Here is a 62,573-nt window from a genome sequence, read left to right as displayed (position 1 = left end):
TTTGTTTTTTCCTTGTCAATTTTGCTCTCAGTTTTTCCCAGGAACTGTCCACGGAGAACCTTCTTTTGCCACTTTTCTCTTCTACTCTGCATTGTATTTTTACTGTACTCACTCTTTTTCTTTTGCACTTTAAGCAGTTTTCTACTATTGACTTCCATCAATGTTAGTTCTTGACTGTCTTTCACATAATCTGCCAGTGCGTGTTACTCTTCCTCTACTGTTTGTTTCACTTGCAGAAATCCTCTGCCTCCTGATTTTCTGGGCAGAAAAAGTCTGTCGACATCACCATGTGGGTGTAATGAGTAGTGGATTGTCATCAGTTTCTTTGTTTTTCTGTCCAGATCATCCAGCTCTGTTTTGTGTCCAGTCAGGGCCGGTCGGAGATAAATTTAAATATTAAGCGGGGGTGCTGAAAAGCGCCCCCCGCCGGCCCCGCCTCCTGCGCCCTGGCCCCGCCTCCCACCCAGCGTGCCCTGGCCCCGCCTCCCACCCAGCGTGCCCTGGCCCCGCCTCCCACGCTGCGTGGGAGGCGGGGCCAGGGTTGGAAAGAGGGAGGCTTCGCCGCCCGGGGAGGGGAGGAGGGGATCCCTCCTCCCCTTCCCGGGCGGCGAAAGAGGGAGCCACAAGGTCAGGGCGCACTGGTCGGGCGGCGGGGCACCGTCAGAGCGGTGCCCCGCCTCCCGCCCAGCCTGACGGCGCCCCCCGGGACCTGCGCCCGAGGCGGCAGCGTCACGTGGCCTCTATGGTGGGGCCGGCCCTGTGTCCAGTTCACAATTCCAGTAGTGTATCTGATGACGGGGATGGCCCAAGTGTTGTTAGCCTTGATATTTCCGCCATTCTTTGCTCTTCAATTTTTTTCTACCCTTTGGACATATTCTTTGGTGACCACATTATTGTATTGTTGAAGGCTTTCATGGCCGGAATCACTGGGTTGCTGAGAGTCTTTTGGGCTGTATGGCCATTTCCAGAAGCTTTCTCTCCTGGCATTTCGCCCACATCTGTGGCAGGCATACTCTGAGGTTGTGAGGCGAAACATTAGGAGAGAAAGCTTCTGCAACATGGCCATACAGCCCGAAAGACTCACAGCAACCCACCAACCACATTGGAGCCTCCGGTGGCCTAGGGGATAAAAGCCTCATGATTTGAAGATTGGGTTGCTGACCTGAAGGCTGCCAGGTTCGAATCCCACCCAGGGAAAGGGTGTATGTGCTCCCTCTATCAGCTCCAGCTCCATGCGGAGACATGAGAGAAACCTCCCACAAGGATGGTAAAACATCAAAACATCTGGGCAATGTCCTTGCAGACGGCCAATTCTCTCACTCCAGAAGCAGCTCTGATTGCTCCTGACACAAAAAAAAACCCAACCACATTATCATCATCATCATTATTATTACTGCTAGCTGTGCCTGGCCACGCGTTGCTGTGGCGAAGTATGGTGGTATGGGAAATAAAGTATTGAGGAATTGGTGGTAGTTAAGGTAAAGGGTAAAGGTTTTCCCCTGACATTGTCCAGTCGTGTCTGACTCTGGGGGTTGGTGCTCATCTCCATTTCTAAGCCGAAGAGCCGGCGTTGTCCGTAGACACCTCCAAGGTCATGTGGCCATTGGCATGACTGCATGGAGCGCCGTTACCTTCCTGCCGGAGCAGTACCTATTCATCTACTCTCATTTGTGAGGCCTAACTCTGCCTGTCCCCTGGGCTGAGTGGGTTGCTAGGAGACCAAGTGGGTGGAGCTTAGCCTTCTAACTGGCAGCAATTGGATAAAAACAATTATTCCTCTCCCTCTAATTAGGACTTTATTTTTCTTTTCTTTTTGTTGTATGAACGTAGAGGCAGGGATGAGGGGTTGTGCTGCCAAGTTTAGTGTTTCTGGGATGTGTAGTTTTGTTGTTTTGTCCTAGGCCAAAATTTCATTACCCTTATATATATATAGAACTAGCTGTGCCCGGCCACGCGTTGCTGTGGCGAAGTATGGTGGTGTGGGAAATAAAGTATTGAGGAATTGTATATTGTATATTGATAATCTTACATTATCTGCTTAGAACTGGATTATATGAGGCCCCTTCTTCACAGCTGTATAAAATGCACACTGAAGTGGATTATATGGTAGTGTGGACTCAAGATAATCCAGTGCAAAGCAGATAATATAAGATTATAAATGGGTTATATAGCTGAGTGGAAGGGCCTTGAGTCTACACTGCCATATAATGCAGTGCAAATTAGATAATCTGTGGAAGAGACCTAAGTGAGGCCTAAATCTGCCTGTCCCCTAACTGAACCCTGGCTGTCCCTTGGCTGAGTTGGTTGCTAGGAGACCAAGTGGGTAGAGATTAGCCCTCTAAACTGGCAGCAATTGGATAAAAAAAATTATTGCTCTCCCTCTAATTAGGACTTCATTTCTCTTTTCTTTTTGTTGTATCAACCTAGAGGCATGGATGATGGGTTGTGTTGTCTAATTTCGAGGTTGGGGGGCCTGTAGTTTTGTTGTTTTGTGGGTCGCCATGATGCCATCACTCATTTATATATATAGATTATGCAATTCTGGGAGCTGCAGATGGGCGAGGCTCCCACACTCTTTGCCAGAGATAGTTAAAGACCTTGGTAAACCACAATTCCCATGATGCCATACAGTTAAAGCAGAGCCATACTGCACTCATTTTCAACCTGTGGGTTCCCAGGTGTTTTAGCCTACAATTCCCAGAAATCCAGCTGTTAGCATTTCTGGGAGTTGAAGGCCAAAACATCTGGGGATCCACATATTGAGAACCACTGTTCTACAGTGTAGATCGGTTTTTCTCAAACTCTGGCCTTCCAGGTATTTTGGACTTCAACTCCCAGAATCATTGACCAAGGCAGGCGAGGCTCCTGGGAGTTTTAAATCCAAAGGAGTTTGGGCATCCCTGGTCTGGTTGCAGTTCTTGATTAGAGGTTTTGGTCTGAAGGGGGAACAGCTTCAGTGTCGGCTACTGCGCAAGCGCCAGGAGGGGCACGCATGCGCACTGACCCTCCCTCCCTCCCTCAGCGCCGCCTAGTCAGCCGAGCCACTCAAGCGGACGAGGGAAGGGAAAGGTGCCGACAGGAGCGGGCGATGGAGCCGCGGGCCTGCGCTGGTGGCGGCCGTGGCGAGGAGCACGGCGGGCCGTGAAAGCCGCGGAGGGGGAGGAGGAGGAGGCGGCCGGCGGAGGAAATGGCCACCACCCAGGCCCCGCACGGCTCCGAGGCGGGGGAGGCCGAGCGGCTCTCGGGGGGCGACGAGGATGAAGGCACCGCCGGGCTCCTCAGCGGCTGCGTGCCCCTCTCCCACCAGGTGGCCGGGCACATGTACGGCAAGGACAAGGGCGGTGAGTGAGTGGCCGGACCCCCCCCCCCCCCCCCAAGAAAAGTGTTGGTTCCTCCCGCCCCCGGCTGCTAAGAGAAGGCTGCTTCCAAGTCGCGGCGGGGGGGGGGGGAGTCTTATGATTGGGTGACTCCCCTCCTCCTCATCTCTCTAGCCCAGGTCAAATTTATTGGGGAATTCATTTGAAGGGTGGCTTATGCCCCTTCCACACAGATGTTTAAAATCCACTTGGAACTGGATTATATGGCAGTGTGGACTCATAACCCAGTTCAAACCGATTTTGTGGGTTATCGGCCTTGATAATTCTGGGTTAAATAGCTGCGTGGAAGGGCTCTAGGTCTTCCGGCACAACTCCCTGGTCAACTTCTGACAGGTTTATCATGAATTATGATGGAAGATTTGCGAATGCCTTGAGAATCTCTAAGGGCCCTTCCACACAGCCCTATAACCCAGAATATCAAGGCAGAAAATCCCACAATATCTGCTTTCACAATATCTGAGGGCTTTTCCCCACAGCCCTTTATCTCAGAATATCATGGCAGAAAATCCCACATTATCTGAGTGTGGACTCAGATAACTCAGTTTAAAGCAGATATTGTGGGATTTTCTGCCATGATATTCTGGGATATAGGGCTGTGTGGAAGGGCCCTGAGTCCACACTGCTATATATTCAAGTTCAATGTGGATTATGTACAGCTGTGTGGAAGGGGCCCCTGTTTAAAGCGAATATTGTGGGATTTTTTGCCTTGATATTCTGGGTTATAGGGCTGCATGGCCCTCCGAAACGTTATTTGTTTGTTTATCCCATTTGTGCCTGGCCCTTATCTCAGAGAATCCAGAGTCATGTCATTTTAAGGTCTCAACTACTCCGTTGGATTATGCTTGATGTCTCTGTGTGTGCTCATTTCTTTTTATCTCTGGCCCCTTCTACATCTACACAGCTGTATAAAATCCAGATGATCAGCTTTGAACTGGATTTTATGGCAGTGTAGACTCAGGCCTCTTCCACACAACTGTATAAAATCCACAATAAACTGGATTATATGGCAGTATGAATTCAGAGCCTTTCCACACAGCCATGTAACCCAGAATATCAAGGTAGATAATCCATAATATCTGTTTTGAACTGAGTTATCTGAGTCCACACTGCCATATAATCCAGTTCATTGTGGATTTTATACCACTCTGTGGAAGGGCCCTCAGATAACCCAGTTCAAAGCAGATATTGTGGATTATCTGCCTTGATATTCTGGATAATATGGTAATATAGAAGGGCGCTTTAATAATCCGTGAAGTAGGATAGAAGATTTGCTTCTTCTGTATTGTCATTAATTTCCAGCCAATTGAATGTTTGCCGTTGTATGTTGGAATCCGCCCTGAGTCCACTTGGGGAGATTGGGCAGAATATAAATGAAGTTTTATTTTTTTATTATATAGTTACCTCACCCCATCCCCACGTCATTAACCCTGGGCAAGTTTATTGGAGAATTAATTTGAAGGCTGTTTTAGGCCCCTTCCACACAGCTATATAAAGTCCACATTGAACTGTATTATATAGCAGTGTGGACTCAGATAACCCAGATCAAAGCAGATATTGTGGGTTATCTGCCTTTATATTCTGGGTTATATGGCTGTGTGGAAGGGCCCATAGATATGCCAAGATACTGTTTTCCGACCTCAGTTATTTCTGCTGTAAGCCCTCACACAAAAGAAAGTTTGTGCTTTCTTTTCTCAGGCTGCTTGTATACTGCCATATCGCCCAGATTATCAAAGCAGGTAATCCACAATATCTGCTTTGAATTGGGCTATCTAAGTCCACACTGCCACATATTCCAGTTCAAAGCAGATAATGTGGGATTTTATTCAGCTGTGTGGAAGGGGCCTGATTCCAAACTACCATATAGTCCAGTTCAAAGCAGATTAGCTGGATTCTATATGACAGTGTAGAAGGGGCCTCAGTGCTTCCAGTTGTTTTTTCATACAGCAGAGGAAGGGGATTTGGGAGTCTGTGGGTGGGTGGATATGTCTTTTTAACTTTTAAATCACTCTGTTGGATTATACCCGATGTATGAGCGTGTGTTTATTTGTTTTCATCTTTAGTGGCCCAGTGAAATAAGATAAAAGGTTTTGATTTTTCACCTAATTCTAATTTATTAATATCCAGGTTTTCTCCCAATAATGACCTTTTAGTTCACCCTACTCCTAAACTTTTTAGTCCTGGGTAAGCTTATTTGGGAAAGCATTTGAAGGGTGTCTTAGAGATGTCAAAATATTGTTTCCGACTTCAGCTATCATCTTGAAATTCCCCAGGCAGACCTCTTTCAGATTTCTCCAAAATGTTGAGATTCTTTCCTCGATGTTTCCAGTTGTTTGTATTTTCATGTGTGTGTGTGTGTGTGTGGGGGGGGGGGGGGGATTTCAGGGTTGGTGAGTGAATATATCTTTTTAACAACAACAACAGCTGCCACAAAAGTTCAGGAATTTTATGGGATAACCATGTGTCTTCTTATTTCAGGCAGCCCAGAGTGATATCATTTTAATCTCAGAAACACCCTGTTAGATTAGATTTGTTGTGTGTGATAATTTCTATTCATCTCCAATAATGCAGTGAAGTAAGATAGAAGGTTTGCTGATGATAATGATGTTGATTATACTTTTAATTCTAATTCAGTAATATCCAGCCTTTCTCTTAACAGTGACTAGCTAACTTACCCCCCTCCCAAAATGTTTAGCTCAGGCATGTTTCTTTATGAATGAATTTGACCGGTAGCTTAGAGGTGCTGTGATACAGTTTTTGACTTCAATTATGTTTGCCCCCACTCTTTCATGTTTGCCCAAAATTTTTGTGCTGTGTCCCTCCTTTCCCTCAGTGCTTCCAGTTGCATGTGTTTTCATATAGGAAGGGAGGGACCTTGGAGGTTGGTGGGTGGATAGGGATATCATTTTAACAAAACAACAGCTGTGACAAAGGTTCAGAAATTGTATATGTTTCTCCCATTTGTGTCTCTCATTCGTTATTGTATTTGTTTCTGTCCTGCTTTTCTCCCAGGACCGAAACCCAAAGTGACAATTATTTCATTTTAACCTTGAAACCACCCTGTTACACTAGACTTGATGTGTGCATGTACTTTCATTTCTCTTAATCTTCAGTTGTCCAGTGAAGGGTTGATTCTTTTGAATAATAATAATAATAATAATAATAATAATAATAATAATCATCATCATCTGCCTTTCAGTAATGGGATTCAGTGTAAAATCCAATTCAAGATAAAAGCAATACAACAATCAGTATTAAAATATAAATATGCAATTAATAAGCCATTCAACAATTTGTACACACGATGCTGTAAAAACTACATTAAAATCCTTCAAAACTCATCAAAATATATTATTTTCACAGTGAATGTCACCCACTATCAGCCCACTATCCCTATTTTGTAGAAATGGCAGCGTTTTGTTTTGCATAATGACATCTAGTTAAGTAATGTTCTTCAAAAAAAATGTGAAAATGTTGCACTTCAAAAATCCAACATGTAAAATCCTTGCAAAACTTGATTTTATCCTTATTAAATGGTGTTTTGCTGACTCTTTTCCTATACAGCCTTGTAGTTTACAGTAAATACTCAGGTTTTGGCATGTATTTATGGAGCAATACTAGATCAGGTAACATTTTCCTTCCTGGTAAACTCTTTAAAGTTGTTTTGCACGATTGCTCCCATACAGTGCGTGCTGCTGTGCTTCTTTGTGGTTTTGGCCTTTTACAAATAGCGTGATCTCTCTCTGCTCTTCTTTAAACCTGCAGGACTATGTGGGAGACTCCTCATTTTCTTTTGACAATGTGCTGTGCTATTAACGTTTAATTCATGCGTATGAAAAGGAAGTTTGGAAACAAGGCAAGATTTTCCTTGTTTATGCCATATCTAAATACAGTAGAATCTCACTTATCCAACATTCGCTTATCCAACGTTCTGGATTATCCAACACATTTTTGTAGTCAATGTTTTCAATACATCGTGATATTTTGGTACTAAATTCATAAATACAGTAATTACTACATAGCATTACTGTGTATTGAACTACTTTTTCTGTCAAATTTGTTGTATAACATGATGTTTTGGTGCTTAATTTGTAAAATCATAACCTAATTTGATGTTTAATAGACGTTTTCTTTATCCCTCCTTATTATTCATCATATTCGCTTATCCAACATTCTGCCGGCCCGTTTATGTTGGATAAGTGAGACTCTACTGTAAAAAAACCAAACAATAAAAAAGAAAGTGCCAATGGTTTTACTGGAGAACTTCTGAAACTTTTAATTGGATGATTAGAGAGAACTTTTGTAAGAAGCAGGGGAACTTAAGGAAGAATACACAGACTGTTGCATCTCCTGCTTTGAATAAAAAAGAGGTTTGCTATTCATTATGGAGTGATTTCATCACCATGCAGTGAGTGTTGTTTCCTTTCAGCCCAGTCTCCTTTATAGAAACTGGGCATAGGCAGTGGTTAAAAAAGGAAGAATTGGTGATGAATGACGGTAAGGAAGGTCTTGGAGGAGATTACACCATTAAAGTTACTTTTTATTCCCTGTTGCATTCAAGAAGGCATTCAGTGTTCTGTGACTGAAATATGAATGTAGAGCAACAGTTCTCAAGATTCTGAGCTAGTGCTCAGTCATGTCTACATTTGCAGTTTTGACTTTGGCAGTTTGATTATTCACAGAGTTGATTAAAATATCATCTCTGGGAATCTCTAGGTCGATGGTTCTCAACCTGGGGTCTCCAGATATTTTTGGCTTACAACTCCCAGAAATACCAGCCAGTTTACCAGCTGTTAGGATTTCTGGGAATTGAAGCCCAAAAACGTCTGGGGACTCCAGGTTGAGAACCACTGCTCTAGGTCCTTCAGTGTGACTCTATGGTCCGCTTCTATCAGAGATTTCTAGAGAGAAGATTTCTCTATGAGCCTCTAGGTCTTTCATTGCATTTATATATAGTTAGTTTCCAGTGGAAATTGACTGTAGAGATGCACTGGAATATTCCTGGAGAAGTGTTCTCTCAGATTAAAAAAACCCAATTTCTTCGTGTGTTTATTTTTATTGGGATCCTGAGCCCCTAATCCTAGTGAATGTGGAAGGCCTACTCTATATAATCACCTTAGTTAGATAGAAAATGTCAAGACATTTAGGCAGAAAGGCTAGAGTTGCATTGCAGAAGCTCTTTTTTCTCCATAGGATGTTGCCGTGGTTGTGGAAATGAAATATAGTTCAATATTGTATGGGATCCTGAGCTATTTTTAAGTGAGAATCCTGAAGTAAATATAACTGTTCATTGTTATTATTTCTTGAATCCAATATTATATGAGTGGACTTGTTTTATGCAATCAAAGTATACTTTGGCCTCTTCCATGTACATCTCCCACTCCACAAGCTGCTTGGGTTTGTGTAGCTCATCTCCTTGAAGGAATTCCCAGCATCCACAAGGAGATTTAAAGGGATGCAAAGAGGAAGAGGGATTTGACTTAGTGGTGCCCATTTTTCTGGTAGAAATACACAACAACTTACATCTGATTGAGGTCAGTTGATTATTTTCTATTCAGTTAAAGGCAGTGCAGTGGCTGTTCAAAGATATTCTCTTGGAAATTTTACAAAACTTGCATTGCAGGAAAGTGAAAAACATTATTAAACTGTCACCTAGACTGATAGGATTTATGTAAGCTTTTGAAAAGTGGGAAGCTGTTGAGCAAACTTGGGAAGGTTGTTATTAATGTTTTACTTTTAAAACATAGAATCATTGATATAGAAATGGAGAATATTACTGTCTAGGAGCTCAGAAGGTAGGCTTTTCATTGTCTTTGTTTAGTGAAAACAAAACCAGAAAACAAACATGTGGTATGTTTATCTTTATTTATGTTCTGGTCTTAAACCAGGCTAACTGTAGTGTTTTAAAATGCATAGGGTCATACTCTGTAATATAACTAATAAGTCAAAATTCTAAATTGGATTGATGAGATCTGTTTGCACATCTTTAGATCAACTATGTTTAACATCTCAGCTGTGACAAAGAATTATTGCTGAAGCAGTAGTCTTTTAATGAATTTCCCTTTTGAGTTGCAAGGCCAATTAAAATCTGGGAATATCATTTGCTGGATCAAAGCAAAGTACCTTGCACTACAGTTTTCAAGATTGCAAGTCTTTGCAAATTGATTAGTTAAGTGACAATTAATTCACATGCTGAAAATCATTTTTTCTTTGATGTAGCATACCTGGATCTTAAACAGCCTTAATTCATAGTAATATTGTTTTGTTAACATCATTGAATGAACTGCTTCAGAATAACAGCAAGCCTTGGTGATAAAAATAGGCAGTACAGTATTTGAAAAGTTTGTCCAGTTTATAAGATGGGCATTAGATGCATGGGTTCCTAAACATTCCACATTTGTAATTATGTTATGGTGATATCTCCCAATTGTCCCTGATTTCTACATACTCCTGGTTAACATAATGTGGTTAATATTTTATGAATGTGAAATCCTTGGATGGCTGAGTTTTCTTTTTTATGTGTTTCATTTAAAAAAAAACTCTTGTTTTCTTGGGTCATTTTTCGTAATCATGCATTTTGACATGCCAATTTCTGCTTCTTGTGGAGAACTCAATAAGTGGTTAAAATTGTCAATATCTCATAGTTTGAAGACTATATACCTTATACTTTAAAAACATCAAATGTCTGTTTTACTCCAGGAATATTGCAGCATCCAGATGGCACAGTCCTCAAACAATTGCAGCCTCCACCTCGAGGGCCCAGAGAACTAGAATTTTATAATAAGGTAAATGCTTTCTAATTTCAACTTTTACCTAAAAAATTTGCACCTTCACTAGCTGTCAAAAATGCTGCATACCCTTACAATCTTGAGTTGACGCATAAGTTGCAAAATGCCAAGTTGTTTTTCTTGTTCTGTCCTTGAGACTGGATTTAAAGTAAACAAACAGGGAAGGAAGATCACAGATGTTGTTGGCCCCAAACTTTTAAAAAAACTATTCCTGATAACAACAAGAATCACAGAAGTATATTTCTTACCCACCTCTCCCTGTGGTTTAAGGCCAGGAAAAAAAGATTAAAATACGGCAACAAATGGACATATAATGGCGTTCCTGTGGAGACTTGATGTGGCAGAGGATGGAATCCCCTTTGAATCCCACCGCTGCCACCAATTAATGTAAGGAGCTTATGTAGAGATGCTGAGGGTGACAGGGAATGGAATCTCTTTAGGAATCCCCTCAGCTTTGCCACCAATATGTATAGAGGTGAGGTGTCTGACAGGAATGTGTGTCAGAGATGGAACCCTTTTTGATCCCACACACACACACACAGATACCACCACTTAATAAAGATGTTTTGTGAGAGATGATGTTAATTAATGATTTGTTTGATTATCTTCTTCGCTGCCACCAATGGAGAGACGTCAGGCAGATGGTACTGGTTCTTATAAGCTTTCTCTATTTGTTCCACTTCAGGTGTTGATGTTACTTAACTTAATATAAGAGTATGACAGAGGCTTGATTTGAATAAAATCAAAACAAGTTTATTGCAGGTACAGAGCTTGATGGTTTCAGATAACTTGGTAAAGGCACTTCGCTTAATGGTTACAAACGGATATGAGGTGGTTAAACTTTCAAAATACTTCTTTCTCTGGATTACACTAAACCCCGATCCTACTGGATCCCCTGGGATTAATGTTCCCTAATCCACAGACTCTATAACTGACCCTAGACAAATCACCTAACTTGCCTAGTCTGGTCTAACCTAAATCTGACTCAAATCTCTCTATTTAAGCCAGCCTGATTCTCCACACAAGAATCAGATCCTTCCCTGTGACTAGGAAATCACAGACTGCTGGGTTTTGAAATATTCCCCCTTTTCCTTTCCAGGCGGCGGTTGGCTCCGCCCTTGTTGCTATGGTAACCTGCTCTAGCACTCTTAAGATGGCTACCTTCCCCCATACATAATGTCAATTCAAATACCATTTTAACTTAGCCAAACCTGGCTGTATAAACAAAATCAAATACACATATCATCTATAAACAAAATACAATTATACACTTCTTCACAGTTCCCTATATCGACTCGTAACTTTATTGAAAAAAAGGTGCTCACCAGTGCATCTTCTCCATCCTGGAAAGAAGTGACAAGTGGAGTGCCTCAGGGTTCCGTCCTGGGCCCGGTTCTGTTCAGCATCTTTATTAACGACTTAGACAAAGGGTTAGAAGGCACGATCATCAAGTTTGCAGATGACACCAAATTGGGAGGGATAGCTAACACTCCAGAAGACAGGAGCAGAATTCAAAATGATCTTAACAGACTAGAGAGATTGGCCGAAACGAACAAAATGAAGTTCAGCAGGGACAAATGCAAGATACTTCACTTCGGCAGAAAAAATGGAATACAAAGATACAGAATGGGGATGCTTGGCTCAACAGTAGTATGTGTGAAAAAGATCTTAGAGTCTTTGTGGACAACAAGTTAAACATGAGCCAACAATGTGATGCGGCTGCTAAAAAAGCCAATGGGATTTTGGCCTGCATCAATAGGAGTATAGAGTCTAGATCCAGGGAAGTCTTGCTATCCCTCTATTCTGCCTTGGTCAGACCACACCTGGAATACTGTGTCCAATTCTGGGCATTGCACTTGAAGGGAGATGTTGACAAGCTGGAATGTGTCCAAAGGAGGGCAACTAAAATGATCAAGGGCCAGGAGAACAAGCCCTATGAGGAGTAGCTTAAAGAACTAGGCATGTTTAGCCTGCAGAAGAGAAGGCTGAGAGGAGACATGATAGCCATGTATAAATATGTGAGGGGAAGTCATAGGGAGGAGGGGGCAAGCTTGTTTTCTGCTGCTCTGGAGACTAGACATGGAACAATGGCTTCAAACTACAGGAAAGGAGATTCCACCTGAACATTAGGAAGAACTTCCTCACTGTGAGAACTGTTCGGCAGTGGAACTCTCTCCTGTGGTGGAGGCTCCTTCTTTGGAGGCTTTTAAGCAGAGGCTGGATGGCCATCTGTCAGGGGTGCTTTGAAAGCGATTTCCTGCTTCTTGGCAGGGGGTTGGACTGGATGGCTCATGAGGTCTCTTCCAACTCTACTATTCTATGATTCTATGAAAACACAAACATCAATTAAAATATGTAGTCAATTAAAAGATCATATCAGTTTAAAAAGTATGCATATTCAAAACAATCAGTTCATAATTTAAAATTTACCTTCCCTGAAAGAGAATTTATCTCATTAATCTCTTGATTAATCTTGCTGTGATACACCCCTTCTCTCTCTCTCTCTCTCTCTCTCTCTCTCTCTCTCTCTCTCTCTCTATACACACACACACACGTATATAGCTAATAGTTGCAAGTCAAAGACAATCTCTTCTTTGTTTCCCACTCTCACCCTAACTAAATTTAGGATGAGAACTGGAACTCATTCACATTACATTGTGGCTCTGAAACAATTCAACCATGTTGGAAGTAGAATGCAGATAGGTTCTAATCTTGGGAAGAGGTTTGGAAAAAGTTGATTTTTTCAAAACGGATAGTAATTTTTACCATAGCAAGCATATTTGTAAGTCCTTTTTTGTAAGATAACTGTTGGTAAGCCATCCCATTAAGACTGTGGTTCTCAACCTGGGGTCCCCAGATGTTTTGGGCCTACAACTCCCAGAAATCCCAGCCACTTTACCAGCTGTTAGTATTTCTGGGAGCTGAAGGCCAAAAACATCTGGGGACAACAGGTTGAGAACCACTGCATTTGGAGCTGAAGTTTCTGACCACCTTTTGAGAATACAGTAGTACCATGTACAGTGCTACATTGTAGTATAATCTGAATCTACAATGGGATCCTAAAGGGAACTGGAGTGGATTTTTTTCCTGTTGCTGTTGTTGCTTTCACCCTCTACAATCAGTATTTTCCTGCCCCAATCTGTTACTCCTTACACATCATGTATTTGTATTGAGAGAGTTTCTGTCTCCACTGTAATTATTTTCTGTGCTGTATTCTATAAAATTAAAAATTATAACAAATGATAAAGTGTATCAGACTGATTTAAAGACTAGACAAATACACAAACCTGGGATTTTATCCATTGGGACAAAAGGAAGATTAATAGTACATTTTCAGTTGCAGTCTGCCAACTACTAATTTGAGTACATCCCACTCTTTTCACTTCCCAACCGCTTCAGATTTCTGCCTTTAACTTTTTTTAAAAAATGTTTACGTTATTTTTGTTCAGGAACATGTATTTTTGAATTGATATTGACAGACTTAGGCTGATATTTTCATGCAGGCTTAGTATCAAGCAATAAACAATTTTCTTTTGTAAAATTATCTGCTTTGTGTGTAACATGGTCTCATAATTGTAAAGACATTAGCTTCTACCATCTGAAATTTTGTCATTATTTATAGCAACCAAACAATGCCAAGTGAATTTCCTATTATTTACATAAAGTAGACAAAATATTGCTTTACAATTTATTTGTGTCAGAGTCCTCTCTTGTGCATGTCAGTTTAATATACAGTGTTTTGCAGTATGGGTTTGTGATATACACCTTGGAATAGGGAATTTCTGATTACTACAGTAGAGTCTCACTTCATTCATCCAATGTTCTGTATTATCCAACGCAATCTGCCTCCCGCCCGGATCCATTGCTGTTTCTCTAGGCAGCAACACACAGCAGGCCAACATGCCCAACAACAACACAAGTGCAGCCACGCTCCCAAACAAGTGGCAGTCATATTGTAAAACATGATGTTTTGGTGCTTAATTTGTAAAATCATAACATAATTTGGCTTTTCCTTAATCCCTCCTTATTATCCAGCATTTTTGCTTATCCAACTTCTGCCAGCCTGTTTATTTTGGATAAGTGAGACTCTACTGTATTAAACTTCGACAGCCCTGCTCTCCAATTTAGAAATTAAATATGAAAATAATTTTGGTGTCTCATTGACTTTTCTGTTTTTAAATCTGGGCTAATTATGTTCAGCAGTATCTGCTGCTGGGCAGCTTTCAGTCTTGTTCATTTCATTTTTATATTTTGCATGAATATGCCTCATGGCAATGTTGACAAGGGCAGCAACTGCTTGATTAATCAGAGGGCTGTCAGGCATGGTTGTCTCTGAAGAAAGAAAGGCTGGTTCCATGGAAAAAGGAGTGGTACATTATACCTAATTAAAGTGGATGTTATATATGTATTTGCTGTTATCCAAAGCAGATAATAGCTCTTCCAGTGTTCTCAGAACCAAAAAAGAGGGAGAGAAGAGAAGTGGAAGGAGAACACTGTTTTCTTAAAGCAAAACTTGTAAGTGTAGTTCTGGTTAGCCTGATAGTCCTTTGTTGATGGTCTTGTTTCCAGACCAGTTAGTGATTCTTGATCCTCTGGCCAATGCATGGGGGGCAGTGCTTGCAAATGTCATTTTTGGCAGGGAAGGGAAAACAGACACCCCATTACTCAGGGGTACCAGGATCTATTCCCCCCTTTGATCTTCTTTCTATTAATGTTGACAGTTGTGTTGAAATGCATTTTTCTGAGATGGCTTACTAAGCTTACATCAGATTATTAAAGATGTTTGTAAACAAAGAACTAGTGCTGTAGCTGCTGGTTCTCTGGCTGATGGAGAAGTCAGCTTGATCTCTCCCTTGGCTTGATGTTATATCTCCAAGTTGACTTACTTTCCTTGGTAGAAACCAAGAGTTCTTTTTGCTCTTTTACAGTGACAACCAATTTAATTATTAATAAGGCAGTAGATTCTCCCTGCTATTTTGTTAACTTGAAATCATGTAATACCTAAAACTGGTATGTGTTTGTTGTATCTATTGTTGTTTCATTCTTCCTATAATGGAACTCATGGTGGTTAACAATATATTTTAAAACAATAAAAATTAAAAGCAACAAAATAGCAAGAATAAAACTATAAATATAGTATAAGCAAACTGCTTAAAGTTATATCATTCGAAATAACAAAATACATTATATACAAGTCTTAGCACAATATTAAAAGCACAACCCTTGTTAGTTTGAAAAAGCTTGATGGCACAAAAACGTTTCTGCATAATAAGGAAAGCAAGAACAGGGCTGTCCTGGCCTATTATGGTGTAGAAAAGCTACAGTAGCACACTACTTTGTTGCAACAGTTCTGTTGGCTGCTAACCTGTTTTTAGGCTCAATTCAAAGTCCTGATGTTTACCAATAAAGCCCTTTATGGGTCCAGATTATTAGAAGGACCATAGTGCCCTGTATGAGCCTGGTGGAGCTCTAAGATACTTCTCTCTGTCCCACGACCTTCTCAAGTTTGTTTGGTGGTAACAAAGAAGAGGACCTTCTTGGTGGTGCCTCCCCCCTCCTCTGATAACCCCAGTTAATAAGCTGGCTGCCGCTTGTGAGTACTTTCAAAGGCAGCTCACATAGAATACATTGCAGTAATCAAAACGGGATGCGACCAGGGCATGTACCACTGTGACAGATCCGACTTCTTCAGGAAGCTATTACAAGATCTGATAGTGTAAAGGAAAAGTTATTTGCAAACTGTCAATGGAACAAAAAGTTAATATTTTAGTAATGTGAACAACACCCTTCTTTAGGAGTGAGATTATGAAATTTGTTTTGACTCAGTTGGAGGATGCGTATTATGTACCTCACACTACCGTTGCCTAGGGTAACACCAGTTTGCACATAGAGAGATATGCAAATAGTTCATTGCTGTAACAGCTCTAGAACAGCTTGTGCTTATAAACTATTCCATTTCCTATTAAATCTAAAAGCAGTTTAAAGTTGCCTCGTTTTTTATTTTTCCCCCTCTTCTGTTGTGATCTGACCCTATTTCTTCAATATAAGCCAGTCTATTACCATCAGGTTTTTATTTGTTGTTGTTGTTGCAAATAACAACTGTATCAGTTTCTGCAGCTTGAAGAAAAGTATGGAATGAATAAAAATAATTCATTTTGTTTGATAATCAACCACTTGCCTGTTTGAGTTTTTTTCATGGTTTATAGATGTCTTTGAGCTTGATCTACTGTGACTGAAGGCATTTTTGTTGTGTATATAATAGATAACAGTACTTTGCAAATCCAGTTACTCAGTTTTATGGTGGTGTCCCAATGATACTAAAAATGGAAATTAGCAATAGGGCTATCATCCTATCTCTGAAAACTTTATTCTTAACACACCACCTTTGCTGATATATGGTCTATGCCACAAAAATGATAGAATGTAGTGTCACTTTGAAATTAGTCCTAGTATTGAACTAAATATGTAAAGGGTTACAGATTTTATTGTATTCGTGATTAGCAATATGCTTTTTATGTGTGATTGTGTGCTTTTCTGGAAGCCTGTTTTTGCAAAACAACAGAAGCAAAACCCAGTTCATTATAATTTCAAACCTAATACTGAGTGCCAAGTGAAGAACTGTGTAAATTAATGACATCACTTCAAATAATCTGTTAATCTATAATTTTAACAAATATAGTCAGTAAGAAAACAAATTGCTTCCTACTTTTCCACCCGCTAATAAGAACCTTGATTAGGAAGCATATTCTAATAGTGATCAATCTTGTTTATGCATTATTGATAGGCTATATTAGGAGATCTTATATTTACCAATTTTTACCTTCAAACAGATTTTTGGTTTTCTTAACATTCTATTATATTTTCCTGAAAACTCCTTAGGGATGAATATAAAGAATGCATCAGAAAACATCCTCCTCATACTCTGTTTCACATGAACTTTAGATGATAGACTTACTACACTTCCAGTGTTTCTGCCTCCTGCCAGGATGCTGGTGTGATAAGTTAATACATTCTATGGCGGTCCCTTAAGAATTCATAAGCCTTTAGTTCTGTCTTTGAATCTAGTCGCATTTTTATAGTAATACTCCCATTATTAATAAGAATGATTTGCAAAACACTGAAACTATTCAGACTCATCATTTTTATATCTTTTGTTCAAGCTTTAACACATCCTTCACCTTTCCTATTTGACTGTAAGAGCACAAAAGTTTTGAATAGTTTTCATAACAAGGAAAGCAGATTATCAAAAATTTCAGTATGCTTTTTATCCTTTTATTTCAGGTGTATGCTCCTACCTGTGGAGATTCTGTGTTTCTGGAACTCCGAAAATTTTTGCCAAAATATTATGGAACCTGGTCACCACCTACTGCACCCAATGGTACTAATGCTAAACATGCAATGTGCTACCCATTAATTTTGTTGTAATATTTGTGGAGGCTTTCTGAGAGTGTCAGGGACAAAGCATTTTGGAACAGTGAGATAAGACCTTATCATTTGGGACATCATGAAACGACATACTGATATGCTATAATGGAAAACTGTAGTGTAAATAAGGGCTGTTTTTGCCAGCTAGACTGATTCATTGGTAAGATTGAAGTTAGTATATTTAAATCTAGTCAGCTTTTGTAATACAACATGCAACCGATTCATCTGTTCACTGTAGCAAGGATACCATTATGACATATTTTTTTTATAAATGTAATTAAGTGATGATGCTGGTATAAATCAAGCATAACCTGTGATAATCACAAATAAAGCTGCATTGCTTATAGCTTTGTCAAATCTACTTTGCCTTTCATGTGGGTTGATATATATGGATACAGACAAAATGAAATTGGTGGAGGATAATCCTTGAGAGCTGCAGCATGTTTAAGATGCATTAAGTGCTATATACGACCAGTTCTCTTAAAACCAAATTGAATTTGCCTTGCTTCTTATGCTTTCTGGCAAAATTAACTACATTTGCATGAACATAGAGTTATGTACAGTCTTTGTTTTGTTTACTCACTAGATCATATCTGCTTTCAGAGGTGCTTCATTAAAATGGAGTTGTTTTTAAAGCTTATTTTAGATTATTGTGTTTCTAATCTTAAAGTTTACTAATGTTTCTAATCTGTAGTACATTTAGATAAATAGATTCTGCTTGCCATTGTGCCAAGTATTCACATCTCCTAAACAGGATAATGCTTCTAATTCCCATCTGTGATTAAGACATTCAAATCCTTCGTTGTTTCTCAAATATTCCAATTACTCTTCACATCATGACCTTAATCATGTTTAAAGGTTATTCCTATGTCGGCTTTGGTTGAGGTTAATGTTAACCAGAGTTTGAACCAATTTTCAAAATCTTATTAACAGGAAATATATAAATATTAACCATGTTTAAGGCTGATGCATATGCTTAAGGCCTTTTTTAAAAAAGGAACAGCTTACTCCATGAAAAATATGTCATGTAATTTATCACTGTGGGCATTTGGTTGTCTTTTGCAAGGCAGATAACAGGGTTAGATGGACCATTGCTATATAACGGCATGTAGCTGGATAAAGCCTATCACCAGGCAATGAATATTAACACTGTATCCCAGAAATTCTAGTTCTTCTGCCATATCTATTCCTACAACATCCTTCAATAGGGAAGGAGTAGCTTTTTCAGTCTTGGAGAAAGGTATGTGGAATTTTTGCCTAGAACATTCTCTGGTTCACCTACTCTGACATTTTTAAGCATGCTTTCAAAAAGCGTATAATTAGCATTAGCACTGTACACTTTCTCAAGATGTCAGTTAACATTTTGCCATTGTCAAGCATACAACAGAATTCCAAATAGTTGCTTGTGAACTGCTACTTAATCTTCACTGCTTGTGTTAACTTGTTAACTTCCAGTGACCTTTAATATGTGGATTGATTCGTTTATGCCATTGATCTGTTTTATTCTTAATTATTAACAGACCTGTACCTGAAACTGGAAGATGTGACACACAGGTTTAAAAGGCCATGTATAATGGATGTAAAAATAGGTCAGAAAAGCTATGATCCATATGCCTCAGCTGAGAAGATTAAGCAACAGGTCAGCAAGTATCCACTAATGGAAGAGATTGGGTTCTTGGTGCTTGGCATGAGGGTAAGACTTCATTCTTCTTTGGATTTTAATTCAGCCTATACTCTTCAATAGATGCAAACAGTGAAGCCTTTTTCCCTGTGAAGAGAATTTGGAAGTCTATTACATGTTTACAATTTTTTTGTCTTACACCATTCTCTGTGATTAAATTGTAGCTGTCTGCATTCACCTCTTCTTCAAAATACAGAGGCACAGATGTATAGATCCCAGTCCTATACTTGACTTGCATTAAGACAAGGTTCTCATTATGTCTGAACTGGGGAATTCTGGTTTCATTGTAGTTAAATACTGGTTGGTTTAAATTGATCAACACGACAGTTAAATAGAACATAAAGGGAACATTGGATCAATGAAACCCAGTATTTTTGTAACAGCTGGAGGGAAGGAATGGTGTGAGGGAGGAACACACAATGGAATTTTAAATTTAGAAAGTCTGTGAACAAATATTCAAAAGCCCAGTATTCATATTAATTAACCAACATATATACCTGGCTTTGTCTGGGTATTGTTGGCACACCTGCCTGCCTACTTTTTCCCTTCTCCAGCTCTGAGAGAGTCTACCTCACAATGTCTCTGTGGCAACATAGGTCTTCCCTGCCTCCCCCCCCCCCCATACACCTTTCCTCCAGTGACATCACAGAGAGCCACTTCACTTAGCAACAGCCTTTGTAGAATGAACACATACACTTTTACATATAGATACCCACACAGAGAGAGATTTATTTAAGGCATTTGTGTTATCACCCCTGAAATCCCCAGTGCCCCTGAGGCAATATACAATGAACAAAAAGATTTAAAAAATTAGATGTGCAATTAAGTTAAAATTAATATCATAAACAATTCTAAAACCACAGGCCATAAAAACATTTAAAGCAGCTAAATTTGGCACAGTTTTGTTGTGATCTCTTTGGTTGTGGTTAGAAGCAGAGGTCATATCCCCAAATCAGTCTTGCCAACTGTTTGCTCAGCCCATATTCAGTAGATTCCTGTATGAGCCTAGTCTCATACAGAGATGCCCAAGATGTTGAACTCCTTATAAAAGGGACTGAATAGTGTTAGAAAGAGTCAGCATGCTGTAGAGTTTTGAGTGTTGAGCTATGATTCTGGAAACCAGGGTTGAAAAGTTACACTCCCTTAGCACCAAAAAACAGAATGACAAATGTCTTCTGGACAAATCTTTCCAAGAAAACCCTGTGATAGGTTCAACATAGGTCAGAAATGATTTGAAGGCAACAAGAACACAAAAAAAGTGCTAGAAGTACTGTTTGATTCTGGAAAGTGCATTGGTTGCCTGTGAATGGTACATATCATAATGTGGCCTGAAATGTTGTCAAGGCTATATAACCCCCCTGTAGGTTTTCATTATACTGGATTAGACTGTTGATCAACATTGCTTTTTTTTCTGGCTCATAATCATTTTTTTGCGCCATAGGCATCGCTTTTACTGGAGAATTAGACTGAACCTGTGATGCTCTACATTCAGCTTGTATCCTGTACCATTGTGCTCTTCATGCACAATGGTACAACTGCTTGACCTGCAAACAGACCCCCCTGACCTGCTGTCAACAAAGCAGCTGCTGTTTACAGTCAACTGTTTTGTTTCCTTAGGAATTTACCTGACACCTGTTCTTTGTTGGATGTTAAATCAAGTATACTTGTGTTGACTCAACCTAATGTTAACATGTTGCAGTGAAGCTGAAATTATTTTAACTTACTATCTTGTCTGCACTTGTTTGCCTCAAGTATTTTATACTGTAACATTCTTCCAGAGCATCCTGCTAGTGAAGGTCTAATTGACTTATTCTGGTTCATTAATCATGTGAAGGATTTGCGTTTAAATTTATAAATGGATTATCATTCAAAACCTAAGCAATTAGCCTCTGAGACAGTAAATTATGTTCTTGAGCCAAGTAGAAAAAATATACAGAATGTCCATAAATTCTCTTTATCATTTACATTTGCACATTGTGCCTTCTCTTGAGAAGTAGCAATTTTAGGGGTTCATTTCATTTAACAATATCTCTTTCATCAACAGGGTACCTGAAATGCACAATTGCAATGTGATTAAAAGCTTTGATAACCACTGAGTGTATATAGAACAAATCTGATTAAGATATCTCATCAATTGCCTTTGATATAACATTTCAAAATGTTAGAGACTTTACAGACACACTGTATTTCCTGTTTGATCCACATGGAGAACTTAGTGAGACCAGTTGTTAAAATCTTACCAAAATTCAGTTTTACTTGAAATTGTGTTTACTGTATTTGATGTGCTTGATCTATATTCAGATTTTGTAAACATCATGGTGTGTATTTGTGTTTGGTGTCCAATTTGTTTACTGATTTTTTTTTGTTTTTGCTGTTAAACTGCAAGTGACATGCATGTTAAGTCCTTACTTTTTAAAAAATCAATAACCCTCTTTTGAGTTGCCTTCAGTTGGTTTCCAGTCATTACCAAAGTGAAATGACACAGGTACCTGCAGAAGTTTGAACTTACTCCATAATAGAGTTAATATGTGTTTGGCTACATTAGATTCTATAATATAAAGTTTAAATATCTAAAACTATTATATTTACTTATTCAGACTGTCACTGTGGGATCTGTATGGTAGGTTATGTTAATGCTAGTTTTCTGTCATCACAGTGAGATTTCTGTTAGAAATTTCATGGACTAAGGCCCTGATGACCTCCTGATAGCTGTAATCACTGAAAAGTCAAAGTTAGTACACTCAGTTGCTGTTTATGTCACAGTAATTTCTTATTGGTTTCTAATAGAACTGTGCAGTTCAGTTTAGATCCCGATTAACTGATTTGAATTCAACTTCAATTTTGTCAGGATCTATTCAGTTTGAACACGGAATCCAAATTTAAATTTAAATTTAGATCACTGCATTGTGAAACCAAAACAGCTCCCTTTCCCATCTCCATTTTTGTCTTGAGGTTTGATAGAATCTGCTTGATGTGGCCTTCAACTCAGCAGCCTTTCATACAGTTCTGAGGATCTTCCCCCAGTTGCCTGCCTTTTAAAAATTTCTGTGCTGAGCAAGACAATTTGCTGTTGCTTCTACCAGATGGAGGAGCAGGTTCCTGGTATTACAATGTATTAGCAATTTATCGCTCATTTGCTCACCAGTTGTGAAGAAAGATAGCAATCCTATGATCTCTTCCTATCTCAAACTGGTCTGAGACAATGATCTCCCTTTCCCATGGTGATTTAGACCATTTCCCATCTCAGGGACTGCCTCTGTCATGGGAGGACAGTTGCCACCTGCTTTCCTCTGACTTTGAGGCTTCTGACAGTACAAGAAGACATATCAATATCCTGAGTCATTATAAATCTTATAGTGGATGTCATTTGAGTAATTCTGCCCACTTCCACCTAAACTGTTCCTTCCATGTCTTATTGGTAATAAAGCAAACTTGTATGCTTCCCTTTGTCCCTAGGAGCAGTATCTGTACTTTAATCATTACTATGGAGATGGCTCATGATTCAGGTTCACTAATGGTCTGATGTAATGGCAGTAATAATAATGGTTAAAACTCAAAATGACACATAAGGTTAAATTGGAATTTGTTTCCTCCACCAGTTTGAATACATCTATATATAAAAAAGACTAATGGTGTCGCCCCCTGCCACTAAACAACAAAAGTACAAGCCCCAGAACCTAGAAATTTGGCAACACAATTTAGCATCCTTGCCTCTAGGTTCCTACAGCAAAATTAAACATCTGGACCCGAACCAGGACCCACAAAACCCAAAATACAGAAAACAACACTTTGCACATGCTCCACACAGGGACAGGTGCGTACCTAACACATCCCACAACCCCTCTCCTCAACCGTCCCTCCCGCGCACTCTCCTTTGGCCACCACTGCCGACATTTTGCAGATGCACCTCACCCTCGCCCGTTCTTACCATCTTTTCCCCACCAGGAACAGAACCGCTGTACCCCTATACACGTTTCCCTCTTTCCCTCCAACCAAGCAACCAACCGACAGCCTGACCATCGCTATGCGGCTCCGCTTCCTTCCAACATGAAGTGGGCCATCCTCTCCCTACTCTACCTTTTCCAGGTGCTCAGCCCCCTTCCTTCCCCGCGCAGGCTCTTCATCTTCAGCCAGCCCCCGCCTCTTCCTCCTCCTCCTCCTCTTCCTCCTACAACCGCTCACCCCACTCCCTGATTGCCACCACTGACCTTTTACTTACCACTCCTCCCACCACAAGACTTTAACCCATTCTGCCACTGGGAAATCCCAACAACAGGGCCGACACAAAAGGAAGTCAGAAAAATCAAAAACTGATGTGATGCAACCCATTCCAATGCCAGGGAAGAAACTGGCCTGAGCCTCAAAAGGGTGCCGCCATCATCACCACCCTCTTCCATCCACCACACACCACCATGGGCCTCTAGGGTGAGCAAAAATCATAATAACAATAATAATATGGGGCCAATGGAGAGGGCAAGGTCAATGGGGGATGTCATTTGGGTAAGGACACAATCATAATAATAATAATAAATGCGAAATCTTTACGGAGAACACAAAATACTAATAAGAATACTCATAATAATAACAATAATAATAAGGAAGCAATGGCAAGGGAAATGGGGGGGGGTCATTGAGGGCACCACAAAAATTAACAACAATAATAATAACAACAACAATATGTGGCCAATGGAAAGGAAAACATGGGTGACTTTGGGATGAGAAAAAAACCCATAACAATAATAATAATACACGAACAACAAACGCTCCTCAAAACAAAGGCTAATGGGGCTACTCTCAAGCCAAAGGAAATAATACATTTGCGGGGGCGGGGGGGGGGCTAAACTCCCTTCCACAGTTCAATAAAATCCCCATTCCACTGAATTAGATGGCAGTCTACACTCTGATAACCCAGCACAAACCGGATAGTGTAATTTACCAAACTCGACATTCTACGATCCCTTCCACACAACGGAATACCATTCCTCCCATTCTACTTGCAACCCGGTTCCCACTGAACAGCACTCTAACAACAGGACCATTCCACACATGAACCAATCAGGGCCACCTAACACCTGCTCTGAACAACAAACAACCGTCCTTTAAACATCAAACCCCATTACATCCAAATCATTCTGCAAAATGCCGCCCTTCACACTTACCACCAACACACAAAACAACTAACATCCACAAATACTGTATATTCACATATTATCGAACATAACATACTAAGTACCACCAATTTCTCACTACTTTATTTCCAACACCACCACAATTTGCCACAGCATTGCGTGGCTGGGCACAGCTAGTTAGGCTATAAAATAGAAGTGTTTACTTTGTTTCACAATTATAATGTAACAACACCACTGCTTTATTAGTAAAAGAGAATTGGTACTTGACAGATTAAATGAATATAAAGTCACACATGAAGAAGAACTAGAGAGTGTGCTTTTAAATGAATTACATTGAGAAAGCAAGTCAGGAACTTAATAGCATCTAATGCCAACTTCAGTGCCAGTGGGGGATGAGGAAGGGAATAGGATTCACTTCCTAAAGTAGAGACTTGTATGCAATAAATAGGAATACTGCTCAGCTTAAGGAAAAAGGTAACCAGCAGATTAAGCTAGCTACCCAACAAAATAAAAGATAGGTAAATGAAAAGTCCAGAAGACCAAGCTCAATCATTCATTCCCTCACTGCAGATTTCAGCAATGTCTATTAGCTTAAACTTGCTAGAGAACAAGGAGATGCAATAGGTAATTGATGCTGTAATTTCAGTTCAGCAGAGTGCTGTTTGAATTCATGTACTAGATTGCATGTTAAGTTTCAGTGAGTTGAGCCTATCCTTCCTCATCCACAGCCTTACCATTTTCTTTAAATGCTCATTTTCATTTCCCACAATTACTTTGGATGTCTGGCGCTGGAATCAGTCCAAAGTGATTTGTTTTAAAATGAATCTGAGCTTGATAACAATATGGTCTTAATCAGCTTTGGGATTCAGCTGAGTTGGTTGCAGAGCATGGTGTGAATGATGGTGTGTATTTGTATTCATGCTTACTTGCTTTACATATTGATTCAGCCTGTTTCATTTTGTTCTCTGTCACAAGCCATGTTTTGTTCCCTCTTCGGCTTGTAAGCAAACTAGTTTGAATTCAAGTTTATGTAGAAGCTTGTTGTGAATTTAATCTGCGTTATCTCTCACTTTTCCATTCTGAACAGTGTATAGGTAATTTGATTCTAGATTTACTAAAATACTGACTTCATTTGTTGGACAAAACCAGCAAAAGTAATGCAAATATGGATTGACCCCCCTCCCCCAGAATTTAGTGTGTTCACATAGAATTTTGCAAGCTGATCTTATTGACCTAAACTTAGAATTCTAGATGAATTGGGCTATGAAATTGTTTTAGATTTAGATTTATGAAGCATTTTGAAGAAAAGTTTTCTTATGCATGCAGAGTGTTACATTGAAAATGACCATAGACATAACCATTTTCAAGAAACAAGGCAGAGAAATATATATATTTTTGTCTTATGTTTTTAAGGTATACCACGTCCATTCTGACAGCTATGAGACACAGAATCAGCATTACGGAAGAGGCTTAACAAAAGAGACAATAAAAGATGGTAATGTCAGCATCGTGATTGTCTTCTCATAGACTAATCTAGGCCCTCATTTACAAGAGTAGCCGGGCTGAAGCTTGGGAACTACATATAGTACTCCTAGTAATTAAGGAAAATAAAGTATAATAAAATCAGCCTTCTGTATGCAGGATTCTAAAGTAAGAGAGAAATTGCATCCATTTGATTATAGATTAAGAATGGGGAGACAAAATCGTGTCTATTCAAAAAAATGGCAGAATTAATAATTGAGATAGGAAAATTTGATACAGAGCTCTCTGCTTTAGTGTGATGAATAATATATATAGTATAAAGTTGACCATTGGCTTTATGCGTTGACAGTTCAAAGCTATTTTCAGTTGTTCTTTGAACAATACTATAAAGTACTGTATATTTTCATGCAAAAGTTGTCCTCATATAGAAGTTGAGGGCATGCTGGAGATCAGTGTTATGGATTTGAATATGACCTGTGGATAAGTGGTCATTCCCCAGAGAAGAGAAGCACCAATGCCACCTCAAGAGGTCAGCTACCTCTGGTTTCTGCTGCCATTTTCCTGGCCAGGAATTCAAAAAAGGCCCGAAGTGGTGCCATACCAGAGAGAGTAGAAAGGTCAGTGCTTTTCTTAGATTATCCTGGGATGGACTAAGCTCTTGTCTTTCGCCACTCTACTCAGACAAGGGGGTAGTCCTTTCAAAAAATAAAAATAAAAGAGTTATCGTACGATTCTCAAATTGATCTGTGTATAAGGCTTTCTGGGTTGATATTTTTAACTAAAATTTCTAGACTTGTACTGAGTATATAAGGTAGATCTACCTCTAATATCCATGTATTGTACTGAGGCAAATGTTGAACTCCAGGGGCTTGCTTAAAAGCATATCAGATGCTGAATTTAAAGCAGACAGATTACAATACAATGGAGAAAAAAACCCATGAGGATAAAGCATGTATGGGCAAACTTGGGCCCTTCAGGTGTTTTGGACTTCAACTCCCACAATTCCTAACAGCCAATAGGAGGGCCCAAGTTTGTCGATACCTGGGATAAAGTGTCTGAAGGATATAGTTAGGCAGACTTCTTTCATTCCTTTATGCACATTTTAAAGGTATGATGGGAAGGAAGGCCCTGAATTCCTACCCAATTGCCTCTCTAGAGGTTCTGGAAGTAAATACCTGTTAACATTAGGAAACCCAAGGTTGGCAACCACAGTTGTAAAACATATCACTTAAGTTGTTCTTTATTTTTTAAAAAATAATAATAATGAGTAGCCCTTTATTTGATATTTTTTGGTTTTGATGACTAACTGCATAAGTTTCTTTTTTGTAGGTGTGGCTCGTTTTTTCTATAATGGATATGTCCTGAGAAAAGATGCGATAGCTGCCAGTATTCAGAAGATTAGAGAAATCTTGCAGTGGTTTGAGAGCCAGAAGCAGCTTAATTTTTATGCAAGTTCCTTACTCTTTGTCTATGATGGCTTGTCTTCAGTGACAACTACATGGCTAAGTGCTGGCACTCTGGTCGAAAAGAGAAGAGCCTCCAATGGGCAAGTCCCAAGCGGTAACACACTGGAATATAACAACAACATCCATGTAATCAAGAATGCAGAAAATGGGAAGGTAGAGACCTCTGTGGGCAAAGGCTTCTCTAAAATGTATGCACTTCGGAAAAGGCACCAGAGTCAAATTTCGCTAAAAGTTGAAACTTTGGAACGAGACAATACATGGAAGAGCAGTGCTTGCTTTTCACAGAAACATCTGAATGGAAATGTTATACCTCAGCTGGAAAAGGTTTTCTGCCACATGCCCACTACGCTGCCAGAAAGTGCAGAAGTAGAAATCAGGATGATAGATTTTGCGCACGTTTTCCCTAGCAATGCACGAGATGAGGGCTACATTCATGGTCTGAAGAACTTAATTACCGTCCTTCAAAATATTTTGGATCCCTAAAGTTTTTTTGTGAGTATTTCTATTGGGGCCAATTACAATGAAAAGCAACAACATTTCTGCACTTGTGATCCTGTTATATGTTGGTTTGTATTGTACTACATTTTACGTGTCTTTGTATTTTTGGTAGAGTGATCCAGTATTTTATAATCTTACTCAGGAAAACTATTCTGTAGTTTAGTAAAAATCAAAGAGAAAAGCTAATGAGATTAACTGGCAGTTGTAGGGATTTACACTCAAGTAACTGAAGTTTACCTGAAATTGGGGGAATTTATCAGGTAAAACCATTGGGTTTTCTTATATCCTAAAATGTTTTCCCTTAATCAGAGTCTGTTTATGTAGCCAGAACACTGAGCCATATCTCTAACAGGTTGTTGGAAGAATACTAGGGTATTATCCTTGCGTGTTTACTACATCTTTAAAACTGGAGTTAATTGTATTTCTGAGGGATAAGTCCTTAAAATCTATATTTCAATTGAATCAGCCTTTAAAAAAACCAAGATGCAGCCATACTGCTACATTGTTAATGTTGATTAGAGATGTTCATTTTCCATTACTAAATGTCAAGTATATTCTTGCAGTAAAATACATTGGTGCTATTTATTTTTTCCCTCAAAAAAGGTAAAATAGGTTATCAGCTCTGTAAGAAAAAGGCTTGTGTCTCAGAGGGTCCTCTTCAGTCTATTATATTAAGCTTTCAACACTGTTGAAAAGCAGTAGAAGTAGATACACGAATGAGTTCAGAGTATGTAAAGCCATTTGTTAAAAGTAAGACAGTACTGTGGCCATTTTTTGGTGTGTCGTGTAGGGTTGAATCCAGACTTGTCTCTCCAAAACATGGAAATAGTCCCTCAGTTTTCAGAGAGTGCCATGATCCAGCAGATCTTTCCCCTTGTAGCACAAGAGATTATATTAGAAACTGGGTAGAGGGGATAATTGATGATATTGCTGGCCCACTCCCTTTCTCTAGCACCAGTAGAACTTCACTGCATGTGAAGCTGGATTCAACCCAAAGTGAATAGATGGAAGTGATATTTCTAATGAATAATCTCTCATGCCATTGTTATAATTTATTCAAGAGTAGGCAATTGGAGAGAATATTTAAGGAGATGGGTGATTTTTATTTTTTTTGCATCTTGCCTCTGCTGTTGGATTCATCCAATATTTCTACTAAATTGCTCATGTGGAAAAATGGCCACAGTGTTATCACATTTTTGTAGGTGGATTTTAAATTTTCCAAGACCTCATGAGGCTGCAATTGGGGCTACTTGAGGCATAACGCTAAACTGTGATGGGGACAAGTGGGTGCAAGCTTTTGAATTTTTTTTAAAAAAAATACATTTCACTTTACTCTTTTGCATGAGACAAGAGGAAGAGTAAAGTGTCTGTTCATGGTTTGTGAACAGAACTCCATTATGTCCAAATACAGGAAACAGTTTTTCAGTCCTACTGAGTTCTTTAAAATTTCAGCTTATCTTTCTTTGAAGAAACTCGAAACAGGAAATTACAGATTCTAACAAACCACAACTTCTATTTTTAAATATTTTGAACTTGTTTATGAAAAGGCGTCAATAATAAGCATAAGGCTTGTGGCTCCATGCCATCATAGCATGCCAGGCTTTAGTCTTGGACAAATGTTGAAATAACGTTAGGAGACTTCATTAAATTTTCTGACAGTATGTGAAGACATATGGGAGGAAAGTTACTAAGGAGATTGGGCTAAGAGCGGGGAGGCTCGCTGTGATGCAATGTCTTGAATCAACCTTGATGGACGAGTTGCAAAATGTTGTGAAATATCAGTTTCTGGTTTCAGGGAGAACAAGTTGATTGAATTCAAACTTGTAAAAACTGGAGGCAAAATGTCATTGAGTAGGCAAAATGAATAAGCAGACTGTATTGCAACAGAATTGCTCAGTTAGACTTGTTTCCTGCATTTTATTTCCTTCTCTGTTTAAAGGCAAACCTCTTAGAATTACGTATTAATTTCAGAGTTTCTCCAGTACTTGCACCATATATTGTGTCTTATGTTGCATGTTAATTGGGCAAAAGACACTATCATAAAATGTGTTCTCGCTACCAAGAAATAGGTTAAGATAACCTTTGCATTTTATATTTCAGGGCATTGAAAATAGAAACATATGCTATATTGATAATCAGTTCTAATAGTGGTTATAAAGAGAGCCTTAATAATAAAACCCAGTGTCAGAGATTCAAAGTTGATACTAATATAAGATTTTTTTGGGGGGGGGGGGGGGTCAGTGTTCTGTGAAGTACTTTAAGCCATATTCTGAAGCTTACTATGCTGTGCTATGCTAATCATTCTTCTTTGTCATGGGTAGCTTGTCATATAGTAGCTGTATTCTTGGCAATTTTATGTCAACAAAGAATATTTTTATATATATCTAAAGGAAATGTCTAGTGTCGATAGGCAGCAGTGTCTTGTGCCAGTGAAAATATATTTCATGTCTTGTGCGCAGTAATCTGTGTGCTCCACAGTATTTAGTATCATAAATGATAATTGGTGTTCTGCTTAGAGTATTTAATGATGCTAGAACATTGTGGGCCATCTTGCCGAGAGCATTAACATCTATCAGTTTTTCGAGTTGCAGTTATTATGGAATTTGTGAATAAAAATAAGTTCTTGCATTTGGAAGATTGTTCTAAATTAAAAGTTGAGGGAGTTTGGCCATAGCTAAGATAGTAACCCACAACTACAGAAATACAATCTTAAATTATATACACAATGAAATCTAAATGGTTTTGAATTAACATCTTGTACCTTTTTGCAGAATAGAAAACAAAATTAAAACACTAAAAGGGATAACATGCTTTGCCTAAGCTGAGTGCATATCTCCATTCTCTTCATTTGTGAACTACCATCCTTTTCATACTACCTTTTCCTGCTCAAGGTAGGATTTTGGAATAACCCTCATAGCATTAACTGGGATATGTACTCACTGAAAAGGTCTTCATATTTCAGAGAGTTTTCTTGATCTCATAGGTTCTTTTATATGTCGTAGCTGTGAGGTGCGTGGAGAGTTTTGGCACAGGCAAAGTATTTCCTTTTCCCTTAATGGAGGAGGCAACTTCAATGCTTCCTTTGTTTTGCACATTCCTAGCAGGTCACCTGTAATTGAAGTGAATATGAAAGCCCACATATTGTGAAACTTGGTGCACATGTTAAAGCACCCACTGAACTGTATGGAGTTAGGTGTTTTTCAGTATCTGACGCAAAGTATGATCAGATTAATTCATTATTTCTTGGAAGGAAAAATATTATCCACTGTTTGAGGTAAGCAGGAAAGATGATTACTCCACAGTTACAATCTTGAGTAGAGTGAATGTTGACAAGTTGGCTCTTCTCCCAAGAGCAGTTCCTTTAAAACATTGCTGCTTCTGTGTGCTTATGAAAATGCTCCTTTTAAATGTGTTACGTGGATAAACTATGTACAATTTTACCTGATAAAGAATTTAAATTGTATACGTTTTATAGCAAAGCATTTTCATTCTCCGTATTTTTGGATATTAGTGGTTCCTGTAGCATAGATTCAAATGACATTCAAGACAATATTAAATGTTATACATTTTAACTAGTTTTGCAAAACTATGAAATTGTACATAATTGTATTTAACATGAAGGTTGTATTTTTGAACTGAAATTATTTTTGTTCTACTGTACAGGAAAAAGTGTATTTTTGCTTATCCCATACATGGTGTACCATTCCACATGAAATGCTTAAATTGTAAGAAGGGACAATTCTTAATTGTTCTAATGTTTTGCAGATTATAGCCTGTTCTTGTGCATGCTTACCGGTGAATATGTCTCCCTGGATTCAAGGGTACCTTCTTGCTAACAAGTGTGCACAGGGTTATAGCTTTAGTTTGTAATGGCAGAACTGAATAAGGGTTTAATAGGAATGTGAGTACAAAATGCTGCACAAGTTTTGAAAGAGAAATATATGTCAGTATCAAATACTAATATAGGAGTAGAGAAGGGCACAACCACTATATGTTTTGAGCCTAAACTATTTTAAATTGGTTTATATTATCACCCTTCTAAAATTGCAGCTAGTACAAGCTAACTTCTTTCTACCTGTCCGTGTTCACTATTTTATTTTATATAGTTTACACTCTTTGCAATAACCGTCCCTGCTGAGTGCCTTCTGCTTAAGTTTTGGTACCATTTAAATGACCTCACATAGCATCTCCCATATGGCATATTACAGTGCTTTAAGGGGAGAATTTGAGTATATCAGTGTCCTGTTACTGTTGTTAGGGCACATTACTCCAGTATTTTATACTCTGCCTGTTTTAAAACTAGCTGTTGAGCGATGAGCTCGTTTCCATTGTTAGAGAATTGTGAAGAGTATCTATATATCTGGGAGTGAATCTACTGCATATCCAGAAATGAAATACTCTGCAAGCCAGATGTGACCCTTAAGAGGTGTTGTCTGACTTTTCATTTACTAAGCAAGACACCAAAAAAAGACAAGGAACCATGGCATGTGTAGCAATACCACTTGGGAGCAGGTTATTTGATAACATTCAAAATGGGTCCTTTTCGCATCCATTATAGACCCCTTTTCAAGTAGCCTTCCCTAAAATGTGTTGCTGATCAGGAACATGCAGCCTTTTCTTCAAAAGCTGGGAACTTAAAACACAGTCATATACAGCCATGTAACTTGTTGGTGCTCAACAGGAATTAGTGAATTCAAGTTTCTTGTATTTGAAAAAGAAGCTCTCTTATGTGCCTATGAACCAGCCCCTACGTTTTCTGAAACTAGCTGCGAGACAGTCCCTTTAAAGGGAACATTTATATCAGAAATGTGTGGAAAGCAATCTGAATATTCAGGAATAGGGCCAGGGAAAGTTAAATTAGACAGCAGTTAAGTTTATAATAGTTCACACTGAACCAAATACAATTCCCTCGAAGTGTAATTCTTGTAGATCATGTCCACCCCAAAGCCTCACAATCACTTTCGTTTTGCTTGTTTTATACTAGTTTTATACTAGTTTTTCATACTGAAAAACCATTGAATTGGAATTTAGAATAGTGAACCATTCAACTGTGAATTATTATTCCATTACACGTCCATAGGCTCAATACTGCACATTTTTAATTTTGAATGGCAGTTCTGTTAACTAAAATGTTAATGCATCTTACAGCTTTCATACAGTGAATATTTGTACTAATCCTGGTTTGACAGCAATTGTCAAAAGTTTGTAATACAGGATTTGGAAGATGATTACTTTCCCTTAGTTTTTTAGGAGTTCCTTCTGTATATTTAGAAGTTGTTATTGTTCTGGCAATTAGTTTTAAAATCCAGCAACAGGAAAGCATAAGCAAGAGTGGTATTGGGAACAAATGTACATCTGCACACATCGGGTACAAATGCTTTTAAAACATGTATAAATATTGGCACTGGATATACGATATCTCAACTGACTTAACTGACTTTGAAAATGTCCAAATATGATGATATTGCACATCTGAATATGAATGAAACCAGAGTGCACATAAGCACTTTAATACTCTGGGAATTATACTGGAAAATATGTGGAAGCATGTGAAATTGCACCTAAAGCTGTGTTAAATGGTGGGTGGGAGGGAGGGAGGGTGTAATTTTACAGCTTAACTGTATTGTATCTGAATGAATGTACTTCGTGTGGTCTCCCTTTTCTGACTCAAGTGGTTTGAATTGTGCAGCTCCATGTCCTTTGTTGGTTTTTGTGTTTGTAAATGAGACTTTGAGGGGGGTTATTGTTGGACTGCAGAGGTATGTTGGTTCTTTTATAGTGAAAACAAATTATTATGCTATATACCAATTCTTTTGTAATTTATGTGATATTTAGGTAATTCTAATCGCTGTATATCTGGCTGATTATTAAATTTTCGCTAAATTATTCTGATGGTGTTAAGTTCTTGATTTTGGATACCATTACTGTACGCGTTATGGGGAAAGAACCTTCTTCCTGTGTGAAACAGTTAGCTTTCTGTATACATGGATTCCATATTCATGGATTCAACCATCCACAGCTTGAAAATACTCTCCTCCCCAAATACCTATATATATATCTCCAAAAGCACATCTTGATTTTGCCGTTAGGTATATTATTTTAGTATGCCATTGCATATAATTGAGCATCCATGGAGTTTAGTATCCATGTGACATCCTGAAATCATACCCCGATGCGTACCAAGGGGCTGCTGTACTGTTTGTATGCATGTTTATTTCTGTCTATATTATTTAGTCCTACTTAATGAAAGAATTGTATATTACAAGGCATGGCATATTTATTATTCCAGTTATTCATGTTTAGCATGTTTATTCACATTTTGCTTACTGATATCAGCAAGAGATGTTCTGTGTCCTAAGGAATTTTAATTTCAAATTCTGAAGGGGAGATAGAAGCAAAGTCTTAAACCATCTTAGGTGTAAACTGTCTGGCCAAGATCCGGGTGGTGGGTATCAAGTTAGGAACCATCTTAGGTGTAATTAATTTAGGTTTAATATCTCCAGTGTTAGGCTTTGGACTGAGCATGTTGGGAATCAAATCGCGAAAAGGGAAACTTGTAGTTGTTGCTCTTGTCCTAACAATGTAAAAGGTTCAGAGTAACAAAGTTAGAGAAGTTTGAGGATTACAAGAGAGAAGGAGGGTAGGATTGGCAAAGATGTCTGATTAGAGACCATCAAATTGAAGCACGCTTCACTTTTTGGGTTCTCATGAGGGGGATCATACTTCCATAGACTGAGCTCAGGTAAGTGAATATGAAGACAATCTGACAGTTTATTTTTTTCGTATGTTTTGATCTGTATCTTTTATGAACTGAATTTTAATGTGTGTAGAATTTTATATAGTATTTGTGTGTTTTTAACTGTTTTGTGACCCACCTCAAGCCATGGGGAGAGGCGGGTAAGAAATATTTACAAACCCTGCATGTCTTAGAGGATTTGTTTAAATAATTGCCCAACTAAAAAATTCCTTGGTGTCTTGGTTTTTAAGCCTACTCCTGGGGTTATTTGGGGTGCTGATTCAGAAAATTGCATTTGATAGACTGCATCAGCTCTATTTTCTTATATATATTTGTCATGGTTTTCTGTGGACAAGCAGATGATGACTGGTATATATGTAGCATATGTTCTTTTTCTCAAAAACTAGAGCTGATGGAGGGATCGTTGTCGTCTCACTCGTTCAGTCGTTTTCGACTCTTCGTGACACTGGTGCCATTTTTGGAATCAGCAAGTCAGATATTCCCCAAAACAGGGCTAACATTTGAGGCACCAAAATGTGTGTTGGCTATTGTAATATAGCACTAACTGGGAAAGTCAGCCCTTGACAGGATACTGGTGTGTGTGTGTGTGTGTGTGTGTGTGTGCGTGTGCGTGTGTGTGTGTGTGGTGGTGGTGAAGAAAAGGCTGTTCCCATATTTGATAGTGTTTCCCCCCAGGTTATTACTAGCTAATCAAGTACCTTGGATTGCAGAGGAAGACACTGTCATTTTTCCTGAAAGGTTTTCTTCTGGACAAAGAAGAATCCTGAACAACTTGGTGTCAGATTGATTCTAGTGTTTCCCTGCAGTGGACCATCTGTCCTCTACTGCAATTATGTAAAAGTGAATAATACAGTCAGCCCTCTACATTTGATGGGGGCACAGGATCCCATGAAAATGAAAAACTGAATAAAGAAATTACTATTTTTTCCTGAGATTACACTTCTCTAGTAATGTCTAGGTTTTCCACCATAACCCTACGGTCAACTTTGACTGAAACTCACCATAGGACTGTATGAAGTTAATCATAAAGTTACATTGGCCTAGAGATCCCTATAGAGAACAGCTTTAATTCATGAATTATCCAAACCGCAAAAGTCAACATTACACATGTGAAGGGATGGCCACTTTGCCTATTCCAAACCCTCTACATTTTTTTTCCTTACATCACCATAATAGTAACGCATCAGAAAGTGATTAATTCTGTGTATCAGCCAGGCCTGTTGCTGGGAGTGTGTGTGTGTGTGTGTGTGTGTGTGTGTGTTAGGGGTTCACCCCCCCCCCCCCCGAAATGTTTCAGGTAAAAAAGAAAACTGGTTTACTTATGACTTTTAACTGGTTAACCAAATCCCCATGCTAAGTCTATGAGACGCAAAAAATTAAGAGTCCCTCCAGGCACTATCTCAAGTAGATATTGACAGGTCTGAACCCGGGGGGCGGGTGGGTCAGGGGTTCAAACTCCCCCCCCCCCAAATTTTCAAAACCCCTCCCGAAATTTTTTTCTGGCTACGGCCCTGGTATCAGCTATAACATCTATCAGCCAGAGAATGAAAGGAAAATTCCAGGAATTGTGGGTAATTCTCTTTGACATATGCTCTCTCTTTTTTTAGCATATCGTTTTCTCCACATTAAATGCCAAGGTAGCTTAATTATATGGTATTGCAGAAGGAATAGATGGCATATGACCTGCTTAAACTTGTAATCTATTTGCTGATACCGTAGGAGGAATAGACTGATATGTTATTAACGTATTTCTGTTACATTGACTTTGGTTCTCAATTAATAGGCCCGTTCTCTCTTTAAGTATTAGAAGCATAATCTTTGAAAGGAGGAATCAAAAGTCTTTTTTTTCAACTGCAAGTCACTTCTGGTGTGAGAGAATTGGCTGTCTGCAAGGATGTTGCCCAGGAGACACCCAAATGTTTTGATGTTTTTAGCATCCTTGTGGGAGGCTTCTCACATATCCCCGCATGGGGAATTGGAGCTGACAGAGGGAGTTCATCAGCACTCTTCCCCAGATTCGAATCGGCAACCTTCAGGTCAGTAAGCCAACCTTCAAGTCAACAATCCTGCTGGCCACTGCGCCACCAGGGGCTCCTAAAAGTCAAATGATCAAAATGGAAGCTGGATTCTGTGAGATCCAGTTACGTTTACCATGAAGAATACCATTGGAAGATATAAGAACAGTGGATACTCCCAACAGGTAATGCCCCTTTATTGCCACATACTTGTATGGTTTCATCAACAGAAATCTTATTTCTTTCCAAAATAAAGCTGTTGTAGTGATAGAACGATCCATATTACTTTGGTTTTGTGAGAAGCAGGCATGTGTGATGGATTAAAAAATGTTTCACAAGTCATTACAAAATTAGGGGGCACTGGCATTTAATTTATAAAGTGTTTCTAAAGTATAGTTAGTGAAAATTTTGTTATAACGAGAGTAATGAAATTTCATTACTGTAATTGCTCATCTATATATATAAATGAGTGATGGCATCATGGCGACCCACAAAACAACAAAACTACAGGCCCCCCAACCTCGAAATTAGACAACACAACCCATCATCCATGCCTCTAGGTTGATACAACAAAAAGAAAAGAGAAATGAAGTCCTAATTAGAGGGAGAGCAATAATTTTTTTTATCCAATTGCTGCCAGTTTAGAGGGCTAATCTCTACCCACTTGGTCTCCTAGCAACCAACTCAGCCAAGGGACAGCCAGGGTTCAGTTAGGGGACAGGCAGATTTAGGCCTCACTTAGGTCTCTTCCACAGATTATCTAATTTGCACTGGATTATATGGCAGTGTAGACTCAAGGCCCTTCCACTCAGCTATATAACCCATTTATAATCTTATATTATCTGCTTTGCACTGGATTATCTTGAGTCCACACTACCATATAATCCACTTCAGTGTGCATTTTATACAGCTGTGAAGAAGGGGCCTCATATAATCCAGTTCTAAGCAGATAATATAAGATTATCAATATACAATATACAATTCCTCAATACTTTATTTCCCACACCACCATACTTCGCCACAGCAACGCGTGGCCGGGCACAGCTAGTAATTACTATAAATTGGGGAAAATTCAGGGGCTCCTTTCTCATTTTTACAGCTATTTGGGTGAAACTTGATACAATAATAGAACACATTTACCGCTGTTAGCCCATCAAGTTTCAGAACGTTTCACTTATCCATGGATTTTTGGAGAGTTTTCAAAGTTTTTATAAAGGTTTAAAAAAACTACAAGAGCGATCTCCTTGAATTTTCTATACAATGACACAAGATAACGGGATAATTCTGCCCAATGTTCAGAAATATTCTACATTTTCTACAATTCTACATTTTCATAAAATCCTAGAGTTGGAAGGGACCAAGGGCCATTAGTTCAACTCCCTTCTTCCAGACAGAAGGGCACCAACAAAACTCTCTGGACAGATGGCCATTCAGCCTCTAATTAATATGCTTACCCTATTGATTTGGAAGGGACCCCCAAGGGTCATCCATTTAGGGTTTTTTTTCTTAGCCCAGTAATGATTTACTTGTATTGAAGTAACTGTTAGTCCTCCTCTTTGCAGATTTCTTGGAATGCTGGCTGGCTGCTGCTACCAAGGGTCAAATCTCTCCCTTCTCTCGATTGGGGCTTTCTGATACAAACAGAATTCTGGGAAATGTAGTTTAGGACAGGGCCTTTTGCATTCTCTACCACAAGGCTTTCTGCCTTTCCAAACTACATTTCCCAGAATTTGTTCTTTCCCAGTGAACACTGCTCCCTGCTTTCCCTTGCCTAATGGTGTGAGGCCATTAATTTAAAGAGGAAAGGAAGCCTCTTTTGCTTTGCTTTGCTTGCTTGCACTGAAAATAAAACTGACCTTGGGAGGCTTGCAAGATTTACAAAATGCAAATGTAAAAGTATTCAATTCATAAGGTTTTGGTGCAGGCCATGTCGTGTCGGATATCCTCTCGTAAGTATGAATTCAACTAATTTGACCCAACATATGAGGACTAACAAAAAAAATTGCACACCTCTAATAGGAAGAGCACAATTGGTGAACTCTTCAGTTTTGACAATCATGTTTGTAGTTAATTCCAAAATGGCAGCCAGAGTCATAGCACAATACATTCTCTATGATTTATTGGCATTTTTGTCTGATTCAGTAGGGACTCAGTAGGGACTCCTTTCTTCTTGTACTTATAGTGGTTACTCTTGCATTTGACCTGTTCTTCATGAGCAGCATATATAAAACTACTCACTATTTCACTATGGTGTGAAAAAGGCTGTAGAAAATGTCTGTCATAGCAGTAACAATTCAACGGGAAATAACCAAGGTATCTGCACTATAAAATTAATGCAGTTTGACGCCACTTTAACTGCCATGGCTCAATGCTGTGGGTTCATGGGAGTTGTAGTTTTACAAGCTCTTTAGCTGTAGTTTGGTGAGGTTCCAGCACTCTTTGGCAAAGGAGGCTAAAGTCCTTGTAAAATTACAATTTCTAGGATCCCATAGCATTGAGTAATGGCAGTAAAAGTGGTGTCAAACTCCATTAATTCTGTTGCATTGATGGATCCCAAGATGTGGGATGATTCAGGCCAGCTCACTGTTAAACATTCCTATCAAAATGTGACACTTAGCTTTTTGGATGTCTAGTTGAACAGTGCAGAAGAACATAACATGCTCCATGACTCCCTGCTATTTTCCCTTTTTCCATATCTTTACATGACAGCAGCAATTGTGAATCCCTTCCTGTATATCTTTATCTCTTGGCCTGGCAGCCATATTCTAGTGCACCAGGATATTGTACTCTGAATGATACATGCCTCAGACTTGCTTGCTTGCTGATATGCTGGTTTGCTTAATGTTCTCAGCTAGATAATTATTTCTTATGGAATATGGCAGTCATGGAATCATCGTTGGAAGAGACCACAAGAGTCATGCAGTCCAGCTCCTGTGAGGAACACACAGTCAAAGCATTACTGACAGATGGTCATCCAGTTCCATCTGAAAAATCCAAAGAGGGAAGCATGTCTCACTGTCAAAAAGCTCTGACTTTCAGAAAGTTTTTTTTCTGAATGTTTAGGTGGAATTTTTTCTTTCTTTTACACAAATGATTAGCCACTGCCAGAAGGGACAGAGTTTCATCTATGCTGACAATTGTGCCATCACTGCTCAAGCAGGGAGCTTTGAAATGGTTGAACAGAAGCTCTCTGAAGCTTTAGGTCCTCTTACTGCCTATTACAGGGAAAACCAGATGATCCATTTAACATGCAAAGGTGTGCTTTTCATCTTAAGAACAGACAAGTATCTCGAGCTCTGAGGATTATCTGGAAAGGAATCCCATTGGAGCATTGCAACATACCAAAATATCTGAGAGTTACTCTGGACCGTGCTCTGACTTATAAGAAGCACTGCTTGAATATCAAGCAAAAAAGTGGGTGCTAGAAATAATATCATACAAAAGCTGACTGGCACAACCTGGGGATCACAACCAGAGACAACTAATGTTAGAGAGTGGTCCCTGGTCACAGTAGGCCCTGGTCAAATGGGCCCTGGTCAAAAAAAGATTGGGAACCACTGTTGTAGATGTACCCTTACTTTACAAAAGCTTGTACTACCAACTCCCTTCTCTCGGTTAGTGTCCAAGGTACTATAAACTCCCTTTGCATACTGTCTTTTTAAAGTGGTTGGCTGGCTCTGCTTAACAGGAGCGCTGGCCTTGGTCCTGCGAGTAGTGTTATTTTATGTATTCTTACAACTGTAATTGAAATGTGCTTTCAAGACTTTGGAAAAAGCACTCCATTTCAAAATGAATCTGTGCTGCTTCCCTTTTCCCATTAACTTCTGCTTAGAAGCATGGGTCATGGAGGAGAGCTTCAAAAAGCACTGTTAAGTGACTTAGATATAGAATTGTGTGTACGTGTGCGTCAAGAGGCACAATTCACATTGATTACCATACATTTTACTGTGTCAGTGTCATGATTAGATGCGTACAGATCAAAAAGAAGTCTCTTTTAAAAGAGATGTTTTCTATTTGAGGTCTGCCCTCTTGTTACTGTCTTTCAGGTGCATTGGAACACTCCTTTTCTGTCACGCAAAAATGATTTTGGAGATAGTGCAGTCAGTTTCTGTAAAAGAGAAGAGTAAGAGAAGAAATTCATGGGATTGCAGGGCCACTTGCAGGCACATATGCACAAGTTATACATGAAATGCAAGCAACCGCCAGATGGCACTGTGCCCCAAAAATTGTAATCCACATTGCCTGCTCGAGCCTTATTTCTAGAATAATGACTGAGCTTCTACCTAACAAAAAGTGTTTTTCTGTACCTATCAGAGACACAAGACAGCACTTCAAGCCTGTCCAAGAGTAGCATATTGTAGGAAGTGTTTTGGACATATAAATGCGAATTGGACTCCTGGTAAAACAATTTAGCTGGCTTGCTGAAAGGCAAATTATAGCTGTGTTCGTGTTTCATTGAGATTTGTGACAACTAGCTAGAAGTTAATTATTAATTGGAATTGAAATTGTATCCCTTGTGGGCAAATTGCTCTCTGAGGATTCTGTTGGAAGAAGACAAACCGTGTGCGGTCTCTCTCTTGTTGGCCACGGACCCTCAATTTTACTTTTAATAAATGAGTGTGCAACAAGTGAGCATTTAAATTGTTTTAAAATATGGTTGTTACATTTTTAAAAGGGAATTAAAATGCCAATGAAATCATTCAATAAATTGCTGGTGAGGATGTATAGTTTTGCTGTTTATTCGTTCAGTTGCTTCCGACTCTTCGTGACCTCATGGACCAGGCCACGCCAGAGCTCCTTGTCGGCTGTGGCCACCCCCAGCTCCTTCAAGGTCAAGCATTGCAATGGATTTATGGTACTGTTCCATTATTTGGGCGGAAGTCACAAGGGAGTGCTAGACAGAGAAGGATAGTCCATTTTATGGAGAAGGGGGTTGAAGGAGTTGAATAATTTCCCTCTGATTTCCTGTTATTCCCCCCACCAATGTTACTGTCTTTGAAACAGCCTTAGTTTTATGATATGAGAAAGCGCTAGATGAGGAATAACCAGCGAAAATTGAGAAAATTGTTTTTCTCTTTCAACTTCCCTCATAAAGTGGACTATCCTTCTCTGTCTAGGTCAACTTTTGGAGTCTGCCTGGATAATGGACCAGTGCCAGACTTATTAACAAAGGCACAAAAAAGTGGAGGAAACCAATAGGAACAAATCAGATGACTATTATCTCAAAAACAAAAATTGTATAGCATGGATGTTCAAACAGGGTTTCATGCCTGTCTGTTGTTACGTAGCTCTTTCGACTGATATTCAAGGATATTAGCTGCCCTTCTGTCCTACTATCTTCTTTGGTTTGTGTCCCATTCTCTCCCCCCCTCCCCCAAATGTTCTCTGTATGCTCCTTGGTATCTTTCATTTCTTAGATCTTCTGCTCTTCCTCAAAGGTGCTTCACACCAAATATTCTCTACAAAAAATCTTTGGCAGCTCATTAGGGAACGAAAAAGGTGTGCTCTCAGCAAACCGTTGAGGGTTATGCTTGAATAGAATAACTTAAGTATACATGTGTCCATCAGCTCACACCAAGAAATATAACTGTACACTTGAACTACACTCTGGATTTGAGAAGAGGCAAGTATTTATGTGCAACTAAAAATGATTACAGGCAAAGTGGGTTACAGAAACATTTCAACATGTGTACATGCAGCACAGGTGCACAAAGCACAGGCAATCAACAGCAAGAAATGTGTCCTTAGTGTAAGGATTCTTGGCACCAACTGTGTTGCTGTGGGTTAGTCTTCTCTTGAAAAGAACACACCAAGACGCACAGGGGCTGAAGATACCATATGTCTTTATTGTTCGGAACACAAGAGTCTCCCATGATTGCTCATCTATATGGGCCTAGCTAAGGTAAAGGTAAAGGTTTTACCCTGATGTTAAGTCCAGTCATGTCTGACTCTGGGGGTTGGTGCTCATCTCCATTTCTAAGCCAAAGAGCCGCCGTTGTCCGTAGACATCTCCAAGGTCATGTGGCTGGCATGACTGCATGGAGCGCCATTACCTTCCCACTGGAGCGGTACCTATTGCTCTACTAACATTGGCATGTTTTTGAACTGCTAAGTTGGCAGAAGCTGGAGCTAACAGCGGGTGCTCATTCCGCTCCCGGGATTTGAACCTGGGACCTTTTGGTCTGCAAGCTCAGCAGCTCAGTGCTTTAACACACTTCGCCACCGGGGTTCCCTATAGGCCTAGCTACAATATCATAAATAACCCAAGAGTCCTGGTACCTGGTGCTGCCCTTTTCCACATTCCAGAGCCCATTTTCCCCCCACTTCAGAGCAACTGACTTTTATGGCTGGTTTATATGTCCTGTCCTACCTTTTGGCCAATGGCCATGTGCTCTGTGTCAGGCGGGCTGATAGTCAGATGGCATGAGATAGACATCATGACACTTAAACATTTTGGGGCAATATTATTACAGTAGAGTCTCGCTTATCCAACCTTTGCTTATCCAACGTTCTGTATTATCCAACCCAGTCTGTCTCCCACCCGGGACTGAACTTTTTACGGATTTAACTTCCAAAAATATTGTAACTGTAAGTTCATTTTAAGCAATTCTATCTTTATTTGTAGTCAATTTTTTAGTAGTCAATGTTTTTGTAGTCAATGTTTTCAATACATTGCAATATTTTGGTGTTAAATTCGTAAATACAGTAATACTACATAACGTTACTTTGTATTGAAATGCTTTTTCTGTCGATTGGTTGTAAAAATGATGTTTTGGCGCTTAATTTGTAAAATCATGACATAATTTGATGTTTAATAGGCTTTTCCTCAATCCTTCCTTATTATCCAACATTCTCACTTATCCAACTTTCTGCCGGCCCATATACTGTATGTTGGATAAGCGAGACTCTACTGTATTATGTTTATTTATACCCTGCTTTTTCCCTCCAAATGTAACTGAGTTACATTTGAAATAGCACATTCCTTACACCATTCTTGGGCATTACACGATCTTAGACCCTGGGCTGATGATCTTACCTCCCAGCCTATCTCTTCCCAAAGATAGCTGAAATCCAGTAGATTTATCACTAAGGACTTTATCGCATAGAATAATAGAATCATAGAGTTGGAAGAGACCACATGGGCCATCTAGTCAACCCCCTGCCATGCGGGAAAAGCGCAACCAAATTACCTCTGACAGATGGCTATCCAGCCTCTGTTTAAAAACATCCAAGGAAGGAGCTTCCAACACACTCCAAGGCAGAGTTCCACTGCTGGACAGCTTTTCTTGCAGTCAGGAAGTTCTTCCTAATGTTCAAGTGAAATCTTGTTTCTTGTAATTTGAACCCATTGCTCCAGGTCCTAGTTTCCAGGGCAGAAGAAAACAAACCTGCTCCCTCTTCCTTGTGATATCCTTTCACATATTTATGCATGGCTATCATGTCTCCTCTCAATCTTCTCTTCTGCAGGTTAAACATACCCAGCTCTTTAAGATGCTCCTCATAGAGATTCATGGTCTCCAGAGCTTTGATCATTTTAGTTGGCCTCCTCTGGACATCATTCAGCTTATCAATAACTTTTTTGAACTGCGGTGCCCAGAATTGGACACAGTATTCCAGGTGAAGTCTAACCAAAGTAGAATAGAGAGGCACCATGACTTCCCTTGAACTAGACACTAGACTCCTTTTGATGCAGCCCAAAATCCCATTGGCTTTTTTATTGGTGGCATCACACTGTTGGCTCATGTTCAACTTATTGTGAACGAAGACTCCAATATCTTTTTCACATGGACTGTTGTCGGGCCAGGCATCACCCATCCTGTATCTTTGCATTTGTTTTGTTTTTTTACTCAGCTCTCAAATCTGTTAAGGTCATTTTGAATTCTGATCCTGTCTTCTGGAGTATTAGCTATCCTTCCTAATTTGGTGTCATCTGCCAGCTTGATAAGCATACCCTCTAAACCTTCATCCAAGTAATTAATAAAGATGTCGAACAGTGCTGGGCCCAGGTCCGTACCCTGTGGCACTCCACTAGTCACTTCTTTCCAGGATGAAGAGGAACCATTGGTGAGCACTCTTTGGGTTTGGTCACTTAACCAATTACAGATCCACCTAATAGAAGCATCGGCTAGCCCACATGTGACTAATTTGCTTGTAAAAAGGTTTGCTTTGTCAAAGGCCTTACTGAAATCAAGATATGCTACATCAACAGTATTCCCTGCATCTACCAAGCTTGTAATTATCAAAAAAAGAGAGATTAGATTAGCACGAGGAAGGCAAACCAATTGAAGCTGAACCTTTGGAAATGGTCCTTATTTCACAGTGCTGTGCACATTCTGTTGCTGGGTATTTACTATTGATGCGAAAAACCTGTTAATGGCTTTTAATCCCACAATGTTTTATCACTTATCTCGATGCACTGGGTCCCTTCTGCATTCCGGCAGCAAAGTGATGTCAGGGGGTGGGATTCTTCTCCTCTTCCACTCCATCTCATTATTCCCAAGCTGTTTCTTTTACTTATTTAACAATGATATTTGCCTATTTTGTTTTTCATTGCTGGAATTATGAAATTGCTCAAAATTATGGTGCAGTGGGATTATAGGAAGGAACGATTTTAAGGATATGTTAAAGTAGGATTGAAAGACTACGGATTATCAAAGTGATGTAATAACATGAATAAAGAGAGGTGCAATATCAAAGGTGCTCATCTTGGTATGCGTCTGCTCTTTATGCTGTAGAATATTGGATTTGTGCAATAAACTTCTAAGTATGCTAAATGTGTAAGTTTTGCTTTCTTTTTTAAAGCCTGGTTGCTATATTCTGATTAAAAATGAAATGAGCAACATTTTAAATCATCCACACTAGCCAAATTCAACAGGAATAGCTGTCCACAACAAAGAGAGGACCATGCTGTTTCTGCCTACTTGTGTGCCTTCAAGTCTTTTCTGAGGCAAGGTGACCCAAGGTGAGCCTATCATAGGGTTTTCCTGTTCAGGTAGGGTTTGCCATTGCCTTCCTCTGAGAGAGAGACATACCCAAGGTCATCTAGTAGGTTTCATGACCAAGTGGGCATCGGAATTTAAGACAAAGCACATCATTATTTTTAAAAATTTTAACTTAAATTCAGTTCTCCTTAATATGTTCAGTCGTAAGTGAAACACACAGGTTCTTTATGTAGAGCAGAGGTTTTCAACCATCCTAATGCCGCGACCCCTTAATACAGTTCCTTGTGTTGTGACCCCCAACCATAACATTATTTTAGTTGCTACTACATAATTGCAATTTTGCTACTGTTATGAATCGTAATGTAAATATCTGATATATTTTCATTCACTGGACCAAATTTGGCACAAATACCCGATAAGACCAAATTTGAATACTGGTGGGGATATTGCTTTTGTCATTTGGGAGTTGTAGTTGCTGGGATGTATAGTTCACCTACAATCAAAGAGCATTCTGAACTCCACCAACGATGGAATTGAACCAGTCTTGGCACACAGAATTCCCATGGCCAACAGAAAATACTGGAATGGTTTGGTGGATATTGACCTTGAGTTTTGAAGTTGTAGTTCACCTACATCCAGAGAGCACTGTAGACTCAAACAAAGATGGATATGGGCCAAACCTTCCACAAATACTCAATATTCCCAGATGTGAACACTGGTGGAGTTTGGGGAAAATAAACCTTGACATTTGGGAGTTGTAGTTGCTGGGATTTATAGTTCCCCTCCCTGCTTGGAGTCTCAGAAACAGCCCTCCCCTTGGCTGAGAGGCAAGCCAATCACAACAGGAGGGCATTTGGTAGGAGGATTCACTGTCTGTTTCCAAAAAGAAAGAGAAGGACAGGCGGAGAGATCTTCAGCCGTCTTTGCCAAAAGGGTTCCTAAGATCATCAGAAATATGCTTTCTGATGGTATTTGGTGACCCCTCTGACACCCCCTCGCGACCCCCCCAGGGGTCCTGACCCCCAGGTTGAGAAACACTGATGTATAGAATTAACAAAAAAGCAAACCTCTCAAATCCTATAAGGCATATAACTTGGGAGAATTCAGTTAAATGGCTTTCAAGGGCAGTTCACGCTGTAATAAAAGTCAGCTTGACCAAGTTAACAAGAAGGGGCTAGTGATGATAATGTCCAGTTTTCAAGCGTATTTCAAAATCATATATTTTGTAGTACATTATATGTGCAGAACCTGCAAATAATCTCCAATGTCGGAATGATGTTCCATGTGAAAAATGAAGTTTTGAAGTTGTGTGGCATTTTTCACATCCATTTTTAGGAGCTTTTGGACTTAAAGTATGAAATGAACCGCAGGGGAGAAGACATTCTGTAGAATTCAAGCAAGGGGCTGTTTCAGTCAATATTAGCTTTTCTGTGGAGCGTGTCAATTTCTGTTCGTGAAATAGAGATGGTTACTGCAGCTGGAAAGATAACATCTCTGTGAGAACTTCAGTCTATTTTGGGATCCTCCCTCTATCTGGTTGGAAAATCTCCTGCTTGTGTTTCCAGCAGAAAAGATTGTGTTGCTTTTGAAGTTATCTTGTTCGTGTAAGAATTCCAGCAGCTGTCCTGAAATGAACATACATCTAAGTGTTCCAAACTACCGTATTTTTTTTTTCATTCTCTGAAAATGCTTTTTTTTCAAGAGCGATTGCCCTTGTGATAGGATTGCCCTCTGTTGATGATAACATTGCTCTTGGTTTTGATTTATACATTTAATCTATATGCGAAGTGTTTGTTTGAGGTGTTGCATCTAGTTGTTCCTAAGTCTTTGCTGGAAAACATAAAACACCCTTTCAGACAATAATTGAATGTTCCATAGCAGCTATTTGCACTAGAGATTCCTATGCAACTTGAAGTTGGATATGCAGAATTTTATTTCATAAAATTTTTTTTTTATCGTGTCAGAAGCGACTTGAGAACATACTGCAAGTTGCTTCTGGTGTGACAGAATTGGCCATTTACAAAGACGTTGCCCAGGGGATGCCCAGATGTGTTAGCTGGGAGGCTTCTCTCATGTCCCCGCAAGCTAGAGCTGCCAGATGGGAGCTCACCCTGTCTCGCAGATTTGAACCAGCAACCTTCAGGTTAGCAACCCAACTTTCAGGTCAACAGTTCAGCCAGCACAAGGGTTTAACCCATTGTGCTGGCGCGGCTCCTTCCTGAGTCCTCCTGAGGAGATAAGGCGGTATATAAATAAAGCTTTTATAAGGACAAACAATGCAATTGCTCAAAATGATGGGAGCCCTCCCCCCCCCATTGCCAACAATGTGCCGGATCTAGCCATATTTTCCGGCTTCTATACAAAACAACTGTCTGGCTATCTGCCTGTTTTCGGGAAGTGCACAAAAATGGATACGTATCCCTCCAGCAGAAATGGCTTGAGGTTCAGCCAAAATGAACAAGCTTATTATCCATTATCCATTTCTACCTATATGTAATACAATATTAAAGTCCTGACTTAATAGAGCAGAGCTTTCCAAACTTTTCATGTTGGTGACATGCTTTTTAGACATGCATCCTTTTGCAACACAGTAATTCAGTTTTGCTAGCAAACCGGAGCCTCTATCAACCTGTTACAAGGTTTTCATACAATATGTCACATGAACTTTATTGTTTAAATGGGGTTTGGAAATGTTTCCTTGAAACTTCTTATGTATTACAATTGATTCTCTATAGTCACCCCATGTGGTTCGTCACACACATCATTTTCAACAGATTTTCTTTCCTTATTCAGAAACGTATTTATTTTAGTGATAATTACTGGGACTCAATCAACAAATTGTTGAAATCATAAAAAGTTGTAACAGTACCTATTGAACAGCATCAGCACTCCAATTCTGTAGTGAATAAACCCCCCTGGATGTTTTTAAAAGAGGCTGGATGGCCAGTGTTGCTTTGATAGTGCATTCCTACCTGGCTGAAGGGGGTTAGACTAGATGCCCTTTGAGGGTCTCTTCTAATTCTGTGCTTCTCTTCATCTTTTCATGACACTTGGTTTCTGCTACCTGAGTTGGCTGTCTCACTCTACCCAATCACAAGCAGATTAAATTATTCAGAAGAACAAGAGTTGAAGAAGGAATCATCCTGGGGGAAGATCTTTATAAAAATGCTGATCACCATGGCTCCCTATGAGCAATTTATCACAAGGGGAAAAACCTTGACAGTGGTAGTTACTGCTTGGCTTATTGTTTTGTATTAAGGCTTTCTTCTCAGCCCCAGGAACTGAGATTCTGCTGAAAGTGAAGCCTATTAAGGTTTTTAAGTAAGACATGGCACCCAAACACAACTTTCCTTTCTTTTCCCTGCAGCTGAAATAAGCTTTTAAAGAGGTAATGCCTTGAAAAAAGAATAATATGAAACAGATTATTAAATTCCTGCTCCAGAAGAAAAACTGCTGTCTCTAAAATGCATATCGGTTTCATTCTGAGCAGTTGCTTTTGTCATTGATGGAAAACCTGGTTGGAAGGTTATAAGTGTGTATTTTTTATGGGTGCGTTGGGATTGAGAGAAGCTGATCAGGAGTGCTGCTGATTTTTTAAAAAATATACCAGTTTTTTATTACTCTCCATTTATAATTTATTGTGAAATCATTTAAAGTGGTAATAGGAAAGACATTTCACTGCCTGTATTACACATCCAAATTGCTTTGTTACAAGTACGTGAACAGAGAATACATCAATCCACATAACGAAGGGTAATGATTAAAATAGAACTGAATTTCAAGAAAGGGCATGTGTGTTTTGCTGCGTACTGGCTTATCAGGCAGAATCATATCTATATCATTTCCTTCTGGAACATAAAGACTGTATTTGAATTTCTAATAGCAAACTAGATACATTTTTATGCGTAATGCACTGGATCCAGGACCTGCTTTTTGACGACAGAAGGGACACTTCTGTAGATACAGAGTTCTAATCCAATGGCAAAAATGGCATTCTGTGCTGCAAGGGTGCATGACACTCTTTGGGACAGTATGAAGTGGTGCTGAGGGATGTTGGAGGAAGATGTATTGGACTTCATAAGGCAGCTAGAGATCTTAAGGAGCTACAATATACTCATGTATAACTATAGACATTTTAGCCAAAAATCAACCCATTGATTTATACACGGGTTAATATAAATACTGTACCTTAACTCTTATCCAAAAAGGAACCACTCCCTTCTCAGAGTAGAGTGGCAAAAGTCAAAAGCTTAGTCCATCCCTAAAGAACCTAGAAGAACCATTGACCTCCACTTCTGTGGACATTATTATGCAAATGCTTAATATACGGGAGACCTCAGCCACTTGACTGAGCAGAGACCAAGCCTTTTGACTTAGGTAATTTCCCTTAAAAATGCATTGCATAAAGTAAAGGTAAAGGTTTCCCCCTGACGTTAAGTCCAGTCGTGACCGACTCTGGGAGTTGGTGCTCATCTCCATTTCTAAGCCGAAGAGCGTTGTCCGTAGACTCCTCCAGGGTCATGTGGCTGGCATGACTGCATGGAGCGCCGTTACCTTCCCACTGGAGCGGTACCTATTGGTCTACTCACATTTGCATGTTTTCGAACTGCTAAGTTGGCAGGAGCTGGAGCTAACAGTAGGCGCTCATTCCGCTCTCGGGAGTTGAACCTAGGACCTTTTGGTCCACAAGTTCAGCAGCTCAGCGCTTTAACACACTGTGTCACCAGGGCCCCCCATTGCATAAAACAGAGTGCTTAAAAAGACAAAATAGGTTAATCTCTGTTAAAGGTCAGGATAAAACTATGAGTGGATTTGCAACACCACTGAAATGGAAACTACCTGTAGTTGTGCAGATTCGCCATTTCCTGGTCCCGCCAATTCACTATTCCACTATGGTCATGTTAACATGCATAAAGGATACATACCAGGTCAAGCATCTTTGATATTGTACCTTTAATCAGTAGTGCAATTATGTATATTGACCATTTCACAGGCTCACAGTCATACTTATGCATATTCCCTTAAGCTCACCACCCTGTACTATTGTGGTTCCTTTATTTTTATTATTTTTATTTTAAAAAGCAGGTGATGGGTATCAATGGAATGACTGAGTAAAACCCATCAATAGCTAGAGACAACAGAATCATGGCGGGTAGGAGGTAAAGTGGTAGTGGGATGCACATGGCATCTTGTGATGGGGACTGTCACCAATGGCAATGCTGGCTTGTTGTCTCATGTGATAGAGGACATTATCCCATGCTGCCCCCCCCCCCATTTCTATCTAGACCAGTGGTTCTCAACCTGTGGGTCCCCAGGTGTTTTGGCCTACAACTCCCAGAAATACCAGCCAGTTTACCAGCTGTTAGGATTTCTGGGAGCTGAAGGCCAAAACATCTGGGGACCCACAGGTTGAGAACCACTGGTCTAGATACTTTGAAAACAAGCTCCGCTGCCCTGGCAAATAGGTAGCTTCTTTAAAAAAAGTTATAACTTTTGGGGAAAATAAAATGAATTGAGGGGATGGGGGAGGAGTGTAACAAGATTGTTGAGAACCGGTGCGATTTGCATAGTTAGATTGCTGGTCTGAATTCCTAAATAAGATGTGGAACATACATGGTGAATATGGACCAGTCACACAATCTAAGCCTGACCCATCTTATAGGATTGTTGTGAGAACAGACAGAATAAAAAGAACCACGTTCACTGCCTTGAATGAGGTGGTGAAAAGGTGAAGCATGCATTTAACTAATAATAAACATCATTTATTTATTTTTATTTAAAACATTTCTATTCCACCCTTCTCACCCCAAAGGGGACTCAGGGCAGAGCATAACATATATATGGCAAACATTCATTGCCAGAACATAAAATAAACCATAAAAATACATAAACACTAAACACTAAAAATACATAAACATCTCTATAGGGGAAGTGGTGTGTGGAGTAGTAAAGTGAGACCAGAAATTCAGAATACATCCTTTGTGGGTGCCATCCTGGGATATTGACTTGCTTGTTGTTTTTCTCTGTTGTTTTCATTTTTATGAAATGTCACCAAGATTTCAGTCTACATCAGAAAGTCTCCATAGGGAAAGCAACTTCATAACCCTTTCATTTCCTGTGATCTTTTCCTTTTTGAAAGAATTCAAGCCCTTCGAGCAATGTTCATCCTGCTTATGAGGCAAAAGGATGCTGTTATAGATAAGAGATGCTATTTGAATTTCCTAGACGCTTTCTTCTCAGAAAGAAGATGTGACATCCAATATAAGTTGCAAATGTATAGAGTAAGTATTTTTGTAACAGTGGCTGGTGCTGTTTAATTTTGATATTAAACCATAGGGGCGCAGTAAAGAAATCATTCCACTTTTTCCATTGCTCAGAGACTTCATGTGTACTGATTCGTACCCAGTAACATGACAAATGAATAAAATCTGGCACCAAGTACTGTTTGTGAAGTTGCTAAGCAGCACTGTAGATAATTTAAAAGGAATGAAAATCCATCAACCTACCAAGCTGTGAAGGAATAATTCAGGCCTTTTCTATCTTCATGTTCATTGCTTCTTGGGCTTCATCTTGGCCAATGCAATCTTGCAGTGCTGAAAGCAGGCAGGCCAGTTGGACTATTTATGCAATTTTGTAGTGTGATTCCTATATGCATTGTACATATATTGAGACTGTGCATCTTTGTGCTTCTCTAATGATTTCTGGGGGGTTTTGGCCTCGAAGGAAAATAAGGCCAAGGGACCTCATAAATATGCTATAAATAATTAGTCACAACTTGGGGGGGTTTTTTGTATGCAGAATACAACTTTTAGGGTTCCCCCAGCAAGTATGTTCAATAGTTAGTGATATTGTACATTGGGAGGTACACTATTGGAGGTAAAGAATAATTGTAAGAATTGTTAGAAAACAGCCAGGACAATGTTTTCAAAATGTGTTGTCGAAGGCTTTCATGGCCAGAATCATAGAGTTGGAAGAGACCACATGGGCCATCTAGTCAACTCCCTGCCATGCAGGAAAAGCACAACAAAGGTACCCCTAACGGATGGCCATCCAGCCTCTGTTTAAAAGATTCCAAGGAAGGAGCTTCCAACACACTCTGAGGCAGAGAGTTCCACTGTTGAACAGCTCTTCTTACAGTCAGGAAGTTCTTCCTAATGTTCAGGTGGAATCTCCTTTCATGTAATTTGAATCCATTGCTCCGAGCCCTAGTTTCCAGGGCAGCAGAAAACAAGCCTGCTCCCTCTTCCTTGTGACATCCTTTCACATATTTATACGTGGCTATCATGTCTCCTCTCAAGCTTCTCTTCTGAAGAGCTAAACATAGCTCTTTAAGATGCTCTTCATAGAGATTCATGGTTTCCAGACCTTTGATCATTTTAGTTGTCCTCCTCTGGACACCTTCCCGCTTGTCAACATCTCCCTTCAACTGTGGTGCCCAGAATTGGACATAGTATTCCAGGTGTGGTCTGACCAAGGCAGAATAGAGAGGCACCATGACTTCCCTGAATCTAGACACTAGACTCCTTTTGATGCAAGCCAAAATCCCATTGGCTTTTGTAGCTGCTGCATCACTCTTGTAAGAATTTGTTTTAAACTGATATCGATTCCAAGAAGGTACCATAATTGTGGCTAAATATGATAACTGAGAATTGTGTCACAATAACGTTGTTAATAGTTCAGTTAACAAATGCCTTCTGTGGATGCATCATTCATGCAAGTACACTTCATGTGTCGAAGCGACTTTTGAATCATGCCAGTTTTGTCCTAAGAAGGCATGAGCTATTCCTGGGACTTTTTCTTTAACAAAATTAGATACAGGCTGATTTTGGGGAATGAACTTGGACTTCATCTACGCTTTAGAATTCTTGCTTTTGTCTGTATTTCTCTTCAATCTCTTTATTTTAAAACCCTTAAATTTCATCCAGCTGTTCTGAAGGAGTATGGTATGCAAAAGAGGCGATTGCATATTTAAAAACATAGGGTGCTATACACTGCAGAATTAATGCAGTTTGAAACCTCTGTAACTGCCATAATGCAATGCTATGGAATCTTGTCATTTCTCCCTTTGGGGAGATAGGATGGTATATAAATAAAGTTTAATGATTTATTATTGTTATTTTACTGACACAAAAACACACTATGACACAGCAAATAAGATGTATATGCTGGATTTTGTACCACAAAATCACAAGTTGAACACTTTTCAAGCGTTTAGGACTGTGCAATGTATTTTTAAATGATGCGTGCTGATCCAAGTAAGGTGGCCTTTTGCAGTTGACAGATCATGAATTTGTCAATGTTTATTGTTTCCAAATGCCGGCTGAGATCTTTTGGCACGGCACACAGTGTGCCAATTACCACTGGGACCACCTGTACTGGTTTATGCCAGAGCCTTTGCAGTTCGATTTTAAGGTCCTGATAATGGCTGAATTTATCCTGTTGTTTTTTTATCAATTTGACGCTCACTTGGTATGGTAACATCAATAATCTAAACTTTTTTCTTTTCCACAATAATAACAACAGCAATAATAATTATAGTTTGGTGAGGCACCAGCTATATTTGTTACAGAAGGATAAAGAACTTGCAAGAGTACAACCTTCATGCTTCCATAGCCTTGAGTCATAGCAGTTAAAGTGGTGTCAAAGCACATTAATTTTACAGTGTAGATGTAGAACTTCAGGTAAGGTGCCTTTCCACTGTTCAAAGGGCCTCATCAGACGGGGTAAATTTAGTATCCTAGGTTGCTTTCACCCTGACTTGGGGACAGAGCCCCACACTGGCCATCACATCATCTGAGGCCGCTCCCACTACATGGGAGATTTGCCGTGTTTTGCTGGCTCCAATGGAGCCAGCACGGGTCCTCTGTAGAATAGCAACGCTTCCCACGTCTGATGGGGAAAGCGTTGTTGAGAGGGAACTGCACATAGGACGACAGATTAACTCCGCTGCCCCTCTTTTTGCATCAATGCCAGGCAAAACAGGATGCTTCACCTGGCCTTTATGAATTTCTTTTCAAATACGTTAAATTTGTGCATACAAATTGATATTAGAAGCATGCAGGAAAGGTGGGGGGATTTAAGAATCGAAACACTCACCAATAATTTTCATTAAGATTCTGTAACATTCAGGTGCCTCCAGGGTCAATTTCATTTTCAGTATAAGCATTAACCAACTTTGGTAAAGCCAAGAGAACATAAAGTGCTTTAAAAACCAATCCCGTTTTTCTTTGGCCCAATCACTGGGGTGGGGACTAGCATGGATCTTTCTGAAACTTCTGGGGATTGATGCCCTGGTTATTTTGTGCATTGTATATAAAATTCAAGTAGCTAGCTCTTATAGTTTTTTAAAATGTTGTTTATAAAAACTTTGAAAATTCCCCAAACGTCCATGGATAAGTGAAACATTCTGAAATTTGGTGGCCTAACAGTGATAAATGTGTTCTACCATTGTAGCAAGTTTACTCCAATAGCTTAAAAAATGAGGGAGAAAGGAGCCCCTGAAGTTTTCCCAAATGTAGTAATTTTGCGCAATTACTATAATGAAATAGTAACAAAATTTCGTTACTCTTGTTATAGTAATTAATTTTTCATAAACCTGGTTTGAGAACATTACTCTGAAAATATAATACCTTATTAATAAGAGGCTTTTTTGGTGAATGGCGGACTACGAGGAGACACTTTGCAGTGGGTTCTAGTTGCACAGTAGAACAAATCTACTCTATTAGTAATGTGACAACAAATCTCACAGCTACTTGTCCATTTCTATACACATGCATATCACCAAACAGTATCTTTTTTCTAATAATTTTACGGCATTTTTATTTAGATTGCTTTGGTTTGTTTAGTAGATAGCTGTGTGTCTTCTTGAATTGGGCTGATGTTTACATTCCATCAGGAAAAACTAAAACTCCGAGAGAGTTAGTGGCTTAGTGGTGGTATGATATTTCCTTTTTTTAGATTAACAGTATTTACTCTTAAGTGTTACTGATAATTCTCCTTTAGGTTTTAATTTGCTATATGGATCCTTCCCTCCCATTAACTAATGGTGTTTAGCCTTTGCAAGTACTGTTGTCCAAGTTCCTTTGCAATGGATCAATTGCTGAATGGGAAGTCAACACTTATGCAAATCCCATTGATTCAACTAGTGCCTCTCTTTGAAACTGGTAATAGGACATACATAGGTCAGATAAGTTGCACAGCACCTACTTATAATTATTTGGTTGGAAAACATTCTTATATACTTAGGTATCTGGATAGACACTAAGGATTGTATTGGATACACAGGATTCTTTCTATCTCCTTCTCAAAGCCTTCATTTATGGAGATTGTTTCCAAACAGTACCAAATCTATTTGAACAAAAATGCCTTCTTTTGCAAATTTCCAAGCTCTGTACTTAAGTGATTTGATATATTTGATAGTTTTGATAGGTACATAATATTATCCTCCTAGCCAACAATGTGCTGCCATCTATAACTCCTTTTTCATTTTTGGTGGAATTTGGTATCTTTTGGAAACAAATCACACATTTATACTCCCTTGTTCCCAAAGTAGTTGCTTATTTTATTTCTGTAATATGTATCCCACTTTTTCCCATATGAGAACCAAAATAGCTTCTGGTGTACATTGAAACAAAACAGCAAAAACAATCTAAATACATTAATGTAAAAAAAATTAAACAATCCACAAAAAAGATTAATTTAGAACATTAAAACACATTAAAACCTATTACATATTTAAAATCAGCATACATAACTACCTGAAACAGTTGGAAGCTAAAGGTTTCTTTAAATCAGAAAGTTTTTGAGTAACAGAAAAAAGAGAGCAAGGTAGGTACAACTGAATCTCTCTTATGGTGCATCTATGGCCCCTTCCACAAAGCTGTATAAAATCCACACTGACCTGGATTATATGGCAGTGTGGACACAGATAACACAATTCAAAGCAGATATTGTGGATTATCTGTCTAAATATTCTGGGTTATACGGCCATGTGGAAGGGCCCTATACTGTATAATGAATGCAATTTGGCATCACTTTAACAACCATGTATCAATGCTATGGAATCCTGGGACTTGTAGTTTGGTGAGATAGTCCTTGTAAAACTTCAACTACCATTGTTTTATAGCAGTGGTTCCTAACCTTTGGGTCTCCAGATATTTTGGACTTCAGCTCCCATATTTACTAACAACTGGTAAACTGGCTGGGATTTCTGGGAGATGAAATTCAAAACACCTGGAGGCCCAAAGGTTGGGAACCACTGTTCTATAGCATTGAACCATGGCATTTAGAGTGGTGTCAAGCTGCATTGATTCTACATTATAGAAGATGCAGCCTTGGAAGGTAAGTCCATCCACTAGGGCCACTTCTACGCTGCTGTATAAAATCCAGATTAGCTGCTTTGAACTGGATTATACGGGAATGTAGACTCATATAATCCAGTTCAAAGCAAATAATGTGGAATATCCACTTTGATAATTTGGATTATATGGCAGTGTAGAAGTGGCCCAAGAAAGTTGTTTCCTGAGTTCTCACCAGATGTACCTGTGATTGTATTGGGAACTAAAGAAAGCCTTTCCTTGAATATCTTAAAACTCAGGCTGGATCTACACTGCCATCCCAGAATCGGATCCCAGATTATCTGGAAATGTACTCAATCTAGTTCAAAGCAGATAATCTGAGATCGGATCCTGGAATATAGGGCAGTGTAGATCCAGCTTCAGGCAGGCTCAAATTTAGATAAGATATGTGGTCTTTTAAATGGACTGAACCTAATCCACATAAGGTTTTATCCTACTTTTCTTTTCCTCTTCTTCTGTCATCCACTGGAGTGAGTGTCTCCTCTCAGATGAACCAGGGTTGCCAGACCTGGATTATACTAACTCTGAGATTTCAGGGTTAAACCGGAGACCTAGGATGCATCTACACTGCCATGTAATTCAGTATTTGTTCCCAGATTATCTGTTTGAACAAGATTATATGAGTTTGCACTGCCAGTTAATCTGGGATAAGCAGATAATTTTAGATCAGATCCTGAGATATAGGGCAGTGTAGATCCAGCCAAAATTGAATATAGACTTTAGGGCTAAATTGGAATACTATGTTAAATGATCAGAGCGCAGTTGTGCCTGTTTTTCTTCTTTTACTTGATAGTAAACTTGTGGGAGGCTGATCTGGATTGGGGCCAATATGTGCTATTACAGAATAATTGAACATTTCCCTCCCTCTAAATCTGTGGTTCTCAACCTGTGGGTTCCCTGGTGTTTTGGCCTACAACTCCCAGAAATCCCAGCCAATTTACCAGCTGTTAGCATTTGTGGGAGTTGAAAGCCAAAACATCTGGGGACTCACAAGTTGAGAACCACTGCTCTAAATTCAGCCACACTGCTAGGATATAGAAGAACAGAAAAAAAACAACAACCCCAAACTCATTGTCTTAATTGAGGAAAAAATCCTCATTGGTTTCAGTGAGGTCCCTTCCACACAGCTGAATAAAATCCCACAGTATCTGCTTTGAACTGGAATATATGACAGTGTGGACTCGGATAACCCAGTTCAAAGCAGATATTGTGGGATTTTCTGCCTTGATATTCTGGTTTATATGGCTGTATGGAAGGGACTTTGGATTCAGATAAGATGTAATTGGTGGCAGCATTGAATATAGAGGGGTCGTGCCCATTGAGGATTGAAATTGCATTAATCCTCATACATACGTTGAAGGCATCTTGATGATTCCCACAGCTGATGTCACAGTTGATGCTGTGTACTCACTTTGGAATAAAAAAGAAAGACAATATAGCTGCACGTTATTTTTATAATGGTAGGTTTAGTTTACCCTTCCATTTATCAGTGCCTTGGGAATGCATACATATAGTTATCTTTATTTATATCTATCTCATTAAAATATTGTATAAGATTACCTTCAGGCTATGTGCATAAGTTATATATGAAACATGAGTTTTCTGTTTAGACTTGCATCACATCTCCATAATGCCGGTATTCCCTTATGTACACATATGCAGCAACAGGTATTCCAGAATCTGAACAAAAATTCAAAATACTTCTGGACCAAAGCATTTTGGACAAGAGATACTCAATCAGCATATCTATTTTTTTCCTTGTGGCTAAATGCCATGAAATCAGCTTCATATTATGGTGACCTTATAAACGAGAGACCTCCATTCATCAACAACCCTATTTAGATCTTACAAATTCACAGCTGTGGATTCCTTCATGGAATTGCTCAATCTATGATGATTTACTCTTTCTCTTCTACTGGACCCACCTATATGTATTCCCTGGTTACTAGGCATGCACACCCATCCTGATGAAATTTGCTACAGTGGAAGAACACATTGACCATTGTTAGCTCAACAAATTTCAGAATGTTTGACATATCCACGGATTTTTGGCGAATTTTCAAAGTTTTTATAAAAACATTTTTAATAATAAAAAAATCTGTTCCTGGTTTTAAAGTGTTATTTCCTGTTTCAGTGTCTGGTCTTTACTTTGAAAGCAGTTGTTCTACTCCAGAAACTTTGTTTTTGTGGCAGTAATTGTGTTAAATTGGTGGAGACTCAAGAAAGCAAAATGTGCTGCTATAGGATGATGTCCCTTGAATAAAGACAAAGTTTTTCCAGTGTAATAAAGTTTTGCTATGTTTTTATGACAGAACCAATTATGAAATGAAATTTATAATCCAGGAACAGAAATCATAGTACAGACACCATCAAGGGACACCATCAAGGAACATCTAGACCAGGCATGGGAAAACTTTAGCCCTCCAGGTGTTTTGGACAGCCAATAGGCTGTTAGGAATTGTGGGAGTTGTAGTCCAAAACATCTGGAGGTCTGAAGTTTGCCCTACCTGATCTAGACTGACCCCCTTCTTCCAGGCAGGAAGGCACAATCCAAACTCTCCTGACGTCTAATTAATATGCTTCCCCTATAATAATTAATATGCTTTCCCACAACCAAATAACTACAATTTAGCACAGATTTCTACTATTACTTACTTTAGCCCTCTTTGCAGATTCCATGATTTTATTTATTATAGACTCACTAAATTCCACGGCTTGTTGCTGAATCCCAATGCATTCTGGGAAATGTAGTTTAGCGCAGGCATATGGCTTAAATGAAATTACTATAAATGGGGCTCCTATCTCCCCCATTTTTAAAGCTATTGGGGTGAAATTTGCTACAATGATAGAACACATGTTCCACTCTTTGCCTATCAAGTTTCATAACACTCCATTCATTCACAGATTATTTTGGGAATGTTCAAAGTTTTTTTTAAAAAAAATTACAAGAGCAATCTCTGCGTCCCCCTCCCTTCCTGATTGGCCGAGAAGCATGCCAACAAGTTTGGCTTTGCCTCTCAGTAGGGCTTGGTTGCCCTGTAAATTTTAGACTGACTCTAATGCTGCAGCCCAATGCATTTTGGGAAATGTAGTTTAGCACAGGCATATGGCTTAAATTACTATAAATGGGGAAACTTCATGGGTGTGATGCCTCATGGGCCTTGTAGTCCTGTTCCTAGTACTATTGTGGCAGATGAAGATGAAAACATGGGGTTTTTGCCGGTTCAACAAGAACTGGAGTCTCTTCACCTGCCGGATGTTGATGTTTGCCCTCAAGAATTAAGTAAACCAGGCCTTGGGCAGTACTCCCCTCCGTTTCCCAGGAAGGAATTTTATTCTAAAGACAGGGGAGTCAGAGAAGCTAATCGGAGAAGTCTAAGAATCGCTGCCAAACAAATGGCTGATTAGGTCTGCTTCCCTTGGGAAATTCTAAGGAGTCTTGCATCTGGACAGAGTTGGGTTTCACTTCTCGTTCTCTAGGGAAAGAGTTCTGTTGGCGGGAAAACGAGACCCAATATAGGTGTTTGGCGCGAGGGATTCTTTGCGGAGTCAATTGATCAGCTTCAGGAGAGAGATCGTGTGTGGACTTCGTAATCCCAGTTCCTTGCTTCCCGGATCAAGCTTCAAGCCTTGCCCTGCCTCGCGGTTTTACCACGGACCCTGCTTCATACTTCATGTTTTGCCTTGTCTCCAGTCACGGACCTAGTCAAGAATCAAGTTTATTTCCAGCCTTGTTGTCAAGCTTCATTGGTCTCTAAGACTCTGTTATTTCCCCACACTATTGTTTGGCAAGGTGTGTGTTTCGGTCAAGTGGATTAAAACTTTGAACTCTAATATCATTTATTGGACAATACATTTTTGGACTATATTTGACCTCATTTGAAAGGTCTGCTTCTGAACTATATTCTTCACTTGTTTTTATTGTTTTTATATATTTCTTTAATAAAGATATTAGATAGAGACTGGCCTCTGTGTAAGGTTATTGGTGCCCAGCTGCCAGGGTTCTGACAATGGGTGTCTTATCTCCCTCATTTTTAAAGCTATTGGGGTGAAACTTGCTACGATGGTAAAACACATTTTCCACTCTTTGACTATCAAGTTTTATAACGTTTCACTCATCCACTTATTTTTTGAGAACTTTCAATTTTTTTAAAAAATGCCCTCCATCAGCCCTAGATGTCAGTACAGTTTTAGTTATTTTTTGTGTTGTTTGCTTTATATCTTTCCCATACAGATATTCTTCTGACTCTTCATCTATAGAACAAGGCATGCTGCCCTTGACATCTTTTTCTCTTCTTTCAGCACTATTCTTCTTTTGTGTCTCAAAATGATTTGAAGGCACGCAACAACAACAAGGTTTGGAAATCAAGAAAGACAGCATCCTTTGACTCTCTTGAATAGGTTTTTCCTCTCTTTCACTCTTCATTCCCAATCACCAACTGTCACACCAGGGACCCTTTTACAATGCCCAATTGTAGCACTATGATTCCACTTGAACTATTGTGGCAGAATTGTAAATATCCTTCACTAAGTTTTCATGGGATGTTGTCATGGCAGTTAAAGTGGAATCATTGATGTGTAACTGCATAGTATGAAAAGGCTTCGGGTTGCTAGTACAGCGACCCAATTTGCCATTAATCAAAATACTTCATAATGATTTTACTTCCATCTCTGAATCCAAACAAATGGTATAGTAGTAAAAAAAAACCTCTGGGGAAAACTCACACTGTTTTAATTACAGCGAAATACATCTTTTGGGAATTATAGGTAGGATGTTGTCTTGGACTGGCTAAGAATTGTCTGCAAAAGAGGGAAGCTCTGTCAGTCAATGTATAGCTGTGTGCCTTGAATGTTTCTGTCTTGTTTACTTCTCAAATATATGCTGCAAGTCGCTTCTTGTGTTTGGATATCAGCTAGCAAGCCAATGCCTTAAATCAAGAAAGAGCTTCCTAAGATCTACAGAGATACTTGCAAGAACACCTCAGCAAGCGAATGTCCAAAAGCAGCAGGTTAATATCCGGAACCTCAATCCGTGGCTGATACCAGATGAGAAACTCGCCCCTGGGCACACATAAGACTGGGCGACTTGGAAGGTATTGAACAGACTCAGCTCTAGCACCACGAGATGTAGAACTAACCTGAAGAAATGGGGTTACAAAGTGGAGTCCACAACATGTGAGTGTGGAGAAGAGCAAACCACAGACCACTTACTACAATGCAGTCTGAGCACATGCACAATGGAGGACCTTCTCATAGCGACACCAGAGGCACTCCAAGTGGCCAGCTTCTGGTCAAAAGACATTTAGTACAATAATAATAACTTTATTCTTATATCCCGCCCCATCTTCCCGAAGGTACTCGGGGCGGCTCACATGGGGACCAAGCCCAGTAATACACAATAAAATGCAATCACATAAATACATTTAAAACATATAAACATAAAATCATAAAACATATAATACATTAAAACATACTCAAGTAATAGTACAATGCCAAGTTTTAAACTTTGTTTGTGTTTTTTTATACATTTTAATTGTATTCTCAATTTGCTTCTGACACGATAAATTCTCAAATATACATTTCTGTGAATTCTAACCATCTGCCATGGGGCTGTTTCATGCTAAACAATTGTCATGCTATTTTAATTGTATGATTTTGA

At 39.3% G+C, this 62,573-nt stretch overlaps 1 protein-coding gene across 1 annotated transcript; it reads left to right on the top strand.

Moving 5' to 3' along the window:
* The first annotated feature begins 3,000 nt into the window (after positions 1-3,000).
* Positions 3,001-33,729, top strand: ipmk (inositol polyphosphate multikinase). The gene is made up of 6 exons (XM_003226439.4): positions 3,001-3,341; positions 10,074-10,159; positions 17,444-17,540; positions 19,108-19,280; positions 25,811-25,892; positions 27,209-33,729. Exons 1-6 carry the CDS (start codon positions 3,188-3,190, stop codon positions 27,826-27,828), a joined length of 1,212 nt encoding a protein of 403 aa, XP_003226487.1. The 5' UTR covers positions 3,001-3,187; the 3' UTR covers positions 27,829-33,729.
* The last annotated feature ends 28,844 nt before the right edge of the window (positions 33,730-62,573 follow it).

This window comes from Anolis carolinensis, chromosome 3, assembly GCF_035594765.1.
Source record: "Anolis carolinensis isolate JA03-04 chromosome 3, rAnoCar3.1.pri, whole genome shotgun sequence".
Classification (NCBI taxonomy): domain Eukaryota; kingdom Metazoa; phylum Chordata; class Lepidosauria; order Squamata; family Dactyloidae; genus Anolis; species Anolis carolinensis.
Note: the sequence above shows the minus strand (reverse complement) of the source record. Positions and strands in the feature narration are given on the sequence as shown.

What these genes read in the sequence shown, in the direction of transcription:
- ipmk (XM_003226439.4), top strand. Translation starts at nt 3,188, where the DNA reads ATGGCCACCACCCAGGCCCCGCACGGCTCCGAGGCGGGGGAGGCCGAG. An exon ending in GTACGGCAAGGACAAGGGCG is followed by an intron (nt 3,342 to 10,073) that starts GTGAGTGAGTGG and finishes GTTTTACTCCAG; the next exon opens with GAATATTGCAGCATCCAGAT. An exon ending in TCTTGGTGCTTGGCATGAGG is followed by an intron (nt 19,281 to 25,810) that starts GTAAGACTTCAT and finishes TATGTTTTTAAG; the next exon opens with GTATACCACGTCCATTCTGA.